The following is a 72,089-nucleotide window of genomic DNA, read 5'->3' on the forward strand; positions in this document are numbered from 1 at the left end:
CTCTGGATCTGACTTTTCTGATGCGCTTTGAGCCAATGCAACCCCTGAAGTTTTTTCATTTGGCATAAAACGTTCATGCAGAAGTTAAGCAGAACATATTTTGGCTACTTCTTTGGCTACTTTGAGCAGCTAACATGGGAAAAGTTGACTCGATTTGATGCTAACGTTCCTGAGATAGATTCTGTCATTCAAGTGATCTGTTCTTATGAATTACTAGAGAGGTACAAGGGAGAAGACTCTAAATGCACTACGAGATGTTGAAGTAAAGTCAAACAGGCTGCTAGGCTGTGCACCAACAAATACTGATTATAGCATTACCAGAATATCCAGATATCTTTCAATTCAGGGAATGTCAGGGGCCTATATAATGAACTTTAAAAAATAGATCCATCAGCAAAGAAAACCACTCCATTTAGAACAAACACAGGACAAACCAATACTGACTGGGCATAGATAAGGTGAATAGCAAAGGTATTTTCCCTTGGGTTGGGGAGTTCAAAACTAGAAGGCATAGGTTTAAGGTGAGAGGGAAAAGATTTAAAAGGGACCTCAGGGACAATTTTTTGACACAGAGGGTAGTGCATATGTGGGAATGAACTGCCCGAGGAAATGCTAGATGCAGGTATAGTTGCAACACTTAAATATTTGGACAGGTACGTGAACAGAAAAGATTTCGAAGGATACAGACTAAATGCAGGCAAATGAGAGGACCAGCAAATGCAGGCTCCTGCCTCTGAGCCAGAAATTTATGGATTAAGTCCTGCTTTAAAACTTGAGGACAAATATAAAGCCTAATATTTCAGTGTGGGACAAGTGAGAGTGTCTTGTCTTTGTGGATGAGGCATTGAAACTGAGCCCCTGATGAATGTAAAAGGTCCCAGGGCATTATTTCAAAGAAGAATGTCCTAGCCAAAGCTTATGCCTCAGTTGATGTCACAGAAATAGGTTGTTATCCCATTGCTCTTTGTGAGGGTTTTATTCTCCGTGTATTTGCTGCTGCGTTTCCTATATTACAATGATGACTGTACTTCAAAAGTACTTCAATCGACTGTAAAGCACCTTGTATGATGTTTGTGAAAGGCATTATTATAAATATCCTTCTTTTCCTGTAATAAATATGTGGTTTTAGCAAAAATGGAACAGTCACATTTTGCTCTGGTCCGTTAAGAAAGCAAAGTAACCATTCAATATACATGTGAGATATGATCAACTGAAAAAACACTTCAACCAGCTTTCTTGTGGTGACAATGCAACAGATTTGCATTGAACTTACAAATGGCTGGAACAAATCCAAAGTATTTTTATTTATCATTAGCCTGCTGCTTCTTTTCAACCTTTTCTGCAATACATGTCTAACAGGTTAATATCTGCTCCAATTACTCTCACTGACTCACGAATATGGCTGTGCCTTATCAGGCAGTTCTTAGAAAGCCACTATACTTGGAAAAGCTGATGTAAGGTTTAGCTGTGGATGTGTTAATTTAGGTGGTGTTGCATGTTGCAAGTTGCTCTTGCTTAATATCCACTGCCTGGTGCAGTGCCAGCATTTGCAACGGGAGAAGATCATTTCCACTGGTCACTAAATGTTAGTAGTGTCGTAAACATGTCTTTGCCAGAAATAAATCACACATGAAACCTTGAAGTTATGATCTACCAGAGGAAATTTTCCAGCATAGTTTAGACATTCTTATTATATTTTCAGCAGGGTTTAAATGAGAGTGTTACAATTTTTTATGACAATTGTTTTATGTTCCTTATGCATATAAGTTAGAAAAATTGTCATGCTTCTTTCATGCCAGTTTTCTCTAAGGCTGTTGCAAAGGCAGCAGCAAGTCTACGTAGCCTGGGAGCAAGAAATTCTATAAGTTTGCAACTGCTTGAGAAGTTGAAGTTACAATCGGTTCAACCTGTAAATGTTGTTGGTGAGCAAAATGCTGCAATTTAGAATGAAACTCCTATATGGTACGCACAACGGCTTTGCAGGTAAGTGCACCACACAGTGTTGCAAAAACTGGGAAAAACCATGCTTCATGTCACTTATCCATAATGAATTCTCTGACCTTGGACAGAATGTTGGCAAAAACAGTTCACTAGGATTTGGTTTCAGCAATAGAGGGGAGGTAAAAAACAACCAGGGTATTTGCTTCTCCTTGTTATCTACTGATTTAGCTGAAACATTTGGGTATGAGAATTCATAGAATCAAAGAATGTTATAGCACAGAAAGACATCATTCAGCATATCATACCTGTGCTAGCACTCTGAAGAAATGACTCACTTTGTGGTCTTTAACCAATGGACCCAGATAATGACCCCATTCCTTTCTTAATTGATCCTACCTCTGCCATTCTCTCAGGTCATGAATTCCAGATTCTAGCTATTCATGACATGAAGAGCTTTTCTTCATACTGTAAAGATCAGCTTGTTTTTGCACAGTGACATTAAAAGTGCAAAACAAAAATACTACTTTAAACTAAGTTTCTGTGGAAGGAGGCTGGCACAGTGGGACACAGTGCCTCATAGGGACGCAGCTTCGATTCCACCCTCAGGCGACAGGGGTTTGCACATTCTCCTTGCGTCCGCATGGGTTTCTTCCCACAGTCTAAAGATGTGCTGATTTGGTGGATTGGCCGTACTAAATTGTCCACAGAATCCAGGGATGTGCAAGCTAGGCAGATTAGCCATGAGAAATGCAGGGTTACAGCAATAGAGTGGTGGGTACATCTGGAGGGGCTGCTCTTTCGAGAGTCAGTGCAGACTCAACAGGCTGAATGGCCTGCTTCCACACTCTGGGGATTCTAAGAAGATGTTGCAGCATTTAAACTAGAATGAGTTACCGATACTCTTTGCAGGATGCATCTACAAGGTGGTCTTACACAAGCAGTGAGACAGAACAGTTAAACATCTTGGCTCCATGGGAATGTGTTCAGGGAACTTTTGCCAGAATCTTGAGTGATTTTTCAACCAGGACAGTTCATGTGTATGAGTGCGTATACAAGTGGCCAGATTATTGTGTTTTTAGTAATACAGCACAAGCATCCAGTTTATGAAGGAGAAAACCTCTCCCTGTCCTTGTCTTCCCTTTCTCTGAATTGAGATGTGACAGAATATTCCCAGCAGCTTGAAGTTCCCTCCATCTGTAAATTCCCTTCTTGAAAGAAAAAAGGGAGAAACGAACTTCAGAGATACTAAAAGATTGAATCCTCAAACGATAAATGAAAGGTTGGAAATCAATGTGTCCACAATTTTGTGGTCTCCTCAATGAGTAAAATGGAGCTGGGAGGAATCTGACAGAAAGCATCTTCTCAGTCTGTGATCCAGATTGGTGCCAAAACTGCATTTCATGGTTTTTTTTATTGCTGTTTACTCAGCTGTATTACTTTTGTCTTGTCTTTTTTCTTTGTGCCTGTTTGTCTGTGGGTGAGATTTTACATTTTCAAAGGGATAGAATTTATGTTTTAGAGACTAATAAATTACTAATTTTTGTTTCCTTTTAAACAATGGCAGAAAAGAATCTGTTTGCAATAAACAGCTGTTTTCCTGTTAAATACAGAAAGCCATTGTGTGTTTCCTTTCAGGCCAAGTACAATAATTGGGTCAATTATGGTCTCTGGAGAGGTCAATTAAATCTTTTCACATTTGCGATGACCCCGAGAATACTGGGGTCTGATTTCCAATACATTACCAAAGTGTGTCGTGACAATAACATGATGACTTCTTTTGCAAATTACTCTTCTCTTCTCTCTTGTTCTCAATTTTTCGTCAATGGGAAGTTTTTTTTCTCATCTACTCTTTCCAGACTCCTCTTTGATTTTGAATACCTCTATCACATTTCCTCGTAGATTCTTCTCCAAGGAGAACAATCCAAACTTTTCCAACCTTTTCACATATGAATTTCCTCATCCATGGAACCATGTTATGCATCTTTTCTGCACGTTCTGTAATGCATTCACATCTTTCCTAATGTGTGGGACCCTAAATTGGATGGAATACTCCAGCTTAGAATGAACCAGTGTTTTGTACAATTTCAGGTATCTTCCTTGTTTTTATTTCACTCTATGCCTCTGTTAATAGAGCCATGGATGTTGTAAGCTTACTAATCATTCCCTCAACCTGCTGTCTTCAATGATTTATATACACATTCACACACATCTCACAGCACTTGCACATTCTTTAGAACTGAGCCCTTTATTTTACATTGTAAGTTGTCTCTCCATTCCCAGTACCAAAATAAATCACCTCATACTTTGAGATAGCAAGAACTGCAGATGCTGGAGTCAGAGACAACACAGAATGAAGCTGGAGGAACACAGGACGCCAGGAGGCATCAGAGGAGCAGGAAAGTTGACGTTTCGGATGAGGACCCTTCTTCATATTTTGCTGCATTGAATGCAATCTGCCACTTACCCATTCTACCATTTTGCCTCTGTCCTTTTGAACTTTTAAACTATCCTCCTCACAGTTCACAAACTTCCAAGTTTTGGACTATTCATAAGTTTTGAATTGTCCTCTATGCCAAAGTTATTAAATAACCTGAAGAGTCTGGGTCATACCACCAATCCCTGAGGAACTCCATTTTAAGCCTTTCTCGACTCTGTAAAATTGTAACCTTGAAAATGATGCTCATTAATTGGAAACTGTTCTCCTCAATGGCTCCATAACTATATCCCATGAGTAATTGAAGTACACAGGTCACAAGATGACAGGCTCAATTCAATGACTTACTGGAAATGTGGCAGAGGCCAATGTATAATACATCTTTTTGTTGAGGGAAAGAACAATTGAGACTTCCCATTCACTTGGAAGTATGAAATTTCCAATGTGGTCTTTAAAATGTATTTTGCCTTTGCAGTTATATTTAGCAACAGCAAATATCTGATATTGACTATTCTTACTATGTCCGACATTACATGCTGGCAATCAAATATGTAATTATTTGACATCATTTCAGCATTAACATCTCACTTTTGTGAATCCACTATCCATTTTGACATTAGGCAGAAATTTGGAAGGAACCTGGTACTCCCACATTACTGTATTGACAATAGTTCAAAGGTATTTAAGTGGCCCCAAAGCATTTGAGACTAATGCATTAAAATTTGTGACCTAATTATAAAGTTTTATTTTCTTCCTTATTTTTAGTCCCAACCCTATTTTCTGATTCCACCCAAGGAAGGAATCATTTTGGGAAGTTATGCTTGATTGTTGTTAATCAATGCAACCATGGTGTTAGTGGACAGGGACAACTTGGCTTACAGTTACAGCATCATAGAGTCATAGAGTTCAGAAACAGGCCCTTCAACTAAACTGTCCATACCAACTAGGTTTCCTAAACTGAACTAGTCCCATTTGCCTGCATCTGGCCCTTATCCCTGTAAACCTTTCTGAAATAACTTCAGAGACTGGTATCCTGTCACCAAGTCATCATTTATTTACACATTCAAAGTTCTTGACACTAATCCAGTTTCCTAGAGTGAGCTCTCAAAGTGAACAGAAACTCTGACACTCCTGTTTATATTTGTCAGCCACGTCTCCCAGATTGGACCAGGTTAACGGCTCTAATCAGGGAACCCATATCTATGGGGTCCACATGGCTGACTTCATTGCGATCCCTATATCCCTCCCTTCTGAGTGAGGACATAGGCCAGTTTCTTTCTTTCATAGCTCCTTCTGGGGCATTTCAGCACCAGCTGCGGTACCTCCAACTCTGCCTCTGATACAGGCAATGTGTAATGCTCACCTCTTGTGCCTGGGGCATCTCGGAAGAAATTTATTCTCCTTTTCAGACAGCAAAGGTGTTGAAGCGGTGTCAACAACTGTGTCCATCTCAGATTCAAGGTATCTTCAATAGTTGATGGAGAGGGAGAACACACGGGTTGCAAAACATTCAGAAAGGCTGTTGAAGAGCCAGGTACGTTAACTTACTAGCATGCCTCCTACATTCTCATCCAAACCATTTATATAAATGACAAACAACAGCGAACCCGATACTGATTGTTGCAGCACTCTGGTAGTGAGAGGCTTCCAATCTGAACAACAACCTTTGACCACCACCTTCTGACTCAAGCCAATTTTGAATCCAATTGGCTAGATCTCCCTGGATCCTATGTGATCTAACCTTCTAATCAGTCTACCATTTGGAACCTTGTCGAAAACCCTTCCTGAAGTTCATGTAGACAACACCTACCACTCTGCCTTCATCTATCTTCTCAGTCGCTTCTTCAAAAAACAAAATGAAGTTTGTGAAACATGATTTTCCCATGCACAAGGCCATGCTGACTATCCTTAATCTGTCCTTGCCTTTCTAAATGCATGTAGATCCTGTCTCTCCGAATCCCTTCCAACAACTTACCCATTACTGACATCAGACTCACCAGTATATAGTTCCCTCTCTTTTCATCGCATCCTCTCTTAAATAATGGCTAATTAGTCACACCCCATTCTTCCATCACCTCACCTGTGGCTATTGATGATACAATTATCTCTGCTAGGGCTCCCCTAGTTTCTTACCTAGCTCCCCATAGTTTCATGGGAAACACTTGATTAGATCCAAATGAGGGCACAGTTTTGGACTTGAGATTTAAATACTAAAATCTATGAACACATTCATAGAAACACTGGAAATCTACAGATTTGCATAAATTTACACCTTTCTGATGTGCAATGACAACCATGTCCAATTATCTCAGTTCCTGGAAGGAGGTACGGAGAATGATTAGGAGCAGAAAACTTTTCTTGATACCAATTTTAGTAACAGCCAAGATAAGGTGTTCTGACAAAGGGTCACTGGATTCGAAATGTTAACTCTGCTTTCTCTTTACAAATGGTACCAGACCTGCTACGTTTATCCAGCTATTTCTGCTTTTATTTCAGATCTTCAACATCCGCATTTCTTTGTTTTATCAGCGGGAAGATAAGCATTGTTCATGAATGGAGACAGACAGTGGATTTCCTGACAGAGCAGTTGGACAAGCCTTCCTGCCTTGATTTTTTTTTCTCATGACTAGTGACTCATGAAGCAGATACAAACCATGTTTCCATGGAATCCAAGGCCTGGACAATATCCAGGCTTGGGCTGGTAACTGGCAAACAACATTTCATGCCACATAAGTGCTATGCAACAAGTGTCCCGCACAAGAGAGAATCAGACAATTTTCGCTTGAGTCGTTATCACCACTGAAACCCTCACTATCAATATCCTAGTTGTTAATATTGACCATAACCAGAACGCACTAGCCATTCAGGTACGGTGGCTACCACAGTGGGTCAGAGACTACAAATTCTATAGCAAGCAACTCACCTCCCACTTACTCAAAACCAGCCCTGCATTAAGAAAACACAAGTCTGTAGTGTGAAGGAATACACCTCACTTGTCGAGATGTGAGCTCTGACAACAATCAAAAAAATCAACACCATCCAAGGCAAAACAGCCCACAGTGATTGCAGTGTGTATGATCAACAAGACACACAGCAGTAACTCACCAATGTTCCTTCAACAGTACCTTTCAAACACTAAACCCTTCGACCTAGAGGATAAGGGCAGCAGATGCTCATGAGCACTACCACCTGTGAGTTCCTGCAAGCCACACTTTATCGTGACTTAAAATTACATTATTGTTCATTCACTGTCACTGAGTCAAAATCCTAGAACCCACCAGTAATACTGTGGGTCTATCTATCTCTCATAGTCTGCAGTATATTCAACAAAACACTCACCACCACCTTCTCACTGGCAATTCGGGATGGCCAACAAATGCTAGTCCAGATGCTTCCCATTAAGTAATACAAAAAGTTCTGAAACAGTTCATAGCATTGTCATCAAAGCTATAACGTGAACAACACCACTCGCCATATGTGCACTGGAAGAATGTCTAGGTTGAGAATCAATCTGATTGGCATATTTTGGATGGCTTGTAGTCATCAACTCAGAGCCTCTTGTTCAGAGGTAGGAATGCTATACACTGTGCCACAAGCCCTCCTCTTAGTCAAGTATAATGGGCTAGAATTTTATCGTGGGTGGTAATATAAAAGGGGTAACATAGAACTTGACCAACCCTTGGTATCAGTATATATCTTGCCTGATATTTTGCACAATTGGGTTGAATGAAACTGAGTAACAAGCCAGACCTACTACATGTGCTTGATGCGTAACATTCATTTCGCACTGCCATCCAAAGCCATTTCTATCATGATGAATAAGGTAGGATGATCTGAACAGCCATTTGAGTTGCCTTTGATATCTAAGACTTGATAGCTTTAACGTGGAAAGCCTACTGTTTTGACAATAATATATAAGGAGAACTGTCCTTCTAGTTCAGTGTCTTTTTTTAAAAAGTCAAATATGGATTTAGCTTTATCTCACCACAGCCACGGGTTACATCAGTACTGTGTAATTCATTTGACGTCTATGAGCAGCCGTGACTCATAAATCTCAAGCTTGTTAATCCATCTGCCTCAAATTGTAGCACCATGTTGCGAAAACAACCCTCTATAATGGGATTAAACGACGACCAGGAGAAAAGTCAAGGACAAGAAAAGGCCAGCCAGTTCACCAAACCTCATCCCTCTGGTGCTCCAGGCCTCCTAGCCTCCTATTCAGCTGTCCTTTGAACATTCTACCCTGGTTGGCAGCTTATCTGCATGAAGAAACAGCCCTATGATTTGAGCCAATTTATATTAACTGGAATGTATTCATCATCTCTGTTACTGTTACTTAGCTCTATTTTGAAGCAATATTTGGGATTGTCCTTTTATAAAACCATTCGAAATGTGTCAAATTTCAATGACCACACTGTGTTCATCCAAACAGCTATTGCTATGGTAATAAAGATCTTGTCTACATATGTATGTGTGTTCGTGTGTGTGTGTGTGTGTGTGTGTGTGTGTGTGTGTGTGTGTGTGTGTGTGTGTGTGTGTGTGTGTGTGTATATGAAAATACATATATATATAGTTTCCCATATTCTCAAACAGTGCTCAAGTGTTTCACAGCCAACAATTTACATGTTAAAAATGCATTACAACAGAAGAAATGCACAAAGTTCTAAGAAATATGAGGATTCCTTTCTCAAGTCGAATGCAGTATAAAGTATTCTTCACGCGTCACAGCTGTACGTACATGATTCCATGCAACATGTTCCAAATCACACTTACGAATTATCCGCATTCTCAACCGTCAAAGTCACTGAATTTATGGCAGCTATATATGGAATTTAGACTGTTAAAAAGAAGTTTGCTTTTTAAAAAACCTCCCATTAAAAAGCAAGACGTTTATGACATTCATTCAGAGGCAATTTAAAGAGAATTTGGAAATTCTCGATTTTCTACCATATTCATGTTATCCAGCTAGAGAAGCTCCTCCATTTGTCAGGTATTTCAGGTTCTCTTCTCAAAATATTTAGGTTAGCATCAGGCAGAGACTCAAAGAACATTGCAAATGTCATTGGTAACGGCTTCTGGTTTCCTTTATGCAAACAACTCGATTCCTGTAATTTGAGACTTGGTCAAAGCAGGAGCCATCTGGAGTCCTGCCCACGCTATATTTCCAATGAAGATGAGAATGGGGGCTGAAATATCCGAGGTCCAAGTTGGTCACAGAATTCAGCTTGAGATTTCCACTGGAACCAGTTGAGAGCTATAAATAGTTTTAGCCAACCTGTTGCAGGCATGTTACGACAGCCCTTCTGGGACAGGTAAAACTTGAATCTAAGCCTTCTGACTCAGAGGTAAGGACACTACCATCACATCACAAGAGCACAGTCTTGAGTTAAATCATTGAATCTGATTAAAAAGATAATGAATAAAATCAGGGAGACATGAATTAAAGTTCTGACCTGATGTTAAAAGGAACAACTGAGAAACATTTATGCTTCTGTGAATTACTAGGAGCTGCTGCACTTGATTCTTTGTTTTAACATCCAAGAAAGTTACAACTAAATATCAGGCATTTAGTGATTTAATTTTACCAACTATTTTTAATTAATTCCTTAGCAATAGTTTTGTATTAGGTCAGTGTGAGAGATATTTTACCGTGAACTAATGAACTCATGCAAAATCAATGAAGGATAAATACAATGAGCTGAAATGTTTAAGTGAGCACATTTTGTTTCTGGTTTCCTATGATACTAATCCATGAGTAGAGGTCACACACGAAATACAATTCACACAAAAATGTCACCAAAGCCCTCCAAAGAGCGTGCAGACTATGCTACCCTGTGACTTATTGATTTACAAATAGTGTGTGATCATGTGGAGAAGCTTTATATCTGACTGTATCCTTGTGGGACTCTTCAGGATTTTCTGTTTTAAGTGTTAGTGCAGCATGATGGATACTACTGAGATGTGTATTGTGGCTCTCAAGGTTCATTACCCTGAATAAGGTGACCAGATTTTTGAACTGAAAAATTGGCCAAAATGCATATATTGTTTTAATAGTCACACAGCTCCAAAGTTAGCATTTTCAATCAAATGCTAGGACATCACAAAGCAGACAGCATGGACTGTGAAATAGACCAGCCAAAATGTAAAATAAAAGCAGAAGTTCTCTGCGGCGTCTGTGCAGAGAGAAGCAGAATTGACGTTTTGAGTCGAATAACTCTTCTCTTTGGAATCAGTCAAGATATTAATTTATCAAACTGGGATAACCGGTCATCCTAACATACAGGGAAAGGACTCACACACCAAAAACCACGGAGCGTGTGAATAGATGCTATCCTCTAGCAGTAACTGGGATAGAAAATGAGACACAGTCACACACTGCTGCACCCCCACCCACAATCTGCTGAGTAACATTTTGACACCTAAGCCAGTGCACAAGCCGGCCTATTGAAGGAACCTTTAGATGACAAATACATTCAACCAACACATTCTTTATGATATGATGCGGAGCACCGCCCACTCATCTGTGGCAGCCAGTGTCACTAACGTGGTAAGGGACAATCCAACGTTTCACAGTCTGAAAGCCCGTTCAGTTGGTCACCAAAGGGTCTCCTGTTTTAGTGTCAATTTGCAAGAAGGGTATCTGTTATTTTTAATTTTTAAAAGATCTATCATGTTTCGCCACTGATTCTTAAACAAAAAGTCAGTCATTTCAGTTTGGGTTGTCGCAACACAAGCAAGTACATTTGTCATTTACAATACAAACAGAAGGTGCTGGAGAAAATCCGCAGGTCTGGCAGCATCGGTGCAGGGAAGAACAGAGTTAACATTTCCTGTCTAAAATGACTTCTTCAGCAGAGTACTTCTGAAGTATTTGGACTCAATATTAACTGTTTCTCTTCTCCCAAGATGCTGCTAATTCTATAGAATCCTTCAGCACTCTATTTTTATTTCAGTTCTTCAGCAATTGCAGTACATTGTTTTTATTTTCTAATCAACCTGCTCAGAGTTGCTGATACGCAAGTTTAGAGTAGGCAGAAGTTGAACCTGGCCTTCTGGCTTCGAGATAGGGACAGTACTGCTCACTGTTAATTACTTTTCTTTAATTATTTAAATTGCTTTTATTTAACATCTGACCTTTAACAGACTTCAGGAGTTTAAGAGTGAATCCCATTGCCAGGATTTAACCATTCAGGCAATTTACTCCATGGGATCATTCTACTGTGGCTTTAGCAGCAAAAGTGTTAGCAAAATGACATCACAAGTGTGCTGCACAGACCAGATTATACTTGAAACAAGTCAGAAGAAGTCAACACTATTGACAGAAAGCAATCTGTAGTGATAATAGTTGTTTTAATTTTTAGGACCTATTTCAGAATTTGGGACCTATCTCCTCAAAGTCAATATTAACACAAAGGTTTCCATAGCATGTTAATATTAGTCAGGGTAGCTAAGAGTGTCAATATCTGCAGCAAGCCCCTGAACAGTAAAGGCTGAAAAGCGTTACTGTAACCAGAAGATGAACAGGAAAGCCCTTGACTTCATCAGAGCACAACTACTCAAATTATGGAGCAAAGTCTCTTAAAATGCCTCCCCTTCATTTTTTTGGTATTTGTTCATGGGTTATGGCCATTGTTGGCAAAGGCACCATTTATTGCCCATCCTTAATTGTCATTGTGAAGGTACTAGTCAGCTGTCTTCTTGAACAAGAGCATCCATATCATGTAGGTACACCCACAATTAAATTTGTCAGTCTGTTTAACGTCATTTCTGAAGAAGGATCTAGGCCCAAAACTTCAGCCTTCCTGCTCAGCCTGCTGTGTTCAACCAGCTCTACACCTTGTTATCTCAGTACTATTTAACTTGCTTGAGTTTCCTTCTGAAGTTACTGAAAATTTTGGATGACAGTTTTGCAACCATGTCCTACAGTTTCCCACTTTGTACTTCTATAGCATTCAACCATCTATCTGACCATATAAGCTGAGCTCAAAAATGCATTTGATTTCTCAGGGCCTCAAATATATGTGTGAATCAGGATGAAACTACATGGTTACACCCTGCCAACATTTCTGACTCTGTCTGCCAAATTGATATTAGTTGTGTATTCTCAGCCATCAAAATATTCAGTTGAAAGCAAGAGACAGCCCATGCCCACTGTGCATATCTGTTAAAGGATTCGTTAGCTAGAGTCAGGGAATGCTGGGACACATAGTCATATAGAGATGTAGAGCACAGAAACAGGCCTTCTGGCCCAACTCGTCCATTCCGACCAAATAACCTAAATTAATCTAGTCCCATTCAACAGCATTTGGCCCATATCCCTCTAAACCTATCCTATTTTAGGTATGCATCTAGATGACCTTTAAATGTTGTATGTGCACCAGCCTCCACAATTTCCTCTCATCAGCTCATTCCATAAACACACCATCCTCTGTGTGAAAATGTTGCCTTTAGGTCCATTTTAAATCTTTCCCCCCCCTCATCTTAAACTTATAAACTGAGCTTAAATCCTCCAACTTTGACAACATCCCTGTAAATCTTTTCTGAACCCTTTCAAGGGTAAACAGCATCTTTCCTATAGCAGGGAGACCAGAAATGACCCCAGTTTTCCAAAAGTGGCCTAACCAATGTCCTGGACAGCTACAACATGACATCTTAACTCGTATACTTGATGCACTGACCAGTAAAGGCAAGCATACCGAACTCTTTCATCACTACCTGTCTACCTGCAACTCCACTTTGAGGGAATTTTAACCTGTATCCCAAGGTCACTTTGTTCAGCAACATACCCCAGGACCCCACCATTAACTGTAAATCCTGCCCTGGTTTGTTTTACCAAAATGCAACACCTCACATTTGTCAAAATTAAACTCCATCTGCCACTTATCAGCCCATCGGCCCATCTGATTAAGTTGCTACTGTGTTCTGAGATAACCTTCTTCACTGTCCACATGTTTAGCAATTATTCTAGATGCAATCGCTTGTGGGTTTTCAGGGTTGAAGGCTTCCATATTAAATCCCCCCACATTATTAAGTGCCACAATTGTTTTGCCAGCTACTTCAAACCTACTGGTTCCATTCACTACCCCTCTTTTGATGTTAAGCTTTCCTATTTGAATTCTGACCCACCATTCCCCCAACTGATAAGCGAGCTGTCTGCAAAACTTGGGAGCTCATCAAAGTAAAGGAAATGAGCTCCAACTACACAAAGATAAAAGGTTTAAGTTGGGGGTAAAAAGTGAACTCTTTTCTCAATACTTATTTGGGATATTTCAAGTTACTCCAAATTTGTGTGTTTAATTATGTAAACTACTTCCCTAGTCTTCCAAGTTGGCATTAAAGTATGTGAGCTATCAAATCATTTGTGAACGGTACATAACCTGTTGTCCCTGTCTGCAGGCTATGCTTTATGGAGTGGCACACTGCACATTTGCGAAGCTTTTGCTGCTGTTCAGATAGGTTGGAATCCACTGTGACACTGATCGCTGAAATTTGTAGTCGGTAATCAGAAACAGAGCTGGGACTGTCTCGTGTGAAGGGAGTTGTCTGGCAAGGAGATCCCTGACAACTGTTACAGGAACATTTTTCAGTTTTGTATTTTAATTGCCATATTTACTAACTGGAAAGGAATGAATTTATCACAAGGTTATAAAAGAATTAGCCAATTACTTAGAAACATTCAGGGAGAAGTGAGTAGACGCTAATAGCTCCATATCTGTTTTAGTCATTTTTCAGCTTGAATTTTAAAAAAATCTTTCATCTTAATCTGGCAATGTTAGCCGAAAAAAAAAGATAAGGAGAAAAAATAGGCAATTTGGTTTGTCAAGTCTGTTTCAACATTCAATGGGATCATGGCAGATCTAATAATCCTAATCTCCATTTTTCTGACTTGTCCCATAACTCTTGATCCCTTTACTGATTACAAATGTGTCTATCTCAGCTATCAATATGCCCAATGAGCCACCTCCGCAGCCTTTAGTAATAAAGAATTCCACAAAATTCACTACCCTCCGAGAGAAGAAATTTCTCCTCGTATTTAAATTGGGTGACTCCATACTATGAGATTGTGCCCTCTGGTCCTAGGCCCTCACACAAAGCCTCTTAACACCCACTTGAATGGAATATTCCCCAGTTGCCTAGATTGGTGCAGCTCCAGCAACACATCACCATAAAGGACAAAGCAACCCATTCAGTTAGCATCCCATCTGCAACTATCCATTCACTTTGCCCCATCACTTAGTAGCAGTACTATATAGAAGATACGTTGCAGAAATTCACCAAAGCCCCTTAAGGAGCACCTTCTAAACCAACAACAACTTCCATCCAGAAGAACAAGGGCAGCAGATACACTATCACAACTTGCAAGTTACCCCCCAAGCCATTCATCATCCCGACGTGGAAATATTATCACTTACTTCTCTATCGCTGGGTCAAAACCCTGGAATTCCGTCTTTAAGAGCACTGTGGGTCAATCTACAGCATGTGGACTGCAGCAGTTCACCACCTCTTAAGAGCAACTAGGGATAATTTTTAAAAAGCTGGTCATCCAACAACATGCATGTTCCACAAGTGAATTTTTAAAAAGTTTAAAAATTGAGTTCAAGAGATTTGAACATCCACATTGCATTCTTGTTGCAAAATGCAGCATTCTAATTGTTATCTTTGTGGTGTTAAATCATTGAGATGCCATCAGAGATTCATTAACTAAACATGAAATCCCTCTACTTTTCATATAACTCTGCTCTTTCCTATTGTCTTTACACTTTTATGAAAAAGTCAGATAAACCTGCAAATTCTACTTGGAAAATGGTGGCATGATGTCACTAATCATTGGACTAGTAATCCAGTGGTTTAGGCTAATATTCTGCCACACAGGTTCAAATCCCGCTTTAGAAGTTGTTGGAGCCACAAACCATTTTAACTGTTTTGAAATTGAAGGCTAGCAATGATGACAGTTTAAAAAAAAACACAATTGCCATTAAAAAAGAAAGACTCGATCTGGTTGACAAAATGGATTTTAGAGAAGGAAGTCTGCCATTTTACCTGGTCAGGCTAACCTGTAATTCTAGATCAGCAAACCAATATACCTGATTCATAACTGCACTCTGAAATGGCTCAGCATAGCATTCAGATCAACTGTAATTTCTGGCTATGCCAGTAGTACCCACATCCCTTGAACATGTTTAAAAAGTAATCAATTGCTTTGTGCTTATTCTACCATCTTACCATTAAACAATATTAAAATGTAACAAAATAACTAATTTTACATGGGTACTGAAACAGTTATCAATCTCATGAGCTCAATACCCAAGTCATTGAATCAGTACCAAAACAAGATTCTCTGGAACACAATTCTAAGCATGCTAAAAGCACACACACACACACACACACACACACACACACACAAAAAGGAATCTTAAAACCTCCCCAGATTCCTTCCAATTTTTCAACAATTTGCTACTTGTGTCACATTCTGTAACTCTTCACCAATAATTTCCTGCATGTTCCAATGTCATTAGTTTTCTGAAAGCCCATGGACTCCCCATTCATTGCACTTCCAATTGTTAGTTTATTTTGATTGGAGATGAAGGACGGGGACAAAAGTGAATTACTAATTTCTAGCCCAAATATTTTACATTCAGCTCAAATTCTGCTAGCCCATTGCCCATCTGGTAGAGATACTGGTTAACAATGCCAAGAATAGGCAGCCAAAGTTTGCAGACAAGCAAACATCTACTCCTGGTCTCTACAAATGGGGGTGTGGTTATATTTGAAAAGCACACTACTAATTGAAAGATAGGAAAAACAATTCCTGCGTATGAAAGTTGTTACAGAATTACAATTGACAATATAGTAAAAAATGTAAGTTTGTTACAGGACAAAAATCAAATGGCCAAACTTTTCTCCAATTATCCAAGAAATGGGACTGTAATGTATGGTATTCGTGGCATGAATAATGTCTGGTCGAGCATTATTGTATTAGTTTAATGGTAACGTTCTGTACCCTAATAGAGGCCACTTTTAACAAGCAAACTAAGATCCTAGCTACTTAAATCAACTGATCAGTGTATTGGTGCCAAAACATTAAAAAGCTATAATTTGCCTCTCAATAATGGAATTTAAAATTCAGAGGACTGGTTTTTTACAACTTGAATAAAGCATTGCATTTTTGTTACAGACCTGATTCAAAGTAGGGTCAAAATTCCAATGGGACAACTCAAATTGAAGGATTCTGACTAGATGCCAAATTACAGGATTGGGATGGCTGGAAAAGTAAAGATTAATATTTCCACAAACTTTCCTGTTGGATATAGCAGCACCTCATGTATCAAAAGCTCTCCTAACACCACATTGGTGGGCCTAAAGAAATGCCAACACTTCAGTTCCCATAGGAATCAAAACTAACAGCAAAAAGAGATCAGTGATAATGGGAACTGCAGATGCTGGAGAATCCAAGATAACAAAGTGTGGAGCTGAATGAACACAGCAGGCCAAGCAGCATCTCAGGAGCACAAAAGCTGACGTTTCAAGCCTAGACCTTTCATCAGAGTGGGGGGGGAATGGGGAAAGGGAACTGGAATAAATAGGGAGAGAGAGGGATCGAGTTCCGGAACCAAGAGGTTATGGTGAAGCTGTACAAAAAAACACTCTGGTGCGGCCGCACTTGGAGTATTGTGTACAGTTCTGGTCACCGCATTATAAGAAGGACGTGGAAGCTTTGGAAAGGGTACAGAGGAGATTTACTAGGATGTTGCCTGTTATGGAGGGAAGGTCTTATGAGGAAAGGCTGAGGGACTTGAGGCTGTTTTCATTAGAGAAGAAGGTCGAGAGGTGACTTAATTGAAACATATAAAATAATCAAGAGGGTTAGATAGGGTGGATAGGGAGAGCCTTTTTCCCAGGATGGTGACTGTGAGCACGAGGGGGCATAGCTTTAAATTGAGGGGTGAAAGATTATAGGACAGATGTCAGAGGTAGTTTCTTTACTCAGAGTAGTAAGGGAATGGAACGCTTTGCCTGCAACGGTAGTAGATTTGCCAACTTTAGGTACATTTAAGCCGTCATTGGACAAGCATATGGGCGTACATGGAATAGTGTAGGTTAGCTGGGCTTCAGATCGGTCTGACAGGTCGGCACAACATCGAGGGCCGAAGGGCCTGTACTGTGCTGTAATGTTCTATGTACCTCTAGAGAGGGGGAGGTGGACCGAAGATGGAGACAAAACAAGATAAGTAGAGAGGAGAGTATAAGTGGGGAGGTAGGGAGGGGAACTTCCTTACTTTTTGTAAAGTTTTGAGCACTGGAGCTGCATGAGTCATACAGCACTTTCCAGCACTTGGCCCATAGCCTTGAATGTTGACATTTCAAGTGCTCATCCACGCAACATGCAATTGTTCTAAGGTTTCCTGCTACCCACCATCCTGCTTCAGGTATGGCAAGCATCCAGGAATAACCAGAATCTACACAAACACTCCAAACTTGATTTGAAGGGGGTCAGAGACCCATAATTCCCCCTGTGAAAATCATTGTCTCTGCAGTTTAGTCCAACTGTCCTTTTCCCCTAGATTTTTCACTTCCCACTCCACTTCTCTTGAAGAGTAGATGTGTATCTGGTTAAGCGGAGAGGAGTAATCGTTCGTCCTTTGAGATCAATGCTTTAGTGAGGTAACCAGTCAGCCCATCAAGTCTTTTTGTTAAGCAAAAACAGCTAAACCAAAGCCTAATTGTCAGTGTCTTTTATAGAATGGAAGTAATTTTGGATGCTGTGAACTTTTATCTTAAAAACGGTTATGACTTGTTTACAAAAACAGGTGAAAACTGTGCGCACACACGTGTGGGGGGATGAAGGAAGGAACACAGGATCTAGAGTAAGGCAACTTTTTAAAAAAAGTATCATACTAGAGGGAACATTTACTGAGCAGGAAGATCCCACATTTCTGCTGAGTAACCATTCAGATGATACAAGGCAAAGATTTCCCTTCCAATTCCTGTTCAACAACTCTTGGAAAGTACTGAGAATATCAAGAGAGGAGTCTAACTGATGCACTGGGAGATAATGTAGCCTTCTCAACAGTACCTTGGCTCATAATGAAGAGGGACTAACTGGCAGTCAGTATCTTCAGGCACAAGGGAAATAAAAACTGGAGAATAAAGAATGTGTAATTGGAAAAAAAAACAAAACAAGGAACAAGACATGTGATTATCACCAACATTTGGTCTTTTATTATTATTTATACCTGTGGAGTTGCTTTTTTCCAATGCTATACAAAAATCTAATACAAGTTTGTACATGTTCAGATTACCACATAACAACCAATTACTGTATGTCCCACAAACCATTGTCAAGTCCTAATGATACATGCATGTAAGTTTATCTACATACCAATACATTATAATTTACTGTTTTCTGCTTCATTCCAATGCTCAGGGTGACAGTGTGTCAGCCCTTTTGTCTTGCCAAGTGTGTAAGGCAGAGGTAAATGCAAAATCCCAAGTGACAAGAGTTTGGTAGCACTAAACTAATTCCATCCCAAAATGAACTACAAGGCCTGTTCCAAGTCACATTGAAATGTATTGCTTAGGATCTTGGAAACTGGTACAGATTCCATGGAGGAGATTGCATCAACCCTGGCCATGTTCAAGCTGTGATGTTGTTTTTCCCCCAAACTTTCAAATGCACAAATAAATACCTAGTTCACAGTCACCATTTTGGTTTATAAATTAATACAGTCACATTTGTGCTACACCAGCCTAGCTAGAACATTGTATTTTTTTTTAAATTGGCTACAAGAATACAGAATATTTAAATGAGGTGTTCATACATTTAATCCCCACCAAATTGGTGAATTAATGCATCTTGATGTTTTTCTTTTAAAACCAGGATAGGGGCACAATGGATAGCACACAATACAAAGTCAGTTAAATATATATGTATATATATATAAAAAACCTACAGTAAATACGAGCAGGAGGTTCACAAACAGAAGTGGGATGTTACAATGTGTGCCTAGTCACAACGGTACAGGACAAACAACAGGGTCCGGATGGCACATCCCTTGACATCTGGATGAAAGAATGGAGTTAGCTTGGAGAAGAGTTCTGACATCTTTTTTGTACAGTAGCGAGCATAAACAGGTTTCAGTTCCAAGACAAAGACAAGGAATGCAGTGACAAAAGGAAGATTGGGCGGGGGTGGGGGGTCAGGGTTTGGAAGTGGCCTTTCTACAGAAAGAAACAGCACAGATGGAAGAGAAGAGAGTTATCCCAGTTGATCAGGCCAAGGACACAGAAGTAGTAGACTTGGGAACAAAAAGGCACTTGTGTACTGATAAGGAAGAGACTGGGTTGTGTAATATTAGATCAACACAGTATTGCAATGGTAGGATCTTGGGCTCCTCGTGTTCTGACTTCAATTGCAGTTGTGGTTACAATGCCACATAAACCCAAATATTTTCAAAGAAAATTAGATACACACTCCACACACACGGCATTTGCTCTGTTTAGCAATTCTAACATAACTAAACGTTTGTTTGAAACTGGGCTCCGCTAAGAATCACTAGCTAACACATGCAGCTTGAGCATATTGAGCCATTTGGTGACAACAGCCAATATCATTAGTTCTGAATTTAATAAAGGGTACGTAGGCTTTGCAACAAATTTGACTTAATATCCCCTAAATCTCACACACTCTCAAATACAAATTTGCTATTTAAAGAAAAAATTGATGGGAAACTCTGCCTATTGCCTCAAAATTAAAAATTGTACCATTGGACTGAATAGATAACACTTGTGTAGAACAAACAAGCAAGAGGTTTTGTGCCAACCAAGGTCCAGATGATAAATTTACCTTTGCTCCCACGCCTAGTTCGATGCCTGGACTTCACTGAAAATTGGACCAACATGGCTTACATCTGCCAGCAAGTCAAAATGTGGTATGCAAAATGCAATAGAGACAGATTGAATGACGGATCTTGCAATTTATCTACAGTCTACACTAGCTAGTACAGAACTACAAGTGTACCTCTAAAATGATCTGGCTCAGTTGTGTAGGAAAAAAAAAGTGACAAAATAAAGGCGTTATTGGGCCTCACCATGGATAGATCCACCCCTTCCCTCTCCCCAAAACAGGGTTAAAAACTGAAAATTTAAAGACCACACTTTCTGTAGAACAGCTCTACTGGTGCCAACAATTCAATCCCTTTCTGTCTGACACTGGCCATCATTAACATGATGCAGAGCAACTCTATCCTCCTCTGCAAAATCCAGAGCTTCATCAGGGCTGACATGTCGCCACGTACACTTGCAGTCACCACTGGACAAACTTGCTCAAAATGAAAGCTACCTGTTGTCACACTGTTTAAAAATTGTGCAAAATTTCAGTATCTGAATGCTTTGAGAGTGTCGGTGAACAATGCTACATAGTATTTTTTTCCAAAAACAGACTTCATTTCCTTTCCATCCGATAAAAGTATAGTACCCCCATTGGCCTTCAATGAAGCAAAAGAAGATTTCTTTTTGTGTGATTGCAGTTCTCCTGCTATCTTCGCGGGAAGAACAGTGCAACCACGGCAACAAACAGCTTCATATTGCAGCTGTTGCCACCATGAGGAAAGGCATGCTCGTGTCCAGGCATGCCAAATCTTCCAGAGTCTCCATCATAATTGACCATTTCGCAATGCAGCCATTTAGTCATACTGCAGACACGCCAACTGCTGTTTGTCAGATTCACTTAATCCTGTGACTTCTTTCCATCTTGGGTTACACACTGCATTCTTTGTTTTTTTGTGGGAATTAAAAGTTTTTCAGGTGTACAGTCCTGATTTCAGGAGACCTCGTGCCCGCTCGCTCCCCCTCCATCCTATAACTCCACCTGCAAATCTCTGCAAGCTTGCTCAGAGTACATTGGGTCTCGGAAATCAAAAGTGAAGTCCTGCATGTTACCCTCCCTTGCCAGGTAGGTCTACGCCACAACAAATTCAGACTTCATGTCAGCTTTGACTTCAGGCTTCCATACAGAGTCCTCAAAGTCCAAGTCTAGACTGCCATCACTAGATACGCTGCTGTTGCTATTCGTCCGGTTGGACTTGCGGTTGGGCAGCCACTGGTACGGTGCCCTGGCATCTCGCCGAGCCTTCCTGCGCATCCTCTTCTGCTGCATCAACAGTTGCAGGCGCTCAACTTTGCAGCGGGTTGCACGGTTTTCGGTCTGTCTCAGTCGGTCGCCTACAACAGAAATAGAAAGGAGATTTAAAATTGAGAAAATTCCAAGCTTTCACACTGAGAAAAATTGGTCACCTTACAGAATGAATGGGAATGTGTCCACATGCCAGGGGGTTCCATTATGCCTGATGAACAAACCTTATTTCATGGGGTCAACCCAAGAGAAACAAACTCTTGACATTTTGGATTTGTTATCCATTTACAACATGGAATGGGCTAAGCAAAAAGACACCCTGGCCAACTACATACATTTCCCCACAAACATAAATCCACAATGACAAATTCACAGTACTTTAAAATCATCCTGTTTACTCTATATTCTGGATCATTATACAAATTAATGTATTAAATTCTGGTTATTAAATCACAACCTTTGAGAGCTCCTGAATCTGCTCACTTGTTGCCTTCAATTCCATATTATGAGGTTGTGTTTCCACCATAGCTGTTAGTCTCAACGGGGTGTCTTACACCTACCCAGCTCAGGATGAGTTAAAAAGCCAGTGACTAAATGAGGCTGCATTCATCACCAGAGGCCAAGTCAGTTTAAAGCTCTGGTTTCACCCCATCGAATGGAATTAAATAATGCCAGGATGCAACAGAAGATCAATCCTGTATTTAAAACCGATGGGAGCTGTATTGATTAAACATCAGTGCCAGTGCATTCATTACCATGGGAACAGAGAGCCAGTAGTTATCCCAAAAGCTCAGATGGATCTTTTATTGACAGAACACAAGCTAATAGAACAGTACAGTACTGTACAGGCTCTTCGGCCCATGATGTTGTACCGAACTTTTACCCTAATCCTCAGGTCTATCTAACCTCCACCCCTACCTTACGCTATCATATTAGAGTTGATCTTTTTCTGTACCTTCTGAGTAGCTGTAACACTATATTCTGTTCTAATACCCTGATGTATCTAAGGTATGATAAGAAATGTAAAAGGACTAACTAGGATCCCCACTGCCTCAACTCCAACAAATGTGCTTTTAGTTTGCTGTATCAAGGTACAGAAATGCATGAACGGCTAGTTCCAACATATTCGAATTCAGGAATGCATCAGTTTTCAATTACCTTCAAGAAAAAGGACAAAATTAAGAAAGACTTGCAAAAGCTTTTAAAAGCAATCCCTTTTCACAGGGTAATTACCATCTAAAATTTCCAACTCCAACCCATGTCAGCAACTCTGCTGGTTTATTGTGCTGTTATGACTCTCAGGAGGTAATTCAGGTCCTGGGGATTATGCTAGCGAGCCCTACAGGACAGGACCACTCCCAAGAGTAATTACCTGTGTTGACCTTGTAGCATTCCTACAACTAGAATCAGCAATCACTGTAATACATAAAGAGAAGGCCTATCCATGTTCGCGCTCAAGAAAAATCCAATGATTGCTTCTCAAACGCTGCATTTGTAATTATCAAGCAAAGCCAAAATTGAGCTAAAATGCTAACCAATAATTATAAAACAATCTGAGGTATTCTGCCAGAGCCCACACATTTGATAGCCAGTTGAAGGAGATACTGAAAAAGAGGGTCATTATTCATGGAGCACCCTAGCAATTGGCTGTGAATTTTAGGTTTCTGGACATGCACAGTACAAAAATCTTCAGTGTCCCCACCATGAAACACTGCACACAGCTGCAGGGAGTTTGCTGTTGTCAGAATAATTTTTAGTGGTCACAGGAAGTCCAACAGCAAATGGGAAAAGTCTAGCAGCAGGTTCCCCATTGCCCTGAAAACTCCCAACACCTTCTACTCATTCAATGTTACATACCCGTTTTAGGGGAGAACAAACCCATGAGGACAGAAATCCCAGTTTATTTCACCAAGTAATGACTCCAATACATGAGCTTATTGACGGTAAACATTACTCAGCTAATGCCAGAAATTTACATAGCACCTGATTTGTCTTTTATAACCAGTGCATTATCTTTGACTTGCAGTCACTATTTCATTGCCAAATGCAAAAACCAAATCTCCACACCCAAACAAATGACTGGATTGAATTATTCACTTAGTGGCGTCACTTAGGAGAGGAATTACAGGTCAAGGCACTCAGTCAGTTCCTTGCATTTCAAAAGGTCACTCACACCTATCTGTACAGTAAATAAGATCTTTGTTTAACATACAAACTACAGTAGCTGCTGATGCTATCTTGCATTGTCACTAATCCCCATACAAACCAGGGTCAAATGTCCAGTGTGTAATTAATTGGCTGATCTTGACCACACAGATGCATTATCCAAGTTACCATGCCGATAGCGTTTATGAAGAAAAGCATCCCTCAGACAAACCTCATGTGAAGCATCAGACCACTATCTTCCACCTTAAGCTAGGGGAGCTACTTTTCAAAGAAATCCTTAATTATATACAATGGCAACTTCCTTACGGTTACAAACCACTACAGCTGCTGCAACTCCTGTCAGAACAAAAAGCATCAATTAAACCTCAGTGCTTACATTCAGCTGTTGCTAAAAAAGCCATTTCCTGTTTGACTGCTGTGGGTTTAAAAATACCTGGCAATGTCCGAGAATGCATAACTGAGCCAACACCTGACAACAAATTAACAACATAAAAAAATACTTCAACCCATCAGAAATCAGGAGGAGGGCCGGAATACTCCCCAGTATTGCCCAAAAGGCCAAAGTCCAACTGGTTCTCAACAAGTTCATTGTCTGCAGGCAAATGAGTAAAACCAAATAGGTCAGAGTGCTTCATGTGCCCGAATTGCACAACATGTGTGCCCATGAATATATGAATGGTGGTAGGAGACAAAAGGGAAGGAAGCTGTTACTTGATTTTTGAATTTATTGTACTTTTGTCCTGTCAAGTGCATTTGCACTCGGACAAGAATAAGCCCAATTTGTGCATACTGTGACACCATTTAACTGATTGAACATAACTGCATTCTCTAATTCAAAAAGCGTGAGGTGGAAACCACAAGGTATAGCACACTAAACCAAACACAGTGCCTGTGCTCTCCTACGTCTTCCTGCCCCAACAGCCCTCCTCCTCCACCCCCACTTCCCCCACACCCTGTCTGTGCAAACCACCTTCCTTTAACACAACTACTGCCTGGTGTGTGGGTGGATAGAATGCAAATACCGAGAAGCTATTCCCTGCAGGCTCCCCTACATCTGCCAAAACAAAAGTGAAAAAACCGCTCCATTGTTCCCCTTGGTTTATGGTTCCCATCTAGACATGTCTTTAGTGCGCGCAGAGACAGATTTGAGGCTGGCGTAAGAAATGCAAATCTGGGACCAAAATAGTTGCATTTCATATGACAAGTCACTACTTTACTATGGAATACTTTATTTTAGGCAAATTATCAATATTGGGAACTTTAACATTTTTCTGCTGCAAAAAGGAGCTACTTTCTCTTCCTTATTCTATTATTGCAGTTTTGCAAATGTGAACAAAAGCATCTCTTAACAATGAAATTCTCAACAGCACAGCACCTTTAGATCCAAGGCATTCAATTGCTTTTGTCGAAAGACCACTTCTGTAGACTCTGTACAATTTCCAGTAAGGAACAATGGCATACTTCTGAGCTGCGAGACCCAATCTACAGATGCACAATTGCACTAGTATCTTAAAAATGTTAGTACAGCCTCAATTCTCATGTTGACTTAGGTTTGTAACATAGGCAGGTGGCTCCACCATTACACAGTCTGAATTACTGCAATCTGCTGTGTTCAAGAAATAAACATAGCCTCATGGTCTGCTCCTATCACAGGCAGGAACTACAAGTGAAGTGAATGTACTTGAGATGAGGGCTAGATTCATTATGTTTACGTGGGCTGGAAAGAGCCTACCTGTTCTTATAGTTGCACATCATGCTATATTGAAGCTGATTCAAGATTGAAATGTTCATTCCATTGTAAGCTATTCCCAAAAACATTCATCTGGCTCGCATCTCCTCAACATGCTCTCTCAAAGAGAGCAGGAACAATGAACAGCAACCCAAAAAAGTTACTGCTCAAGCTAGTCTGAAATAATCCTATTTATGATAACGTGCGCAGCCATGCAAAAAGGTTTAACAAAGGTGGTGCAGCCATTGAACAAAGTGTGAAGAGGAACATGCCCAAAAACAGAGAAGAGCAAGTTCCAAAAGGCTTTGTTCTGAAGAACAGATTAAAAAGAATAATGGCTCATTGCACTGGACATCACATGATTGAAGCTAACAGAAGTTAGATCAGGAAACAGTGATTAGATCACAAGTAAAGTTTGTGTTTGCTTGTTTTAAAAGGCTGAAAACTGTATAAAATGGAGAAAAACAAAGGTAGAATGTTTGGGGTTGGAATAGGAGACTTTGGAGTAGTCTGGAGTTCAATGTTATTGGAATGTAGGGAGGAGAAAGTACATGTTGGAATCAAGGTCCCATGATCACAGGAATTTTGCTAACTTTGCTAGGCAAGACAGATCACAAAGTGAGAGGCTTTAAGCGGAAATGTAGATCCTCATGCATTTGATCATAAGCTTTTGCCTCTAGCCTATAAAACATGAGATACACAGACAGGTCCCATCACCAGATACTCCTGCAGCATTTGATTTCTTGACAAACTTGAGGTTTCTAACAAGTGACAAGTCACTGATGGAGAATAAAGTGTTGAGTGAAAAATAAAGTCCTGAGCTTTTGGGAGTAGCTGTAGCCATTTTGGAAAATTAGATTTCTATTTGAGATCGAAGGAGATGGGGAACGTTGATCGACACAAAAGCTTAAATGAATGGAGAGACCAAAATTACAGAACAGCATCATGGAAGCGAAACCAGCTGGGCCATATGCAAACAATTCAGGCAAAATACAAAGCTCAAGACTTAGCTTTAACAGAAGTGGTGAGGCGGAGAGCACATGACCTTAGTTTAGATTTAGGCTACAGCATAACCACTGAATACTCTAATTGATAGCAAGAAACAATTGGGTTCAGAACTCGTTCTATAAATATAGAAAGAAATACTGTGGTTGTGACTGAGCTGCTACTTTGACTGTAAGAGTATCATTGTAAAAATCTTTCAAGAGAGTTTAAATTATTCATGGCTGTATGTGTTGCAGTCAATGGCCTTTCCTCCAATTTCCTCATTCCGTTCCAAGCTGCTGACCTCTTCCACTACAGTGTCAGCTATTTCCACGTTTGTCTGAATAGTGTTGCCTTGTTTGAGCCTTTATATAGTAAATGCAAATTACAAAAAGAGCCCACGCTTTCAACAAGAAAGAAGAAAAAAATCCCAACAAATTCTCTTTCATATTTGTTTTCTTATTTACTAGCAGTGGCAACACTCTGAATGATGTACTTTCAGCATGAAGTCACCGAGACTCATTGAGGCCCTCCTCTCACTTCAATTGAGAAATGTTCCAAGAATCCTGAAAATTATAGCCATGGAGCCTAGGAGCCTTCAGAAGCTGAAGTTTGACAGAGAGAGAGAGAAAGCGCGAGAGAGAGCGCGAGGAGAGAGAAAACAAAAATTCAGGTACAGGCAAGCCCGATTTATGACCAGTCTTTAACGTTGCTGCTTTCCCATGGTACTCATTCCTACTAATTCTTCAGGCTCCCAAGTGGCATTTGCTATTTCTGGTATGAATGCATCAACAGCTGGTGGATCACAAGAAAAGCACATGCTGCCATTACCGACTAGTATTCTCTGCCTAAAGAAGCATTTGGTAAGAATATATTGGAACAAAAACTGCTAAGCACAGAACATTTCTGTGAACATCCTGCCCTAAGCATCTAAAGCATTGTTCAAGCAATTTAGTCAGTGTTTCAACACGTTTCCTCTCTTAGCAAGAACTGAATTCCCTCCCCTCCTTTCAAATCTTCTCTCATTTTCACTCCTCCCTCAAGCTGCCAATTCAATCTGGGGATTGGTTCTCCAGTAACCTGCCTTTCACGCGCAGGTGTTTAGATATTGATAGTTATGAGCAAGGCCAGACATTTCTTCCAAACCCAGCCTGCACGTACAGACCTGCAGCAAGGCCAATGGGACTGCAGTGAGAGATAAACACCCCAGCCAACTTCTTTGCCTTGTAGGCAAAGGATGGGGACATTAACCAACGAAGCACAAAATACGGGTAAACTCAAACCTCTTTTTACACGGTTCAATGATGTCCCGAGAGCTACTCTCCATGTTTTTATATTTTATGCAAACTATATTCACATTTCTGCAATAAATTTAAGAATCTGAATATTGTGTTCGATCTTCCTGCACTCCCAATTATGATACATTTATCCAGCGAGCAACCAACTCTGAAATGGAAGCTCCTACATATTTTCTAATCAGACTATTCTGAAATAATATGACACCTCTGGAACAGGTGAGACTTGAACATGGGCCTTCTGGCTCAAAGATAGAAACAGTACCACTGCACCACTTGAGACGTAGCCCAAAAGTTGTTTTGTTTAAAAATGAACAGCAGCCTATTTTTCTAATCAACCTGAACAGAGAGGTATTACACACCACTGGAACATGTGGGATTTGAACCCAGGCCTTACAGTCCAGGGGTAGAGACACTGCCACTGCATCTCAAGAACCCTCCCAAAACATTGTTTGCTTCCAGTCAAAACTGGCCTCAGCTGAGATACTGCCAAGAATGCAACTCATTCCCTTGACCCCAGCTGGAAATTCTTATACATCCATTTGTGAAAACTCTTGTGGCACAACGGTAGTGTCCTAGCTCTGAGCCTGGAGACCCAGGTTCAAGTGCCACCTGCTCCCACTGTGTACACAAAGCCAGCACTTAAACTGAATAAAGGGCGAGGTGGGCAAAATAATCATGGTATGCATCAAGACTATGAATTGACCATAAGTCAATGTTTTGGGGATGAGAGCAACTTGAGAAAAAAAACAGTCCAAGTCGCAAAATAAATACACATTCTACAACCAAATCACCTGCTACGTTTCTTTGATTATAAGATGGAGCATAACACTTCCCAACTGCTTCCTTGGCGCAATGCTTTGTGGTAATGAAAGACACTATGTGAATAGGATTCATTTAAAAGAAAGTTCTTGTAATCTGAATATTTCATAGGTTCATTCCAACCAAAATAAAATGGAGTTAATGGGAGCAGAGTGGAAGATTTTGTCAAAGAAGATTCAGGCTTGGGGCAATTGGGTTTTTCCAATCTAATAACGTTCAGATTCCCGATGACTCACCACTTGATTTGCACATCCTGATCTGGCTCTGGCACTGGATGAGGGAATGCAGGGGTTGCTGCATTGTGTCTTCGGAGGTAGCTTTGTTTGAGCAGCCGGGAGAAGGTGGCGAAGGTGACGGCGTGTTAGTGGCACACTGCGTCTGGCAGCGCAGCTGCGTGAGGGACTGTGGCATCCCCTGGTAGTGACGGGTTGCGCTCAGCAGGTCGTTCAGGATTTGCAGGATTGTGGTGATGTCACGGCGGGGTCTCCCAGTGCTGTCCTGGCAGTTTGGGTGCAAAGTGCCTGGTTTGCAAAAGAAGACAAAAAGACTGAAGAATTAAGAATCATAATTGACAAACCACAATTAAGCCACAACCCACCAGAAAAACAGAGCACTTCCTTCTGTTTCAGCAGCCCAACTAATTAAAATTATTTCAACTGCCACAAATCAGACAAAGTGAACAGAGAAATTTTCTCTCAATATTCCATGTGACTGAAAAAGAACCAGTATGACAGGAAAGCAGAAAAAAACTGCAACATGCTTGATGTAGGAAATTAAAAAAAAGTTAAAAGGCAAATCCTGACAGGATTAGTTAAAACCAGTAAGCTATTCTGATTCAAGAAACAAAGATCTAAGCATTATCCAAATGCACGCCAACCCCCACTCCTTTGCCAACTTTAACCCATCTTTCTTGCTGAATGTATTCTGTCCAAATTCATTTTTGAATTACCTGAGAAGGTTCCTGAGAAAACCCCAGGGGCATGGTTGACAAAGCTCTCAATGATGGCACCCGGCTTTCGAGACTTGCTTGGAGCTGTTGGGCTACTGCTTCTCGTACTGCAGTCACCCTGACAAAAGCAATTATTTAAAGTCAGCTGATAATTAAAAGAGAGTGACCTACAGATACACGTTCAGAATGCAAACTGATTCCATCACAATATTTCCAGTTTTCTCTTTCCTTTCCCCAACAGAATTTGCTGGACTGTCTGGTGTATTTACAAACCAGTGCATAGAAAACAAAAGATAACTGGAAATCACTCTTGGATCATACTTAATGATTCAAAAAGCAGCAAGCATCAGTTTTGCATTTACAAGCACCAACTTGCTCTCTGCATTCCGTTAAGCCAGACAGGATTTTGTGGGTTACACTCTATTGGTTTGCTAGAATGGCAAATATGGAACTGAAAGAACAGAAGATGTACAGAAAAGCTGAATGGGGGTACATGTCCCTTCTTCCTCCAGAGGGAGGGTGTTCCCTGCCTTGTCTAATAGTACTGCTGCATCCAATCATGTACCTTTTCCTCTCATATGGTTTTGAATTAAGTACTCAATGGTGGAATTTGGCCAATTAAGAGGGCAGGCCTGTACCAATGCAAAATGATACATCACCTGTTCAGACAACCACATTCTCAATGGATCAAAATTAGTCACTATGGCTAATCAAGGACTGGTCAGCAGCAGTATAATAAATTATCTTAATTTCAACTCTGTTAATGCTTTCGGCAGACAAAAGCTAAAGACAGCAGACTATTCCCAAAAGATAATCATTGCTGACAGTCAGGTTCTCAGCTATGGAACTATTAATAAAACATTCAGCCATCCCTTTTATGTGTTGCAGCAAGGGGACCTTAGTAGGTCAGTTATTACATTTTTAATCAGGCACCTTAAAGTTCTTTAAAGGCAGCATCATCTTAAGCCATATGCAGGCCCCCCACATGTAATGATCGATTTATTTTGTGCAGAAGTTCAAAAGGGACCAGCAAAAGGAACAAACACCACTATTCAGATTACTCATATGCAGGAAGGGGACAGAAGACAAATAATATTTTTAAGTTATAAGTAACATTGTTACTGGTTTTCCCCCGAGGAACTGTGATTTGCTGTATTGTATCGACTTGCTCCTGTCTCAAAAGGAAGGGGTTGGGAGGGGAAGCACCCATTTCATCAACCCCTGCCCTCCAGCCTCCACGTTCCTAACTTCTCCTGGAAAGTTCAAACTGATGCGGCAGTGCAGGTCCATAAAAGTTATGACATGAGGGCGTCCATGTAATCAAGGGGACATCATAGGATTAGGCTGCATCTTCCATGTCCCCAGGTGAACTTCCAGGAGCACTTAAACAGCAATGAGGACCTGGAACAGATTCAACCTTTTCTTTGACCCTAGGAGGCTCATTTCAACAAGCCAGCTCAGTAGCTTATGAAGTCAAATTTTGGGCAGCACGGTGGCTTAGTGGTTAACACTGCCGCCTCAACGCCAGGGACCCTCAGGCAACTGTCTGTGCGGGTTTCCTCCAGGTGCTTCGGTTTCCTCCGAGTCCAAAGACGTGCAGGCTAAGTGGATTGGCCATGATAAATTGCCCATAGTGTTCAGGAATGTGTACAGTAGGTAGGTTATGGGGGGGGATAGGTCTGAATGGGAGGCTCGGAGCATCAGTGTGGATTTGTTGGGTCAAAGGGCCTGTTTCAACACTGTAGGGATTCTATGATCAGTGATGAAATTTTGGGGTAAAAACCATTGTAACTGCTCAAAACTAAAAAAAAAAAGAGGATGACAAGCTTTAAGCCGTGCCTATATTATGGTGTGCAGTGGTACATATCCTACAAGCAGCATGGAGTCTCCATGATTCATCATACCTCAGTGCAAGATGGAGAAGCTACATTGTGGCTGGTTGTTGACGACGACGTGCTGGCCCCATGCGACCTGAACGATCCAGCAGTGACTGAAGGTGGGCGAGATGTGCTAAAGCAGGTTGCTGCAGTCGCAGGGCCTGGGTTTGCCATTGCTTGCTGGCAGGCCGATATGTGGTTACAGTTTGAGGCGCCCACAGTCTGTCTGTGAAGTCCTTGAGCATTCGTAAAGCTGGGCGCTGCTGCCCCTCCGCTGCTCTCCCGACTGGCAATCACATGCCTGTGCTGGAGCTGGCTGCCAGCCTGCTGAGCTGCCAACTGGAGCTGAACAAACATCATATGATCTCCAACCCGCAAGGCGAGTGTCAAAGGTGACCGTCCTGACAGAAAGTCATTGACCTGAAATGGAAAAACAATGAAACATGCTTAATGCTTTGATCTGACTCAAGATACATTTCTTTTCATCTCTGAAAGGGTTAGAGTGTTGTAAGCTCAGTTCTATCACATGGCTTCAAATCAGAAGATCCAGATTTAAATTAACGTAATTGCTCCAAAAGGAGAATCATACACTTAACTGAATTATTTAGGAGGACTCATGTTTTAAAAATGAAACTGCACACAATTAAAGTATAACTCAAATTCTGTGCAAGAGCCATACAAAAAATAAAAAACAACTCAAAATCACAACAGAAAAACGTAATCTAGGACAATCTTCAATGACACAGCACTATTAAATATCAGGGCAACACAATGTTAAATGAACGAATGAATCCTACTGTACTGTCTTTCAAGGCAGCTTTACAGCAGTAAACTTTTACTTAGCTGGCAAAGCAAAGTTCAAGGTTCATTGCAGGGAATTAATTACTTTGACTGTTATATAAAACAGATGCAAAGTTGACAGTTTAAAGCTTAAATATTTATTCACTCTTTTTAACTTACAATTTCCACAGTTCAAAAACAAGGTTTGGCACACATCTATTTAAAGATGCTTTTCCAGTTCCTTATTCCTGTTTTGACCATTTAAATCAACTGTACATGGCAGAACATATTTGAAAAAGGAATTAATTATTAAGTGTAAATTTTAGCTGCACTTTGTGGGGAATCATTGCCTCTTGCTGAACATAATGCTGAGGATTATTAGAATAGCTCGACCACTTCCTACAGCAGGGCCCTGATTTGAAGTACATGATCCTGCCCTGGCTCCTTTCCTAAAAGGAGGCAACTCTAATCTGGGTTTTTTTTAAATCCAGAAAGGCCATAGGGAAAATGAATCCCACCTCAACTAGATACTGCCTTCACCTGATATCCACATTAGATTTTTGCCAAAACAGAAATCACTGTACGACAAGCAGGTAGGTAGATCATGTTGGTTCACCCACCTTCTTCCCTCACGTGGAAAAAAAACAGAAGTGCTTGGATCCACTACAACACCCCTATCAGCAATGCAACAGATCACCTAACTTGGACCCAAGTCAGGCCATTATTGGAATTTTCTTTGAACTAGACGCACATTTTCAAAACAAAAACATCAAAGCCGATGAAAATCTCTGCCAACAAAGAAAGCTTATCTTGGTTTAGTTTTCTGCACAAGGGAAGTAACTATGAATCAGTGTGTCATAAAGGCTTTAAATGTCCATCAGTGTTTTTCAGCATTTATGACTAATTAATTCTGTGCACTTTAATGTGAACATCACCTGTGGGGGGCTGCCTAGCCCTTGTAGCCTGCACTCTAGGGAGTTAATAGGCACACATCGGTGTATGCATCTGTGACTCTTGTCTAGTTAAATTATCCAAGGCCTGGCTGCAGTAAACTTGCAGCAGCTCAACACTGCATCATGGAGATCAGCTGATAGCCATTACAATTTCATATTAACTTGAATTTTGTTTTTACTGTTTGTGCATATTTACATTTCCTACTTACATGCTTGGAATCCTAGTCATAAGCAAGTGAGAACTGGGCTTCAGGGGCTAAGCTATGAGGAGAGATTGCACAAACTAGGCCCATTTTCCTCTAGAACTTGGAAGAGAAAGTGTGATCTATTCAAGGTATTAATGAGGGGTACAGTCTTGAGAATTGGCGCACTGTTCAGGAGACGTTAGGAAGCACTTCCACACACAAAGGATGCTTATTGTTTGGAAATGCTCTTCCATAAACAAAAGAGGATGCAGGATTAGTTGTTAATTACAAACCAGATAAAAGTGTTTGTTCAGCAAAAGGTGTTCAGGGATACACACGAGAGGCAAAATTAAGCCCTGGATTAGCCATGATTTCAATGAATTTTGGAACAGCCTCACGAGGCTGAATGGCCTACTCGTGGTCATGTAATTGATCAGAAAAGGCAACAGTTCAGCTTTTATTTGGTGAACAACAGCAGTAATTGTTTGTTCTGTGCCTTCTTTGACAGTCTGTGGACTAAAGCATCGGTGAAAATAAACAAAATACCAAATAGGTTTGGGTCCAAATAGTGCTTGTGGTTTATTAGTGACTGCTCTGAAAGCAATCAAATCCATTTCCTTCAAAACACTGAACATAACTTTGTAAAATTTGCACTCTATACCACTGTCCCACAAAGCTGCACAACAGTATGGCTGTAGTTTAAACTTCAACAATAATTAACCAGCCAGCAGGTAATCTAAGGAATGGCAATACATCTCTAACACCTGAACCCAGGCAGCTGATTGCTAGGGAAACCAGATGGCTAAAGATCGGAAATTTAATCCGCTTTGACAGAGCAACGTCTGTCACACACAGTCATTCGAGACAGTGAGGCCCATGGCAGGTGTGCACTGGCAACCTCCAGAGGTGAGGCAACATTTCAAAGCAACCTTGTGGTACTTTCTTTACGTCCTTTGTGGAGAGAGACAGAGGTGAATTGAAGGCCTGTTTTCAAAACTTTGGAAATGGAGCAACAATTCTGAAAGACATTTATTCTGAAAATATTGATTTTATTAGAGAGGGTGATGTTGCAGAAATGGATACTGGAGATTTAATCTTTATTCAGAAACAGGTCTTCCGAACAGTCTATTAAACAGGCCTTTTGTATAAAGCTTGGCACTCTAATATTTCAGTTACTTTTGGAGATTATTTTTTCCTCATCTTATTTGAATAAATGCAATAAATATTTAGTTAATATATCCTCCTGTCAAAACCAAATATGATACAATGACAATCAAATTAGTAGGTACTACTCAGGGCTCACAATCACTTCAGCATTTGACAATGCATTGCTCCTACAATCCTACTTCAATTGCTCACATTACCCTTTCATAAAAACATGCTGCAACAAGTCATACACCAGCAACAGCAAGAGAAAATGCAGTCACAGTCTGGTTGGCCTCTAGACAGACTGCACATATACACACACTGCCTTAACCATATATGGTGATGGATTCAATCTCCTCAATGAACCTGAACAGCCCTGCAACAGCTCAGTCATTTGCTGATTCTACTTTTCTGGCTGCTGTGGTCTCTGCCTTCAAGGGTTGAACCCACTAATCATTCAACACTTGATCTATACAAAAGGAAGAGGAAATTTTCTGGGGCAAAAAAAAAATCACAACACTTTCAGACAACCCCAATTCATAAAAGGCAGAGATGGGCTTGACTCTCAGCTAAGCACTATATGCATATTCCAGAACCAGGAGGACAGTTTAAAAATAAGGGGTAGGCCATTTAGAACAGAGTTGAGGAAAAACTTCTTCACCCAGACAGTGGTGGATATATGGAATGCTCTGCCCCAGAAGGCAGTGGTGGCCAACTCGCTGGATAGTTTCAAGAAAGAGATAGATAGAGCTCTTAAAGACAGTGGAATCAAGGGTTATGGGGATAAGGCAGGAACAGGATACTGATTGTGGATGATCAGCCATGATCATAACGAATGGTGGTGCGGGCTCGAAGGGCCGAATGGCCTACTCCAGCACCTAGTGTCTATTGACTATCCCGGAGAACAGGCTGTAAGTAAAGGAAGGAGGCTGCAAAAAATAAGGTTCTCGGAACCGGATCATTTATCTCCTATTCCTTCAATTCTAGGAAATAAACAATTATTTCTAGTGTTAATAGTGGAAATTATGATACGAGATTTAAAGTCAGAGTTTGTGAAAATTTGACTCGCGGGCCTGATTAGTGGTTTCCTCAAAAACAAACTTCACCAGGGCAGCACGGTGGCTCAGTGGTTAGCACTGCTGCCTCAAAGCACCAGGAATCAGAGTTCGATTCCACCCTCGGGCGGCTGTAAAAACTCTACACAGACATTGTGTTTGCACGAGGTTCCTCCCACAGTATAAAGATCTGCAGGTTAAGTAGACTGGCCATGCTAAATTGCCCAGGGATGTGCAGTTTAATTGGATTGGAAATGCAGAGTTCCTGGGATAGTTTTTGAGAGTGTGGGGTTGGCGATGAGGGGTGGCGGGTCTTTGTCAGATGCTCAAGAGGGTGGTGTGGACTCAATGGGTCGAGTGGCCAGCTTCCACATAGAGGTTTCTATGAAGCTGCGTTTCAAGGTCATACACTTACAGTAAAAGCAAATAGGTGCTTTTGCTAGGAACTGAGAATTTAAACACCAGTCATTTACATAATTGTACCTCATTCTCTATTCAAAATATACAAAGTAAACTTCGACCTACATCGGAGCTAGCATTCAAGGACGAATACTGCTTAAAATATGGTTCAAAGCAAACATAAACCTAGTTGATTCTTCCTGCCTGTATTCTTGCTGGCAGTGCACATTCAAATCAGAGGCATACACATTTGATTTCTCACACTGTAAGGAGGAAAATATTTCAATAAAATCATCATTAGTTTCTACACAATGAATAAGCCAATTGCTAGTTGCACCCCACTACTGGCTTGCATGCAGCTATTTTGCACTATCAGACCATAATTGGAAATGTTAATTCATGGCAACATTCTTCAATAAAGGCCATGCAAGAAGCATCAGTGGTCAATATTAAAATTCGCTTTGCTTGAATTCCCTTAAAAAATTCATGTGGTACTGCTTATAATCGAGCAAATGTTTATATATACAGTACAAGGTCAGAGGAAACACAGTCATCACTTTTGCACTGACTACCTTCGGTTCAACTGCAAACCCTAGAGGGCGAAATCCAACAATGGCGAGTTGCATAAAGGCACTTCATAATGCAGGGAGGATATCAGTTTATCCTCTGGCCTGTACCTCTCAGCCTGGGCAGTGATTGAAGCAGTCCAAACTATAAAATGCTTATTATGCAGTGAGCTCTCCTAAATATGTATTAATTGGGATGCCCGTGTGATGTTTCCAACATTAAAATTAGTGACACTGGCTTAGCTATGAAGAATGCCCAATACTTTGTGGAAACAACCAAGCCTGACTGAGGGCTTTGAGCACAAGTGACAAAAGATGATAAAAACAGCAAAACAAAATAAAGATGTGAATCTAAAATCACAGATAGTTGGCTTCACATTTCTAAAAAAAAATGAAACCAACAGCTAAGCATTCAAAAGGTTAGGTAGAACCACCTAAAAAAAACACAAGTCAAACACTCCTGGTACTCAGATTTAGTGGAATGAGGAATGTCATTTCAAGACATCCACCCTAGTGACATTGAACGGATGAATAAAACCCTGCAGTTGAGCTCAGTGAGAATTTAGATGAGCTGGGGGTGGGGCTGGTCTTTAGAGTTAGGAGCCTGGGGACAGATTAAGACACAGCACAAAGAATGGTCGTTTTTAATCCTAGCCAACAAATATTTTAAAAAAGTAAAGATTCTCTTTTACCCCTCAATGCTGTCCCCAGCCCCCTTCCAATTTGTTAAACAACAATGTACTTAGTAAGTGCTGTGAAAAGGGTTTGAAGAAAACAAGTCTCTTTAACTTTGGAAAAAGAAACTCAAAGCAAAAAAAGGCATTATCCTCATTCATTTGCAAATGAAAATGGAAACAGGAAATAAATTATGCCCCCATTCAGTTTTTGGTTCAGTTGCTTCAAGTGAATTTCTTTTAAATAGAAATACTAATGTACTTATACTGGGTCAGGAAGTGTTAAAAGTTTGTCTGTGTTTAAACTGATTCACCACCTACTGACGTTCTAGTGCAATGACATTATCTCTCAAATATCTGAAACAGAAATCACATTAGTCAAGTTGACCCAACACTACAAAGACCTCTATTGTCTGGATTTAGAAAGGAATGCCTTTGGTAAGCAAGGAGAACAAAAAAACAAAATCACTCGATGGCATCTTGCTTTAGAAGTGGCAAGTACTCATTACTGCAAATGTCTGGACATTTTTCTTAAATCCAAAGATTAGATTTTAAAACACGTTATTTGTATGAAACATGCTTAATACAATCTAGAAAAGAAGAGTGATTTATTGTTTTTCATTAGCATTCAAACCAAATCTTGTCTAGAGATCAACTTTCATCTTCTTTGAGGGAGGGGGAAGAGGAAGGGTGTAATAGTGAAGTTCTTTCTGCGTTGATCAACTAAGCACTAATTGAAGTGGAAATGTCTCCATTTGCCATTCAGAATATTAAATTCCACTTCTACGCTTATGATGAGCTGGAGAACCCAAGTGGCCTGACCTTAACTAAACATGCAGGGTATAGAGATTTGCTACAACCTCATCGCTCATCCAGTCGCTGCAAATCAAATCATAAAATCTCATCCCATCTGCTCTAAGGAAAGGCCTCAGGAATTTGCAGCCCTTGGTCTCTTTCTCTTCCCCTTCCCCTTCCCCTTCCCCCTCCCTGTAGGGATGAAGCCTACTTAGAATTCTAAGCATGCTGCTAACTTAATAATGCAGGAACATATTGATTAAGTAATGTAGACCTATACAAATCCCAGACCAGTATAATGCAGGCTGATAAAGAACACAGCGTAACCTCCCCCTGCATCTTTGAAAGTCATCTTGGCTTTTTCAACTTACCAGCTGCCAAAGACAAATTCAGGTTCTTTGAAATCTAAGATGCAGACTTTGACCCTTCCATGCCTTGCCTTTTTATTGAAAAGGCGGAAAAAGCCAAAACAGAAACAAAACACACAAAAATGCACCATGTGTAGCTGCAGCCATGATGCAGCTTTAGCTACCATGTTGGTTAAGCCAACAATCAGCTTTTAATTGGTAGAAGGCACACACTTAAGCTTCTTTTCCTTATTCAAGCACAGCAGTGAAAGCTTACACACTATTGGGAGAAAAGCTTTTTTGACAACAGATTGCTAACTGAAATCTTTTGTCAAGGGCTCATTCCAACTGCATGTAAACTTTGAAGATATACCAGAATGCACAATCACTATTTCTACCCACAATTTCCACAATGGGCGATGCCAAGAGAAACTTTATTGAAAGCAAAAATGCACTTGCCACGGTAACCACTAAGAATAGTAACATTATGTTCGAAGACAGAATTCCTGTTGAGATTTTTGCTGCAGTCCTGGCTTTATTCTATTTCGACAACAAATTGCTCCACTAGTAATCAAAATGAAAGAAAGGCATATACTTGTAGCTACAAAGCGAGAAGACTCCTAAGTTAGAGCCTTCTGAAAATTCACTGCTGACAGATCCAATAATAGAGGGCTCCACAGTTCACAAACTTATTTGTGGCCACTGTATTGCAGCAATCATCAGCATACAAGACCATCACAACTCCAAATATTTGTGTTTCTTCAGTTTGCTGATAACTACAAAGCATATTAGCTTTTTACAAAAAAAAGCTTTCCAGCATGTCCAACATTAGTCATGAGTAGCGCATCATAGAGTAGCATCTGCATTAAAATAACATTCCGAAAGAAAGAATCAAGTCATTTGGTTTTTTTTGACTTGTTGTGATTTAAAGAGCTATTTTCCTAATCTCAAATGGATAGAAGGCTGCTCTGCTATCAAAATATTTTCTTGGAATTCATATATTGAACTCATTCATTGTTTCCAGCTGCATTAAAATAAAAACCACAACCACAGGCCAGTGCTAATTGGATCTCAAAGGTGGTCCCCTGCAATCTAATCAGTCACGACTCAACCGACTTCACTCATAAAAAAGGCGCAGTATCAAACTTTCAGGCGTCACGATTGCAGATTCTCCATCCGCCTCAGATGTAAACCCATCAGGCATATAGACTCGCCCCCGCACGAAAAGAAAAGAATCTCACACGCACCTCTCTCATTACCATATATAGATACCTTAAGAGGTCCAGAAATGTATCGCCACAGAGGCCCTTCAGCTGCCTAGCTACAATGCCACCATTTCAATGGCTCCTGCAAGAGCCCATTCACTCACTGATGTGGCTTCAAATAAAATATTATAGCATTCATAATGCATTGAGTGGTTTACATGTGTAACAGAGTGCAAGGTGGAGTGAAGGATTAACAATTCCAAAGACCTAGCCTTAACTGGAAGGCCAGAAGCAAAATAAGGTTCCTGCTTGAAGAAAACTGTATGACAGCAGTTAGGTCCTCATTTCTGCAGTGCTCTTTCATTTTGACACAATATTAATTAGATCAAGGCTTTATTATTGAGTTTGTATCTAAAGCATGGTAAAAAGAAACTTCACCAAATGCCCTGTTTGTGTTGGAAAAGTAGCAATACATTTTAGATATGCAAAAATCAGTATTTTGCATATATGCACATTTGTCTCTTTTAACCTTGCATGAAAGTGGGCAATTTAAAATGCAGCATCTCTTTTAAGTGCTATGATTCAGTTGAGTGCTCTATTCCCTGGCCATTATTAGCTGAAGAAAAAAGGAAAGAACAGCAGCCCACGTACCAGCACAAACTCATTTTTCATTCATATTCTGACTGCTAAAAATAATCTTTACCATGGACACAAAAAGAGAGAAGACACAAAAAGAAATCTTGTATTACTTGAAAAGGCCACACAGACTAGATATAAAATCCTATCGAATCTAATTAAATGAATGCTCTCTGCACCATGCATCTCCCTACAGGGCGAAGATATTCCTTGATGAAGCTATTCACTTCACAATGCCTTAACCTGAGCTACAATTGAAAAAGGGAAATATTTTCTAAAACAGGGTTGCCCAACCTTTTCATTGTTTTTTTTCCTCCAAAAGTGTTAAGTCCAATTAATTGCTTGTACAACATCTTGTATTGATAAAACACCTATAAGACAGTAAAAACACCCCAACCTGCCTCACAAAAGGAATTTTAGGAAACAAAACATAACACAGGTAAAGAAATATTAAGCCAGCAAAGCTTGGTCCAAGGGTGACTGGAGGAGTTTTGGGGGTGAGTAGGTTAAGGGCCTGGATAGTTGGCAAGGCTGTCAATGCTGAAACAATTAACAACAGATAGGCAAGGGGCCAGAAACAGGAGAGGTATAATGGAGGGTTATAGAGCTGGATGACTTATTGATGAGGAGGACTGATCTAACCTAATTGGACACTACAGAGATGCAGTGCTGGGGGTAGATACAGTGGTTGTGTATCAAATCATATAGATATGACCACAACTTTCAATTCCCAAACAAATGGCATAAAACCATTACACCAAAGATACCCTACAAAGAGGGCATAAGATCAGTTTAATTTAGGATGGGCAATAAATGCTGACCAGCTAGCAATGCTCACATGCCAGGAGTTAAAAAAGATACTCAGCATAGCAACAGACCATTCAGCCCAACTTGTCCATGCAAATGTTTATGCTTCACTCACACCTTCTTCCACTTGCCTCTTCAAAATCTGACATTTCCCTTCTTACCCCACTTCCTTTATATGAACCTATATAGTAGCAAAGAATATGGAGCCACGGTAGTAAATGAAGTTAAAACACAGAGCAGCTCTGACCTAACTGAAGGTTGAGGAAGATTTAAGCAGCTCCACCACAATTCGTGGGATCAAAAATTCACCTTGCATAACAGCTTGAGTCGAATAAAGGAAACCTTCTTATTAAAAAAAGAAAATCATTGATGAAGCATTTTACTTGTTTTTAAAACAAAAGTAACCAGTCATCCATTATATGACACTAACATTTTGTGCTGTTACTTAGTGTACTGGCCAGTATCTAAGCTGGAAGCTTTGTTTGATTAGGGGTTTAAAAATAGCCCAGCACTCAGCAGAACAGCCCCCAGTCAACTGCATTTCACAGGAAGAAGTGGAAATGAAAAAACAAACAACTGGGTGATAGTAATTTGGGGGAGGGGATTGGGGAAAGAGTGTAAAAAGGACTGGGCTGAGTTTAGTCAGGCAAGAGATTTGCTCACAATGCAGCCTTACAACATTGTGTTTTTTAAATTAGGTTTTAAACTTCAAAAAAACTGCTCCAGATCAGCCATGTGTTAAAATTTCAAGGACTAATTTAAATGAACTGGACCTTTGCACTTGCAAAATTGAAGATGAAAAAGATTTGTGTAATTGGGTATTTTGCTAGCTTTTAGAATGCTGTGCTACTTATAACAGCCTTCAAAATTAATAAAATGTTCCTAAAATTTATATCCCCCAGTCAAACGCACTGAAATGTGACTGATCTTGAATGAATGAACGACTGATCACTGAGCTTTTCATCAGCCTAAATGAACTAGATTATTCAGGAAGGAGACTTGGGTTCCCACTCTATTATATTGCTTTACATGGCAGCTCAAAAACAACCCAAATTCCATCTGCATTACAAAATACCTTGATTTAGCCAAGCAAAAGCAAACATCAAAAGAAGTTCTATTTAGAGCTGGTGAAAAATCTGAATGTTTATTGGCAAATGCTGTAACTAGCAAATAATACTGTTGCAAGACACTTTATAATCCCTTTGAGATGATGATGTTTCCATTCTGTTTCAAATTAGGTGCACTCACTATCTTATTCCAAATATAAATATGTTTGACAATACTATGTTTTGGCAACTGTGACGCAGCTATAACCTACGTCACTGTTATGCCATTGTTATTCTGGATTACGATTTCCAGGACGTCTGTCCTTCCCTAAGGAGAGGAGGCGGCAAATAAGTAGGAGGGAGGAATCATCAGCTTGCAATAAATGAATTCAACCTGGAATTTATTTTTTTAAAAACTCAGACCCATGAAAAGCAAACAGTGATGCCAGACGTGGCAGGCAGTGGGCAGCTACTGAACAAATTTGATTAAATAAGGATCATGACCAAGGAATAATAGGCCCAGTGAAGTTTTAGGCAACACTTGTCATTTATCACAAGGTTATTTACACTAAGCAGTCCTGGAATGATGCTGTATGTATTGGGCAGAGATATTTTCTAATCAAGTATTTTCAGGGATGCTGGGACCCACCTCTGGGGCAGATGGGATTTGAACCCAGGTCCCCTGTCTCAGGGGTAGGGTTACTACCATTGCATCACAAGAGCCCCAGTTTGAGTGGGTAGTATTCATGCCAAGTGGAGCTATTGTTGATAAGTTTGACTACAAAAACCATACTTCCTCCACTTGTCACTCCATCAGCCTGCCCTAGCTGATCATTCACTGAGTACAGGATATCCAGTTTAAAAACACCACATTTCCTAGGAAGTATGCTTATCTACAATGCCAGACAACGCTAAGAGGGATTGAGCTCATTCTATTGGTTAGAATAGAAGTGACCAGTCTTTTTAAATTATACTCTACCGAACAAATGCTGTCAGAGCACAGAAATGATAATGCTGCAGAAACTGTGCTCAATAAGCTCCCTGCAACTGATATGCAAAAAATGTATGTTAATAAATACTGTGGTTTACAAAAATGTATACAAGTTTGTAGACGTCTACGTAGTTAACTATCAACTAGGCTCAGGGACCTTCTTTAGCTATTCAAATGAAACCTTACAATTAATTCAGAAATTTTCGAAAATCATTGTTGGGTGCTTCAGTGTGATCTGATAGGCCTGTACTCCAATTAAATTCAAACTAGCTCTTATAGCACGTTAGAAAATGCTACTGAGCGCGTCCAAATGTGTTGCCACGTACTGCCGGACAATTGTTAACTCTGGCACCAAGCAATTGCATTAAACGGAAAGCAGCGTGGGGTTGAAAAACTCTCGGTGCCACGTTTCTGTACAATGTATGAACTGGCTGCCCAAAAGTCTGGTTTGGAATCGGTCTTTTCTGTTGTTGCAGCGTCTTGGGTGACCTTTAGGTCAGCTGCCTAGCTTCACGGCGGAGACTGAAGCTGTGCGCCGTTCGCTCGTCCACTTGGGTTCTAGATCCGGCCTTTTACCAATGTGGAACAAAGGAGGGGCTCAGGCATTGGGAAATGTCGCAGACGCTTTCTGACAGCGACTTGTCTGGCTTGCGCTGCCCAGCGTCACGACCTCTCCTTCCCTGCCCCCACATGGATTTTAAAAAAATGCATTTGTCCATTTAAATCATACGTGACTTCAAAGGAAATGCATTAACGTCAACCAAGCACAGCAGGAAGCCTTAAAGGAACAGCGGCGCCGCACGGTCAAGTGCTGCATTTAATCCGATGTTACCCTGCATACTGTCAAGTTTAAAAAGCTTCCCGAAAACGGCACTGAGTGGGGAAACAGGTTCTGAAGGGTTAACCTGCCAGAAGCATAATAAAAGAATCCCACGCCACCATAACCGAGAATAAACGAATCACTGAGCAGTTGGCACCAAAGTCCTTTGAAAATAAAAAGGCTGCATGAACAATTAGGATTGAAGCAAAAAAAAAGTGTACAGGGCTGGTGAGTTTAGGAAGTGAATTCTACAGTTCCAGAATGAAAAAACCCTCGCTCATTAAAAAAAGCTTTTCACAATCGGCTCAAACTGCAGTAGGAGGTCTTCATGTCGTCACTAAGGGGAGGGTTTTGGTTCTGAACAATACTCTCTGTGTAGATTAAACACTGAGCTGTCGCCAAGGAACTCCCAAGTGTTGCTCGAAACACGCACACCCTGAACAATACAAAGGGACAAGAGACTTGGGGGGGGGGGGGGGGGGGGGAGAAGCAGAGGGAAGGGGGAAAGAGAGCTCTGGACTGTTTGATGACCGGCGTCGTCAACTAAATATTAGGCCGCTGGGGCTGGAACTCGAATTAGCTTCACACACACACACACACACACACACTTCAATAATATAGAAAAAAAACAAACACAATCTTGATTGCTATAAACGCTGCTCACCCACATGATACTGCCAAAACAATTTTACACTATTATTTTATGAAATTGCTTTGGAAAGCACATTCCCATGTACACCGTGCAAATTACCAATGCAACATACAAAATATGTAAAGTGCCTTCGGCACCATAAACAAGTTTTCGTTTAACCAGAATTTAACACATAATCGTAATAAGGCGTACGTGGCTATCAACTATCAACTGGGTATCGATCATCTTGTTGCAGTTAATATGAGGGATTTAAACCTTACCTGAGTTTCCGTTAAGCTTTCCAAAGCTTGCATTACTGATTGTTCCGGACGCGAAGCTTGAGACTTGAGGAGACAAAAAAAATAGTTACAGCACAAATCTCTCCAAGCAGAGCAGGAATGATACTCGATAAATCGGATTAGACGCCGGTCTTACCATGAGACCAGCCTCTACTGTGGGGACAAGGGTTAGCTTGCTTCCTTCTGTTATACCGTGGTCCTGTAGCTTTCCGGAATTTAAACGCCTGAAAGAAAAGTTCAAAACAGTGGATATAATCTGAAGCTCAAAAAAAAACCCACCACATAAATGATCGTTCAAGTACACAGGCACATCAAAATGACACAAGTTACACGAATGAGTTGCAAAGTACACACAGCACTGTTGAAAACTTTACATTGCTTATTACCATTAACATGTAACACTGGATTATGAATGAAAGATTGATCGGCGCATAAAGCCGTCGTGGAGATTCTCGAATCGGGGTTCCGTAGGTTTGCTTCAGAACAAAGGGGAGTACGTACGTTTCTTTGTGCAAGAGGACTAGACGCTCCTTGGCAACCTTCAAACGCTGTGATAACCTCCTTTTGAGTCCTTCTACTGTCTCGTCTACTGGAACAGAAAGATCATACTGGGCTCCGGTCGTCGTATTGATGACTACACGCATTGAAGGCTCGTTTTGATGGGCCTCGCAAGTTGGGGCTCGGCTGCAGCTCCTGGTGCTTGTATGGTCCATTCGATTACCTTTGATCGGTCTTGAGTCACAAAAAAAGTCTCTCAGACGCTTAAAGGAATCATGCAATATTGTGTTTGTGTGTGCGCGCGTATATGTAATGTGTACACTGGAGAATACGGGCGAGAGAAAAAAATCCCGGCGCGGTCTGCTGCAAGATTAACCAACGGGGTACGATTCTTGTGTGTTTTGGTTCCTCCGTGTGAGGTTTCCTTTTGTCTTCTAAGAGTTTCTCGGATAAAGGCTAAGAAGGAAAACACAGGTGACTTGCTCGGAGCCTCTGAACTGTGCCCCTTTCTCTCGCTGCCTGTCTGTATGTGTCTCTCTCAGCCGTGCCGAGTGCTTACGAGCCTTACTCTGGCTGACTCCACCGCGATCCCCGGGAGAATAATCCTCATAGAACGTCTGCAACAAAGAAAACACACAGTCAGCCAATCAGCGCCTCGGCCGGCTCCCCCCATGTATCCACCTGTTTCCCCGGTACCAGCCAATCGCCCACCGGCTCAATTGTGACGTCACGCGCGGGGCGTCCGCCCACTCGTCCGTTTCAGCCATTCACAAAAGACTGCAACGCCTGCCACGTGACAGCAGCCTCTCTCCCCCTATTTCCCCCCCACCCCTGTGTCTTCCTGCCCCCCCCCCCCCCCCCCCCACACACACACACACACACACACACACACAGAGACAGAGTACCTGAATTGAAATTCGCAATGAATTAACAAACAAAGCGACAACTTGATGTTCGGAGAGCTGCAAGCGTTCAATTCCAATTCCTTTTGAACTCCTGGCAAAAAAATACACTGTCCTTCCCACACACACACACACAGAGACACGCACAGAGTACCTGAATTGAAATTCGCAATGAATCGACAAACAAAGCGTCAACTTGATGTTAGCGTTTCGTTCTGATTATTTGTGAACTGCCGGCAAGAGGGGGGAACACTTTCTCTCCGCCACACACATACACAGAATCCACCACTCCAACCCCTCTAAACACCCACCATCCCTCCTCCACGCCGCACAACCACTATACATACTCACGTAACCCACCCCCACACACACACACAAGTAGCCAGCTATATTTAAGATTCCCACCTCCTTCCCCCTCAAATTGGAATCGGATACGCAGTATTACAAATCTCGATTTTCCATTGATTGAAACCCACTCCTCTCAAAAAAGAGGCCACGCATCGCATTTAAGAATGAATCAAACGTGCCCGCAAGCAGTACACCCCCGCTTTCCCCCCCCCCCCACACACCGAAGGAAACAAGCAAATACACACAGGCGAAATGCTTCAAAACTTAAAGAGAACAGTTTTCATTGGCATTGACAACGTTGAAAAAGACAAACAACAAATATTTATTATCCCTCAACCAGCTCGCGCGAATGCATCAAGAAAGCACAGGAACCGAGCTAAATATTTTGCAAAATCTGGATTTATTTCCAACGTTGCCGGCGGGAGCTACTTCAGGAAGAAAAAGGCTGAATTTAAATTGGACTTTATTTTAATACAACCGACTTAGTTTGGAAGTGATTTATTTAAATACTAGCCCTCTCCTGTTGTTAACCATTAAACAGCCGGAATGCTCCATGTTGAGAGACTCCAGCTTTGTGAAGAGTTTGGCAGCGATTTGGGTTTGTCCTAAGAGGCAGAACTAGAAGCACTCTCGTGATTTATCAGTGCAATGTACCGACTAATAGTTCTATAAAGGTAATGGTGAAAACCTACGTGGTTTAGCAGTAACCCCTGAGCTCTGGGGAGGTTAATTCTCCAGTAGAACCACCAAGTCTCAGTTCACGAGCAACAGCGCGACCTGCTGACAATCTGTGGCACTACTTCACTGAAACATAACGAAGATTGATAGGATATTACTGAACGACCTGATCGAATGTCAATGACTCAAACTCTCAAACATTTCGCGCTGGAAGAAGCAATCGTTAGGGAGGCGGACAAGACAAAATACACAGCGTTAAGCTGATAAAATAATACGGTCGGGACTCACTCAGAACAAGACAGTTATCAGTGCAATAGGAACAAAGCGATGAAAAGCGCTATCCCACACAACCTTTTCACCTTAAACTCAGTAAATTACGTTGTTTTGTCCAATAAACGAATAAATCACCTTTTCCGAATACAGGGAGTTTACAGTACCAAGAATCTCTGGGCCATTTACATTTGTGCAGTGAAACTTATAGATTTTTTCAGTTTTAATGGGGGAGGTATCAGTTTTCTGAGGTTAAACCTTTACTGTGAACGATTTTTATTCATTCATGCGGCTAGTTACCAATATCAGACCGCAAGTGTGTCTATCTACTTACTTACCAACTTTTTATTGAATCGCGCTTACTCTGAGCAGCGTCTTCACTTCATAAATAAGTCCCTTTAGTTAGGAGCACAAATAGTAAATCCCTTTAAGATCGAGCAGATCGCTTTTCCTCCTGGAGTTGCTGCTTTAAGTGGTTGGCTCGGAATTTGCCTTGGTATTTAAAGAGTTAGACGTGACGCCGACGCCCGGGTGTGGTGGGAGTCTGAAAATGCAGGAACTGTTTGGCAGAGATCAGCAACCTTAGGCGGAGCCAAAACATCCCGCTGACATCACCAGGAAGAGCAACCATCAGTGTTTCAGTTTGAGAACTCACCGAGCTCAGGCATTTCCTCGGCGAATCGCACGTCTCTGGACCAATTACAAAAACTTTTGAACGTTTCGTCTCCTGCAAATCAGAAGGCGAGCGGCTGTAGAGACTTGGCCACACCAGCTAGACTGGCCAGAGCCGGCGATGCGGGACACCTATAGGGCACGCTTTGCACACTCAGCTCAGAACATAGTTACGCGATTACGTGGTTAGGTGGTGTCATAACAAACAGTTTCTAGTCAACATCAATCAGATCTGGGACATTGGTAACGCATCAGTAGCAATCGTGCTGCGGGCGTCATGAAGTATAATTTTCCAAACCAAAACAAAAGTCAATTCCAATTAACTAGCGGCAGTACATAACGTGTTTCTCCCTGTTATCCTTCCTTTGCAGAAACAAGTTTAATATTGGTTAGACGTCATTGCCATCTACCATTCTGATGGCCATATATGTATTCAGTACTCTATCCCAAAATCGAGCGTAGGCTCAAATGGGAGTACAGATCAATACTTATTTGCTTTATCCTGTGACAAATATCTTTATTCAATCATTTCTAATTTGCATAATATATTCCAGCAAGGAGCTGGAATCATTTTCGTGCGCACTCAATTGATGCTCTCAAAACAGTACATTAATAATTTGTCTCAGGGTTGGTCAAAATAACTTTCTCTGTGACTCACAGTTACTGTCATTTTAAAGTCAGCACTTTGGGGAATGAATTGAGCGAAGAAGGCGTTCCTTTTACTGGCAGTGATGCCTCACACAGGAACACATTTTTCACATCACACTGTTGCACTGTTTACATTAGAGAACTGCTTTTCGGTGACGTGTGGTAACTGTTTAGCTCCGTATTCTTTGAAATCTCTGCTGCGAATGTGCAGTTTAACGTAGATCATCATGTACGGCAGGGCAGGAGGTGGGGAGGGGGAGGGCATGACAAACTGACACCTTAGTTAACAGTACTGCTTTGTTAAACTATACACAGAAAAGTGAAGGAAACTTAAATACTCATGGATATGAGGGGGATCCAAGCGACCTATTCCTGGGTTGAGAAAAGCCTTTCTCCCCTGATTATATTATTTATCCCTGGGCTTGACTGAACATTAAGGGATTGAGAGAGTGTCAGCTCCCAGACCGCATCCCAGAATTGTCTGAGTACCTGGAGTGAAATGGATGCTCTTCTCAGGGAAGGCTTTTTTGCAGACTGAGAAGCACTGGCTCAACAGACATGTCAATAGGCAGAAAGCACATAGCATGTGCCCAAGCAATTACCACTGGTAGCTGTAACACTGACCCAGAGCCAGCTGCTTGAGCAGTTTCACTGGCACTGACGCTGGTAGAGTATGGTCTCAGCAATGACATAAGACACAGGAGTGGAAGTAAGGCCATTCGGCCCATCAAGTCCACGCCACCATTTAATCATGGCTGATGGGCATTTCAACTCCACTTCCCTGCACTCTCCCTGTAGCCCTTAATTCCTTATGAGATCAAGAATTTATGAATCTCTGCCTTGAAGAAATTTAACATCCCAGCCTCCACTGCGCTCCATGGCAATGAATTCCACAGGCCCACCACTCTCTGGCTGAAGAAATGTCTCATTTCCGTTTTAAATTTACCCCCTCTAATTCTAAGGCTGTGCTCCACGGGTCCTACGGAAACAACTTCCCAGCGTCCACCCTTTCTAAGCCATGCATTATCTTGTAAGCTTCTATCAGATCTTCCCTCAACCTTCTAAACTCTAATGAATACAATTCCAGGATCCTCAGCCATTCATTGTGCATTAAACCTACCATTCCAGGGATCATCCATGCGAATCTCTGCCACACACACACTCCAGCGCTGGTATGTCCTTCCTGAGGTGTGGGGCCCAAAATTGGACACAGTATTAAGTGAAACATTTGGGAAAATGCTGTTCCTCTGCAAAGACTGCTTTGTGAAAAACAACACAGCTGCAGCAGTTTTTTGCACAGGACTAGCTTTGTGAATGCCACCATTCAGAAGGAACTTGAATCATTGGGGTATTGGTCAAGGCGAGTATAGCATTTGGGGCACTATTGCCACTCAATTCCATGTCCATCCTTGCCATTCCTCCTTACTCAAATCCCTTTGGCTCCGTTTTCCTCCTTGTGTAATCATGACCAAATAAACAAAGAACTGCAGATGCTAGTAATCAGAAATACAAAAAAAGGGATAGCTGGAAAAACGCAGCAGGTCTGGCAACATCTGTGAAGAGAAATAAGAATTAACATTTCCAGTCCAAAGATCCTTCTTCACAATGGGGAGGCCCAATAATATTATCGTTAGACTATTAATCCAGAGATCCAGGCAATGTTCTGGGGACTTGAGTTCAAATCTGAATTCAATTTTTAAAAATCTGGAATCAACAGTTTAATGATAATCATGAAACCATTGACAATTGGTGGAAAAACCCAACTGGCTTGCTGACATCCTTTTCAGAAGGAAACTGGTCTGGCCTACACATGACTCCAGACCCACAGCAATGTGGTTGACTCTTAACTGCCCTCTAGGCAAACGGGGACAGAGAATAAATGCTGCCTGGCTTGTGACGCCAACACCTCATGAATAAATTATAAATATGGTATACCTGTCTCTGTCAGACAAAATAGAGTTTAAGAGCAGTGAGGTTATGCTGGAACTTTTCTTAGAACGAAGAAGATTGAGAGAGGATGTGATTGAGGTGTGTAGAATTATGAGGGGTATAGGCAAGATAGGCAGGAGGAAATCTTTCCCCTTAATGTAGAGATCAATGACCAGGGGACACAAACTTTAGATAAGGGACAGAGGAGATGTAAGGAAAATCTTTTTCACGCAGAGGATAGTGGGACCTGGAACTCATTGCCTGTCAGGGTGGTAGAGGCAAAAACCCTCATAACATTTTAGTAGTATTTAGGTGTGCACTTGCCATGCTGAGACATGCAAGGCCTGGCACCAAAGTGCTGGAAACTGTAATTCGAATAGTTAGCTGGTTGTTCTAGTCCTGCACAGATGCAATGGGCTGAAGGGCTTTTCTCCCCCCACCCATGCAGTTGTTCCACCAACACTCACCTGCTTGCTGAATTTCAATCACAGGCAGCTCTCCTCTATACCTGCAGCTGATTAGGTTCATAATGAACCTATCCTGATTAACATGTACGAGAGATCTCAAACCTTTGATTGGATTAACAGCTCCTAGCCCTTTAGGATTGATTTTTTTAAAAATATAGGCAACTTCTGGGCTTGTGTACGTTGAGTGTTGTCTCAGATACCACCCTCTCCCCCGCAACCCTTCTAAAGCTTTCAGCCTCAGTCAACTTGTATTGGTCGTGTGTTTGAACACTGGTTCTGCAAAGCAGAGGTTGCTCCAGAATGTATCTGAACAGGAGAGGATAAAAATCAGGAATAGGAGAAATCGAACAGTGAACAACAAAGATAGTCAGCCTCCAGAGTAAGGCTCAGGCTTATACAAAAAAACTTGTGCTCTAACCCCTTGAGAATTCTGAATTGACAAGGTTGTTATAAAGCCAGATTACATTTCCTCTGCTGGTGAACCCTTGCACATCTCCTATTGTTAATTCTTACATTTCTTCTACTCTTGATAACGATACTGCCTCTCCTTTATCTGATTCTAATATGTCTGTCAATCTTGGTAATGATCCTGTTGCTCTTATGTCAGAAACCTGGGCACCCTCATCGTGCCTCTCTTCCCTTTTTGTTTCTGAATGGCTGCAGCTGTATCCTCAGCATCTGGAGTTTGGCTACTGAAAGCTACTGCCACTGAAGCCTGCCTGCCCAGCTTCTGGGAGTTGGCTGAAAGTTCCTGGTCTGTTTTGTTTTCTGCTCCTGGGACCTTCAGTTCCTACTTTGCTGCACTAGTCTGTTCATTTCTACGCTCATTCACTGCTGCAGATTTATAAACCAGACACCCCTCTCTAAGCATGCCTTGGCCTATACCCATGGGATTTGCTTTAAGACCAGTTGGTATGCTCAAGTATCAGTTTTTCTGGGCCCAGCAACAGTGGAATCCCAGAAGCAGCTTGTATGTGCATATGGCGCTTATTAGCTCATCTGTCCATGCAAAGTACACTTGGTAACTGGATCCACAGAAACCTGTGACATTACTTGTAATTAGACAGAATAGAAAGATGTACTTAAGTCCTGAATCACAATGCATAACAACAGCATGATATGACTATCGTTGTTGTAATTTCTTTCTTGCAACAAAAGAATGCAAAGCCAACTCAGTTTTAGAAACTGGATAGACCTACTGCAAAATCTATGCTCACTCGGCAAAGAATCTGGTTCAGGCTGGTGCAGAAATTGCCCTTAAGGTACTACAGAATTCTTGAGAACCTGTCCAAATGCTAACACCTGATGGCATTATCGGTTGAGCTGATTCTAAGTTTATGTTCTCATTAGCCAATTTTATTTCATCATCAATTCATTCCAAAACTGTTTTTTTTTAAAAAGAACCAGTGCCAAGTTGTGCTTGAGCCAAAACTCAGTTGACATTGACAAGACCAAGGTTAGAGGTTAGATTATCCTGAAATAATAACAGCAATAATATTGTTAATGCTAACCATTATTACAGGAGAAATCTGACTGCAACTTCTGGCCTCTTGCAAAAGCGTTGTTAAATTGGAAATCCAGTCAGGTATACCTTGCTCTTGCTTAGGGAATGCTATTGCAGGACTTGCTAATAGACTTGGCACTGAAGTCATTGTAATGACATAAGTTTCTGGTGCTTAGTCAGTAAATCTGCAATAATTCCAAATGAAAAAGTTAGAGCTGTTGCAACCAGGAGTAAGTGAGATTTCAGCAGCATAATAAAGTGCTACTATGGATAGGGGAAATATGCAGAGTGGTGAGGGAAATAGGGTCCAACAAGTATCAGCACTGCTCCAATTCATTTTAGCAATTTAGACTTTGGATTTAAAAGCACAATTTCTAGATTTGAGACCAAACATCTGATTGAAAAGTTTAGTCAATATTCAGAAGGAGTGCAACAAATTATAAGCAGACATTAATTAAGAGTCATAATTTGCAAAAATGCTTCTCTCTAAATAAGTACACTTTGTGAAGGAAGCTGCATCATATTTATAAGCTAAAATCTAAATAATGTAGAGAAACAAAGAGAGGAACACAAATAAATCATTGAAAATGATGCAGGTCAATGAGGCCATAACAAAAGTAAACCAGTCTCAAGAGTTTATTTCGTAAGGAATAGAATTTAAAGTACAGAGGGTATTAAATTTGCATCAAACCTTAGTTAGTATATGATTGGCAATGTTATAAAGGGTATGGTGCACTGGAGAAGGTGCAAAGGAATTTATTAAAGACAACGCCAGAAATGCAAGAAAGGATACACAGCCAGAATCACTTTTCTCTTAATAAGGGAAAGCGGAGGGATGACCCAATTGATATTCTTAAAGCTACACAAAGCTTTGTTAGAGTAGAAAGTTAGGGCAGAATTTACCCTCCTTCGAGGCAACAAGATTAGGAAATAACTGAGTGAGTTGTTTCCTGAGACATGCCCCATTCTGGCCACTTCACAAGTTAGGTCCTGGGCAAGAAGGTCCATAAGGGACTTTCTCAACCTGCCAACAATTAAAGCCCCTGAGTGGGCTATTAACATCCTAAGGATCTCAATTCATCACTTTCCTGAAGACCTGCCTCCCAGTAGGTGAGAATAGAGGCTATTTTCTCAACAGAGAAACCTGGGTGACCTGCCAGGTTCAAGTTTGGTGATAAGGGTTTTTGGAGAGGGGTGGGTCTTCATCTGCCTTAAGCGAAAACCATAAATGAGTGGTCAAGAAGTCACTTCTGAATAACACTCCCATATCCTTGTAATCAGAAGGATCGGAAGCAGCTCTGCAATCCCCGTCCAGAAGCATAAGAAAACCAGTTAGCTTCTGGCAATGTGATACTCTACTATTCAGGCTTGAGACAGGCTACAAAGCTCACCAGTCAGCTTTTAACAAATAGATTGCCTTGTGATACTCTCCCAATTAACAAGAAAGCTCAGTGTATGTCAGTTTCCACTGAACACACCAGACCCAACTGACCCTGCAAATCAGAAAATAATGGTGAGAAATAGGGAAGGAGTAAACTCAAAGCCATTGATATAAGGCAAAGAGCAAAATATAACAGAGAATTCAAAAGAAATTCAGAAAAAGAGAGAGTTATGAGAACGTGGAACTTGCTACCACACAGTGGTTGAGGTGTGTTGTAGAGATTCATTTAGGATAAGGCTAACTGAGTATGTGTGAGGCATATTGACTCAGTTTGATTAGGAAAGATGAAAGGAGATTTGAGTGGCATATAAATACCAGCACAAACTGATTACCAGATAAAATTGCCTGATCTTTTTGTATGTTTCATGTAAGGCTGCAAAATTATTACTGTTGAACAACATCTCTAGGCCTTAAAAATTACTTGGAGTCTTACTCTCCTAGAAGAAAATTAGTATTTGAAATTTTTGTTAGAATATAAATAGTTAATAGTAACTGCATGCAGGATGAATAATGAAAGCCATTATTACACTGCTGAAAACATTATCTGGCCTATTGTCTTTTGCTTCAGCCATTGCACTTGAGTAATTGATTTAATTTCACATACCTTCTCCATCACTTACCCAGGTATTGATTCACAATCCCATTGTGCTGTTTCATCCTCAGCAGAGCCTCAAATCCCATCATGATGACTAGTTCATGTTCATCATCTCCAAACTGACCTCATCTCACCGAACGTCTCATCTATACTTTTGTCGTTTCTAATGATCAACTTCTCCATTGCTTGCCATATCAGTCTCCTGACCTCCAATGTATTTGAATGCCAACTCATCCAGAATTCTGCTGCTTGCTTTCTGTCCTACATGAAGCTCTGTTTGCCCACTACCCTCCTTACCACCTTCTCATGTCTCCCTGCTCACTGTACCGATTCCAAAATCCCCATTCCCTGTTAGATATTTTCCATGGATCCACTTTAGACCACCTTTCCAATTCCTTTAATGTTCTATTTTTGCTTACCGTCTGTGGCCTACAATGTATTTGTCTTTTTCTTTCTCCACATCAGTGACACAGCCTTCAGCAATTTCACCTCTGTACTTCGATCACTTGCCAAACCTTGATATGTGTATTATAAAAGCTATTTAAAGAGTCTTTTCCCCCCCCAAGTGAAGTTTCCAGCCATTTATTGTTTCTTTCTAGAACTGTTTGGGACAACTCCATTTTAAGAATGTACTGTGGGAAAGGCAAGTTGTTTAAAAAAAAAGTTCTGGTAACAGATAACTGTGCTCTTATGGCAAAAATTATTTCAGTGAGAATTAACATGATGGTATTTCCTTATGGATACTAGCCAGACTAGTGATCCACATTTATGGAATTCAAGCAAGGATACTTGTTCTTCCCCTCCCTAACCTAGTGAGGATTTATAGGCAAGTGTCCTCTGCTGTAGATTGAATCTACTCAAAAGATAAAACTTAGAACTTCCCTGATTACATGTTAAAGGTCATAACATTCTGTGCATTTGACCATCAAGCAATTTTGAATATTCATTTCATTATTGAAGTTTAACGAGCATATGACATATGGTGACAGCTATATACTAATCAACATATGGATTCATAGAAATATACAGCATGGAAACAGACCCTTCAGTCCAACTCATTCATACTGACCAAATATTCTATATAAAACTGAGCCATTTGCTCTGTTTACTATCTGTATATTTTTCATAGACTTCAGATGATAAATAAGATCTAAAATTGCAGTCCTTCAAATAAAGCCTTTAGATAAATTCAATTATTTATTTGCCCAGGGAGTAAATATGCTACTAAAAAGATTGCTAATAATTTATTTTTAAATTCTTGAAATGTGGACATTATTGGTGAGGCCAGCATTATCAAATGCCCTCAAGTAAATGATGTTGAGCTGCCTTCTTGAGCCATTCTAATCTTTAGGGGGTGTAGCTTCATCCAGTGTGCTGTTGGAACCTAGCAACTCCAAAGGAACAGTGAGATAATTCCAAGTCAACATGGATTGTGGCTTGAAGGAGAACTTGGACATCTGCTACCCTGTTCTTTTAGGAGGTAGAGATTGCAAGTTTAGAAGGTGATGTTGAAGGAACCTTGGTGAGTTGCTGTGGAGAATCGAGAGTCTTGCAGATGTTACATACTGCTACTCTTGTGAATGGAATGAATGTTGATGGTGGTGACTGGGCTGCCAAAAAAGCAGACTGATTTGTTCTGGAAGGTGTTGAACTTCCTGCTTTGTTCTGGATGGTATTGAGCTTCCTGTTTGTTGTTGGAACTGCAAGCCAAGTGAAAAATATTTTAATCACAGTCTGACTTGTACTTAGTGACGCTAAAATAAAAAAAACTGAGGAGACAAGAAGTGAGCTGCAGAATTCCGAGCCTCAGACTTGACCTTGCAGCCATTGTGTTTATATGCCTGGAGCATATTCTGGCCATTGTTGATGGTCATAGTGGGGGATCCAGCAGTTGTAATATCATTGAATATTTAGAAGAAACGGTTATATTTTCTTTTTGTTGGAAGTAGTTTTTTGCTGGAATTTGTGTGACGAGAATATTACTTGATATTTATCATTCAATGCCTGGATGTTGTCCAGATCTTGACGCATATAGACACAGGCTGCTTTAGCATCTGAGGAGTCACAAATGATGCTGAACGTTCATGCAATCATCAACAAACATCACTTCTGGTGTTGTGATAGAGAGAAGGTTGTTGCTGAAGATGTTTCAGCCTGGGACACTACCCTGAAAAATTTCTACAGTGGTGTCCTGGGATGATTGAGCTCGAGTATCCACAACCATCTTCCTTTGTGCCAGGAATAACTTCAATTAGTGGAGAAATTACTCCCAATTCTTGCTAGTTCTAGTTTTGCTGGGAATCCGCGATGCTATATTTTCTCAGATCTCACTTTGTTTTTGTGAACAGTCACTCTCACTGCTTTACTTGATTTCAGCCCTTTTGTCCATTTTTACTGAAATGAGGTCAGGAGCTGAGTCACCCCGCAGAACCCAAAATTGAGTGCTACTAAGCAGTTTGTTTCTGAGCAAATAATGCTTGATTGCACTTTTGATTACTATTTCTGTCATTTTGCTGGTAAGATTAAAATTAGCCAGGTTGAATTTGTTCTGTTTTTTGAGGGCAGGACATACTTGGACAATTTTCCTCATTGCCGGTTAGGTACCACTTTTATGGCTGTAGCAGAATACCTTAGCTAAGACCAGACGAGTTCTGGAGCACAAGTCTTCAGTATCAAAGTCGGGATGTTGCTAGATCTCAGTCAAAGAAATCAAAATCAGGAACATCTCTAAAGCAAACTCTGATCAAGTTGACAATGTTCATGATTAAAAGAGCAAGAGAGTTTGGCTGCCAGTTAGGTGCAAGGCACAGATCTGTTGAGTTCATAAAAGTAGACAGCTGAAGGTTTGACCTTAATTATCTAGACAAAGAATTTCAAACAACCCCTGATGGAGTCAGGTATATACTTAATGTAGAAGAGAGAGTGTGAAGCTGTTCCTTTTCTCCAAGGTGACTTAGGATAAGGTAGGTATTTAACTAACTAAAATTAAGAGATACTTTGGTCAATACATAGTTGATGCTAACAACTTTCATTCTTTTTCTATAGATCCTTCAACATGGTAAAACATTCCAAAGATCTGTCATAGGAAAATTTGACACTGAGCAAAATAATGAAACATTAGGACAGGTAACAAATTGATGGACAGACATTAAAACACACTTAAAAAGGAAGAGAAGGGAACAATAGAATTTAGCAAGAGATTATTCAAATTTCAGGCCTAAGCAATTGAAGGTATCGCTGACAAAGTTGGAGAAACATAAAATCGGTCACATATAAAAAGGACGGTGAGCAGAGATGCTGGAAGGTTAGGGTTAGAGAAGGTTACAGATGAAGCGTGGGAGCATGGCTTTTGAAGGAATATACAGACACAGGTAGGAACATTAAAATAAGGGAATTGCTGCAACATTCAAGTCAATTGCTGACTACATGAATAAGATTTGAGGCTGCAGACCTCTGTTTTGCAAAGCAGCAGCAGTGGGAGAATATCTGATCTTTTGGGAGAAACGTGTTGGAGCAAGGGAGTTTGACAATATGCAGCCAATTTATGAATGCTTTGATGTTGTTATTGACCCAAGTCCAGAATTGGGAAGGTCTGAAAGTGAGAGGCCACTATAGTAAAGTGGACCAAACGTAAAATGCTAGAAAAACTCAGCAAATCTGGCAGCATCTGTGGAAAGAGAAATAGAATTAACATTTAAACTCCAATATGTGTCTTCTTCCCAATGGTGAAATCAGAATATCCAATAAACAAGTGTACTGAACCAATTTTTAAACAATCTATCTCCTGTCACACTACACATAGGGAGGTAGAAGCATGTGTGGCCTTCAGGTGCTGGAGGGTAGGTGTACGTAATTAATTTGGTTCACTTTATTTTACTTTATTTTCATTTTATATTCCTATATCCATAATCATAATAGAAACTACATTTTAAAATGTGTTACATTGATATTGCACTATCCTGCCACTGTTGGTGCTGTTGCATCTTCATAAATGGAACAATATATCTACAGAACTATATGTGTAAATTAATATGGGCACAAGAATTTATAATAAAAATAAATTGACAGGAAATGCATACTAGTGTAAGCCCTATAATTTAAGGTTCACAACAGGTTGAGGGGCTTCTTGTAGTCAAATAACTGGACTTAGGCGCTTAGGTGAATTTGGAAACAAACAGGTTAAGTACATTAAAGAACACTGCTTGATAACTTGCTGTTAGTTTCAAAGCCTGGTTCTCAGACTGGCTAATGATTTTGATGGGACCTTAGGTAAAAAGTGTGCAGTTGTAAACTCAGTTTTAGTCATATGATTGTTAGGTTAACACTTTTGTGGCCCACCCCAGTCTTGTTAGGATAGGAGAGGCCTTTGTGACTCAAGGTAAAATGGATAGCGGGGCATTGAGTTTTGATCTTTCCTTAATATGGAGACATAAAAGTCTGGAAACTCCACAGCCTGTAAATATTTGGTCCATCTTTGCACAATTCACAATATGAATTCCACCAATGCCTCTGTGGTAACTTGATCTATATCTACAATTAATGAGGTGTTTGACTGAGATTGAATACTGTCTGTAGCCCAAAAGCAAAATTGATTTATGACAGCCACCTTAACAGTTTGTTTGTGCCCAGTTGAAAAAAATTGGCTAAAAGTTCATAATGTGATATATTCTGGGGATGCCAATGTAAAATGAAGCATCATTAGGTTTTTTTGCCTTGTTTCTGCAATGATTCTTATTCTTTATTGCAATCTTTGCAAGTAAGTCTGTTGGGAGTTGCTTCCAGAAAATAAGGAGGAAATGGAATTTATTTTGCCAAACAGTAAAAGGCCTGCATTGCAATAAACCTTATCCCTAAGCCAATAGAATGCTATTAACATGCCACAAAGGAAATAATTTTCTTTTATATAAACGCTGAAACAGATCTTTTCTATAACCACTCCTTGCTACCCTGTCTCCGATTTTGTATTCGGTAAAAGGTAGCACCCTAGTGACTGCTAAATTTTGCTTACACAATTTACATCTGGCTTTCTCAATTAATCACTGCCCTCAGTGAAATAGAACATATTACACATTACCAATTACCAATCCTCTACTCATATTTTCAATGCATCATAGCCTTATGATTCAAGTGTCCAAATGATTTACCAACAAAAAACTTTGTATGTTGGCATTAAGGAGAAAATATATTGGCAGTGAAACACTAAACCATAATACTTTTAAAAGTATAGTTTTCAGTTTTACCAGAAAAAGAGGAGCTAAGAGAAAGCTCTCAAATGGAGTTTTCACAAGGATAAAGTAGAAATTGCTAGAAATACACAGTAAGTTTGTCACAACATGAAAGGACAGGTTAATGTAACCTGGCCATTAGGCTCTCCTTACAGATGCTGACTGACTTGCTATATATTCATAATAAACTGAAAGAAACAGTGATTGCTGTTTTGCAGAAATGAAAACAAATTGCTGGGAAAAAAAACTCAGCATGTCTGGCAGCATCTGTTGAGAGAAATCAGGGTTAACATTTTGGGTCCAGTGACCCTTCTCCGTAATTTCAGTTTTGGATTCAGTGAACATTCAAAAAGTCAGGCGGACCTCAAAGAATAGGAGTTTCCTGATTGGACCAGGTTAACAGCTCCAATCAGGGACCCCTGACTGACAGATAAGAACAGCAGTGTCAGACACACTACTCACTCACAGTTAGCTCGGAGGGTGCTGAATCAGTGTCAAAAGACTGTGCACATGTAAATAAAGGGTGACTTAGTGTTAGGATAACCTCGAGTTAGTTCACCAGCAATTTCTGTTTTTTCTACATATTCATAGGGTTATCTGTCTTTAACAAAAAGGGATATCTGTAGTTATATCGTATCGTATGGGATCAACATTTTATAGCCCTTTTCTGTTTGGAAAGACTGAAAAATTTCATTTGTTCAGAGTTTATACAGGTTGTAAAATCCTGACTGAAATCAGTCCTACTTCTTTACAAATGCACCTGTATTTAAGTATATAAGAACTAGGAACAGAAGGAGACAATTCAGTTCCTCAGACCTGATCTCCCATTCAATGCAATCATGACTGATCTAACCGCAGCCTCAACTCCACATTCCTGCCCACTGTCCATAGCCTTTCAACCTATTACTAATTTAAAATTTCTGTCTCCTTCTTAAAATTACTCAATGTCCCAAGTCCACCTCACTTTAGGGTCATGAATTCCATAGATTCATGACTCTTTGGAGAGAAGTAATTTCTCCTCAACACTGCTTTAAATCTGCTATCCCTGATGCCAAAACAATAAGCTCTCATTATAGATTCCTCCAAATGAGGAAACATCCTATGTCTCCTTTGCCAATGCCCTTTATCATCACATCTACTTCAATTAAATCTCCTCTCATTTTTCTTAGATCCAGAGTCTCTCAGTCTCTCTTCATAAAACAAACCTTTCACCTCTGGAATTGATCAAATGAACTTCTTCTGAACTGCGTTTGATATAACTACATCCCTCATCAGGTAAGAGGACCAAAACTATACACAATACTCCAGGTGCAGTCTTACTCATGCCTTGTTCAGTTGCAGCAACATGTTCTAATTTTTATATTCTATTCCTTTAGCTATAAACGCCAAAATTCACTGTGTTCCTTATTACCTACTGTATCTGTATAGACAGTTTCTGTGATCCATGCACAAGGACACCCAGATCCCTCGGAACCAAAGCATGCTGAAGTTTCTCTCCATTTACTTAATGAGTTGTCGTTCTATTCCTCCCACCAAAATGGATAACCTATATCCATGTTAAACTGCCGAATGTTGCTCATTCACCTGACAAATCCATATCCAGAAATAAATTTCTTATTTCTTTCTTGCAATTTACTTTCTCAGCTATTTTAGTGTCATCTGACAATTTGGCTATAGTACCTTCCATCCGAGTCAAAATATAGATTGTAAATAGTTGGGGCTTGAGGAACCAACCCTGTGGCATCTCACTACTTACATCTTGCCAACCAGAAAAAGGTCCATTTATCCTGACTCTTTGTTGGTCAGCAAATCCTCTATCCAAGCCAATAAATTACTTCTAACCCTACATGGTTAGGATTATACTAAATGTCCTCCACCATGAAAACAGAGGCAAAATATGGATTTATTGTCTCCGTTATTTCTCTTCCCCCATTATTAATTCCCTAGTCTTATGCTGCAAGTGATGAAGATTCACTTTAGCTACTTTCTTCCCTTTTCTATGATTACAGAAGCTTTTACTATCCATTTTCATATTTTACACAAGTTTTCTTTCATAGTTTACCTTTGTTATTTTTATTACTTTTTAGTAACGTTTTCTTGATTTTTAAAAGTTTCCCAGTCTTCCAGCCTGCCACTGCTTTTCCTTTGTTATCTTTAACTTCCTTGCTTAGCCATTGATGTGTTCTGCCCCCGCTTAAAATCTTTTTTCCCCCTCTCTGGAATATATTTTAGTTCCGAGGAATTCAATAACTACTTAAACATCTGCCACTTCTCATCAACTTTCCTATCTTTTAGTCTTCCCATCCAATCCACAAAACCAAATCTGTTTTCGTGTCTATGTAATTAATGGTCATATCCCATTAAATTCTGGCTGCCACTTAGCAGGGCGAACAAATGGATGAATTCTACATCCAGACCCACTCCACCCCCACAACTTCTTCCAGCTCATTTGAACTACAAGCACCATGTGTAAAATGAGCTAGCAGCACACTATGACAGTGATAACGATTGATGATGACCAACACCACAGATGTCTATCTGTAGTTGTGTCAGCAGAATGCCAGCAAGCACTGGGGAAAGTAGACTGGCATGATACTTGGTCAAAATCAATGTTATTGCTGTGCACTCAGTCACTTCTGTGAGTGGTGCCACACAACAACTAGCTTCATGAAATACAATTTGTATCCATTTTGTTTTGTAATACACTTGAGCTTGATCCAACTGAAAGAAGAGATTGTCATCTGGGTGACCAATCAAGCAAGCTGCAGACTTTGCTTTGTCATGTCAATTAGCACTGGTCCCCACAGTGTGATAAAAACAGAAAAAGTTGGAAATGCTATTCTTACATTTAAAACATTTACTTTTTTTTCCATTCTCTAAAGATGCTGCCATACCCGCCGAACTTTTTCAGCACTTTTTTTTGTTTCCTGATGCCCAGAATCTATAATGTATTTCTTTTCATCTGTAAAGCTGCTTTTATAGCATATTTATGTCCCCGACGGATGACTGTGCCTCACTGGTATTAATTAGCTTAAATCTAAGCGCTCTGACGTATTGCATTTCAGCTCATTAATCCTAAATAAAGCATTTAATATGTGTTATGTTTAATCATTCATTTAAAACAGTATTTTAGAAAGAAAGTGTCATAGCTGAGTCTCTATTTATAACTTTAGTAAACACTGATCTAAACCAAAAAGTTGTGAAGCTGTTAGTCTGTTTCTTTACTCTTATCTCATTTCAAACTAGCAAATAATTTTATTAAAGATAGTGCAAATACAGGTTTGATGCAAATGTAGTTCCCAGTTTACTAAAAATAGCACATGGAGGAATTTCAAGCATGATGTTCATATCTAAATTATTAGTGTTACGTCAGCATAAAAACATTGACCTACATGTTGCATGAGAGGAAATTAACCAATCTAAAACATATTTGGTGCTTTGTGCATTACAGTATTTCCCAACCACTGAAATTCAAAGAGAGGAAATGTTACTTCTAACAAAGAAAACCATTTCCCCATTTTGACATACAGACACTTGGGATTTAGTGTATGATATTCTGACTTGTGACAGAAAACTCCTTCCAGGAGGTGGGATGGAGGAGTATAACTAAAGCCACTTGGGCACCTGCTAGGCCAAATGGAAATCCCAAGTAATTTTCATTAACTTTGTCCCTATTATTTTGTGTACCTTAAATAGACTAAAGGCCTTCTTGGGTTAAGATGGTGGTGGCAGAATAACTTAGAAATTCAGGCACGTAAAACAATCACCTAAGCCAACAGGACTTGTTCTTGTCTCTTATGAAAATACTATCAGTACTTGATGAGATGTTACAGGATTTGTGATATGTCCCCTCAGTTCATTTTTATTATTTGAAACGGTGGCACCCGAGTGCATAAGAAACTTATTGAAGATTATAAGAAAAAAAAACTGTATTTCATTTCAAGCCAGAAATATATGACCCATCATATTGATAAAGGTCACAAATCTCTCACAACGCAAACAAGAGTTCACGCCTGAGTACTTAGAAAAATCATGTCCACGTGTCCACATAGGTGGTCCTTACATGGACCAGTGCAGGATGGAATCAAGAAGTTACATTTTTCAAATATATACCAAAAGAACTGCAGATACTGTAAATCAACAATAAAAACAGAAATGGCTGAAAAAGCTCAGCAGGTCTGGCAGCATCTGTGAAGAAGAATCAGTTAGCATTTCAGGCCCAATGACCCTTCCTTAGGACTGATGGTAGCTAGGAAGTGTTGGATTACATGCAGAAGATAGGGTGGAGGCATGGGATAAGGAATAAATGATAGGATAAAGGATAGAGCCCAAAGAGAGTGAAGAACAGTTGGTTAGACAAAGGAGTTGATTAACAATCTGACTAGGGAGGGTGAATAGCTGTTAATGTGGACTGTTAGTGACTAACAATAGGTAGTGGAGCAGGAGCTGAAATGAGGCCAGTTACCGTATTAGATATAATGACCTAATGTTCCTCCAAGCTTAGCCAGGTGCAGTTCACGTCTACCTCCTTCTAAAAATCCACAAACATGACTGCCCAGGCAGATGCAATGCCTCAAACTGTTCCTGCCCCACAGAACACATCTCTTCCTATTTGATTCAGTCTCTTCTCCCCGGTCCAGTCTCTGCCCACATACATCTGAGATTCTTCTGACACTTTATGCCAGTTTGCTGGGTCCAGCTGCCTCCTGCTTACCGTGCACGTGCAATCCCTTCACACGTCCATCCCTCACCAGGATCGTCTTGGGCTTTTCACTTCTTCCTGGAGCAAAAGTCAGAACCGTCTCTACCCATCACCACCCTCCTCTGCTTGGCTGAGCTTGTCCTCACCCTCAACAACTTCTCTTTTACCTCCTCTCATTTTCTTCAGATCAGAAGGCTGGCCATTGGCACCTGCATGGTCTCCAGTTAAGCCTGTCTCTTTGTGGAGTATGTGGAACATTCCTTGTTCCAGTCTTATTCCAGCCCCCATCCACAACTCCTTCTCCAATATAAATCAATGATATCATCGGTGCTCCTTCCCTCTCATCCGGAATTTGAAAAGTTCATCAATTTTGCTTCTAATTTCCACCCTGTCTTCACTTTCATCTGGTCTATCTTTGGCTCTTCCCCTCCCTTCCTCAACATCTGTTTTCCTTTCTGGGGATAGACTGGCCACTAAAATCCACTATAAACCCACTGAGTCCCACCGCTATCTAGACTATATATCCTCACATCCTACTTCCTGCAAAGACTCCATTCCATTCTCTCAGTTCTTCCATTTCTACAGCATTTGTTCAGATGAGGCCAACTTTGACAAGGCAGCTTCTAAAATGCCCAGTTTCTTCCTCAACCAAGGATTCCCCAGCACTACTGTTGACAGGCTCCTCAACCATCTCCTGACCCATCTCCCACACTTTCAAACTCACCCCTTCTCTTCCCTCCCACAACAGCAAAAGGGTTCTCCTTGTCCTTACCTGCCATACCACCAGATCCATATCCAGAAGGTCATCAGAAGCCATTTCCACCTTCTCCAGCAAGATGCCACTGCTGGATACACATTCCCCTCCCCTCTCGTATGCTTTTGCAGAGACCATTCCCCCTGTCCAGTCTTCCTTCACTCCCAACATTTCCCCCCCTTGCAAGAGTACCACAGCTCCTTCCCTTGCAACCAAAGGTGTAACCCTTGTCCATTTACATCCTCCCTCCCCCAGTATCCTAGGCCCTAAACGTACCTTCCCCGTGAAACAGCCCTTCACCTGCACTTCCCACAATCTAATTTACTGCTCACAGCATGGTCTCCTCTACACTGGGGAGATGAAGCATAGACTGGGTGACTGCTTCGCAGAACATCTCCTTTCTGCCCACAAAAAAGGACTCTGGACTTCCTGTTGCCTGCCACTTCAACACATCACCGTGTTCCCTGGCCCATATCTCGGTCTCAGGCTTGCTGCAGTGTTCCAGCAAAGCTCAGTGCAAACTGGAAGAACAACACCTCATTTTCCGCTTGGGGACCCTGCAGAATTCCAGACTTAATATCGAGTTCAATAATTTTTAGGGCCTGAACTCTTCCATGTCTGAGCCCCCTACTTCACGCACCAGGCCTTGGTATCACATAGCCTGCCATTACACACTACCTATTGTTAGTCACTATGCGGAACCCATTAACAGGTATTCACCCTCCTGAGCAGATCATTACCAACTCCTTTGTTTATCCAACTGGTCTCTCTTTGGGCTCTATCCCCATCATTTACTCCTTACCCCTTTTCACTTTTCCTCCCCCACCTCTCCCCACCCACCGTCTTCTGCAACTAAACCGACACTTTCCTAGTTTTCATCAGATCTGGAAAAAAAAGGGTCATCGTACTTGAAACGTTAACTCTGATTTTTCCTCAGATGCTGAGCATTTCCAGCAACTTGTTTTTGTTCCTGTTTTTCAAATACACTTGACTGAACGTACAGTGGGAGGTACAGGAACGTCTTCTCAGATATCTTAAATAATTACTTGCTTGTTAAGTAATGACACTGAAACCATCCTCTGCATACCAACTTAACACCCATTTCTTATTCATGAGATTTGAGCATCACTGGATTGCCTATTATTTGTTGGAATCACGTATAGCCCAGATCCAGTAAGGATGGCAGTTTCCTTCCCTAAAAAGGCATTGGTGAACCAGATGGGTTCTCCACCTAATAATTGGCATTGGTCATCACTAGATTATTAATTCCAAATTTTCCTTGAATTCAAACTCCACTATCTGCTGTAGGAGTATTGAACCTTAATCCCCTGGATTAATGTTCCAGTGATAACACCACTAGGCCATCACATGATACCTGACAGATGACAGATTAAATTGATCTACAAACTCTGACACCAACATGATCTGTTCTCCTCAATAAAGTTCTAATGAATGACTAATGATGTTCGAATGTGCAACACGTAATCAAAATTCATGGCAGGAATAAGTTCCTTATTAGCTTTGAACATGTATGAAATGCAGTTTCCATATTTAGCTGGAACTCATTACTAAAATATAACAGCCTGTGTGGAGCTTGCATATTTTCCCCATATCTGTGTGGATTTTCTCCGGGTGTTCTAGTTTTCTCCCACAGTCCAAAGATGTACAGGCTAGGTGGTTTGGCCATGCTAAATTGCTCAGCGTTCACGGATATGGAGGTTAGGTGGGGTATAGCGGGATGGGACCGAGTGGGACGTCCTGAAAGTCAGTGTGACTTTGTTGGGCCATGGGGCCAGCTATAGGGATTCTATGATCAATGGTCTTAATGATGTCACTTGAGTTTTACTTTCTTTTAACATATACTTAATTAGTTTCTTACACTCAGGTACCACCATTTTAAAGAAATAAAAATAAATAAATTATTTGAGGAAACATATCACTAATCCTGTAACATCTAGTAAAGTGTTTAAATATTTTTAGAAGAGAGAAGAACAAATTGCTTGAATCACCCATCTGCCCACGTCTTTGTAAATTTGGAGTAGGAGAAGGTTTTGAAACTCAGATTTGTTAAATCAAATGCTTGGATCAGCTTTACAAACTGGTGAATCTTTGACTAACAAATGTTGGCATTTAGGTTAGCCACAGAGTTTTCGAAAAATCTCTCCAAAGACAGCCTCGACTTGCACGCCATTCTTAAAAACAACAGACCAGCTTCGATGGAGATGGTTGCTATCTGGAAATGTCACCTTCTAATGCAAAGAGTGGGCATGCCTGAAAACTCTGCTCAATTTGAGATGCAGCCTGTATCACCTGCTTGATCCTCTATGCCCATTTATAAGGTAAAAGGTAAATTAAAGTCACCGTAGTCTTACCAATAGATCAGAGAGACAATCTGTGGTGGTTTAACCCAAGGGTCACTGCGCCTCAAGGGAGAAGGGAGAAAAAGCATCCTTGTGGTATCCTCAGCTGGTGCAGGAATTGAGCTCACCTTTGGTATCACAAGCCAGACTGAGCTAATGGACCCCCAATATAAAGTCAATAAAGCATGAATTCATAGAGAGAAAAATTGAGGCTGACAACTGTTGCACATCATAGATGAACACAGCATATGTAAAATCATATTGAGGGGCTGGAGATAGTGTTGCTTTATACAATGGCTAATGTACACACTGATTTTCAGACAGCTGACGGAATGGTAAACTCTTTTTAATTGGTAGAAGTATAACATTAACATAAAGACTTCTGACCTGCAATTATTCTTAAAGTTTAAATAACTGGTGAGATAAGAATCAATTAGAATTAGATCATAAAAAATGAAGGTATTGTCATCAACGACATGTCTTCAAGATGATCTCAGGATGATGTCAGCCAAAACTAAGTTGGCAATTGTCTTGCCTCAATCACAAATTTCCAACTTCAAGCCCCACTCCAAGACCTGAACATAGAAACCAAAGCTGGCACTTTATAGTGCAAGACAGAGTGTGCTGCACTGATGATGATGCTAGGATTTGGATGAGATATCAGAGAAGCTGCCTCTGGCATTTTCAAGAGGATGTAGAAAATTACATCGCACTGCTGCAAGGAGGAAAGGAAAGTTATTAGTGGTGGCCTGGACAATATTTGTCCCTCCAATATACATCACAAATATGCTGATCAGGATCAATTTGCCGTGGGTGGGAAATTGCTGTGCGCAAAACTGGGTGCCACATTTCTTGTATTATAACAGTGGCTATGCTGACTCTTGTGGTACTGAGGTAGTGTCCTTACCCCTGATAGGAGGCGGCCCAGGTTCAAGTCCTACCGGCTCCAAAAGTGTGTACTAACATCTTTGAGCATATTGATTAGCAAGTTTCAAAAGCACTTCATTAGCTGTAAAGCATATCAAGACATCTTAGTTGTGAAAGGTGCAATATAAATGGAAGGCTTTTGTTTTTTTTAATCTCTCAATACTGTTCTATAACAGCATTATGTAAGATTTTCAGAGCAAGCTTACCAAGGCTGCACTGTTGAAAGGTTCACAGCAACGTAAACAACAGCATTTATCATAAGTGGAGCTCTTTATTTTACTTTCCTCCCTCCATTTTATTCCTTCTTCTAATGAAGAGTGATACTGGGGTCCAACACAGGCAAGGTACCAAAGGATTAGAGCTCTGCAAACGTTGTACCTTTATTGAAAAATAATGTGAATAATAGGCCAAATAATTATAGGTCAATCAATCTGACCTCAGAGATAGGCAAATTACTAGAATGAATATTGAAATTAAAATTAACTGTTCTTTGCAAAGGTATGGATTAATCAGGGATAGCCAAGCAGAGTTTTGTTAAAAAATGAAATCAATTGAATTTTTTTGAGAATGCAGCCAGGAGATTTGATGAGGATAGGGCAGTAGATGTTATTAACATGGATTTTAGTAAGGCATTTGACAAGGCCTCAAATGGCAGACGGGTCAGAAACATAAAGCTCATGGAATTCAGGGGAATATAGCGAGTTGGGTCCAAAATCAGCACAGTGAAAGGAAACAAAGGATAATGGCTGACAGATGATTTTGTTCATGGAAGTTGGTTTCTACTGATGTTCAGTGTTGCATCCCTCACTGTTTATGGGGTATGTTAATGATTTAGACTAATGAGGGAGGCATAATTGGGAAATTTTCAGACAACACAAAACTTGGCCAGGCAGAGGTAAAGAGAATGGCCATTGACTGCAAGGTGACATGCATCTAGAGGATGAACAAATTAAGGGAATGGATAATAAACAGGAGGTTATCAAGAGGATAGACAAAGTCAGAAACCTCAGGGTATGTTCTTGGGTCCCTGAAGGTGGAAAGGCGGTAAAGAAGGCATGTGGAACAATGTCCTTCAGTGAGTGACATATTGAATACTAAATCAGTGATGTAATGCTGGAACCAAAGGTACTGATTAGGCTATGGCTGGAGTTTTTTTGTATAGTCTGGCCACCACATTACAGGAAGGATATTATTGAGTACAGAGGAGATGTACAAGAATGTTGCCAGGGCCTGAGTATTGCAGCTCTGAGCAAACATTGGTTTGGCTGGGGTAATTTTCCTTGGAATAGCAGATGCAGAGGGATGACATAATTGAGCTGTACAAAATAACAAAGCAAAATAAAAACCAAAAGAACTGCAGATGCTGTAAATCAGAAACAAAAACAAAGCTGCTGGAAAAGCTCAGCAGGTCTGGCAGCATCTGTGGAGGAGGAAACAGAGTTAACATTTTGGGTCCAGTGACCCTTCCTCAGAACAAAATAACAAGGCACTTGGACAGCACAGACAGGAAAGACCTGTCTCCTGTTGCAGGGAGGTTAATTACCAGGGAATCAAGTAGAGGATTAGAGAAGACATGAGGAAAGTTTTTTTCCTCCCCCACCCATCTCAGATGGGTGGGTGTCTGTGTTTCACTACCCAGTTTGTTGGAAACTTTCAACTCTCTTCAGAGGAACCTCAATCCACACTAGAAGAATTATAACCTGCATAGTTATGGGCAAAATCCTGAAAGGTGAGACTAAACTGGGCAGCTAGCAGAAAAGGCACATGCTGAGTGACAGAGATAATGGGAACTGCAGATGCTGGAGATTCCAAGATAATAAAATGGGAGGCTGGATGAACACAGCAGGCCAAGCAGCATCTCAGGAGCACAAAAGCTGACGTTTCGGGCCTAGACCCTTCATCAGAGAGGGGGATGGGGGGAGGGAACTGGAATAAATAGGGAGAGAGGGGGAGGCGGACCGAAGATGGAGAGTAAAGAAGATAGGTGGAGAGAGTGTAGGTGGGGAGGTAGGGAGGGGATAGGTCAGTCCAGGGAAGACGGACAGGTCAAGGAGGTGGGATGAGGTTAGTAGGTAGCGGGGGTTGCGGCTTGGGGTGGGAGGAAGGGATGGGTGAGAGGAAGAACAGGTTAGGGAGGCAGAGACAGGTTGGACTGGTTTTGGGATGCAGTGGGTGGGGGGGAAGAGCTGGGCTGGTTGTGTGGTGCAGTGGGGGGAGGGGACGAACTGGGCTGGTTGAGGGATGCAGTAGGGGAAGGGGAGATTTTGAAACTGGTGAAGTCCACATTGATACCATATGGCTGCAGGGTTCCCAGGCGGAATATGAGTTGCTGTTCCTGCAACCTTCGGGTGGCATCATTGTGGCAGTGCAGGAGGCCCATGATGGACATGTCATCAAGAGAATGGGAGGGGGAGTGGAAATGGTTTGCGACTGGGAGGTGCAGTTGTTTTTTGCGAACTGAGCGGAGGTGTTCTGCAAAGCGGTCCCCAAGCCTCCGCTTCACTTCCTACAGACTAAGGGGGTGGCCATGGGCACCCGCATGGGCCCCAGCTATGCCTGCCTCTTTGTAGGTTACGTGGAACAGTCCCTCTTCCGCACCTACACAGGCCCCAAACCCCACCTCTTCCTCCGGTACATTGATGACTGTATCAGCGCCGCCTCTTGCTCCCCAGAGGAGCTCGAACAGTTCATCCACTTCACCAACACCTTCCACCCCAACCTTCAGTTCACCTGGGCCATCTCCAGCACATCCCTCACCTTCCTGGACCTCTCAGTCTCCATCTCAGGCAACCAGCTTGTAACTGATGTCCACTTCAAGCCCACCGACTCCCACAGCTACCTAGAATACACCTCCTCCCACCCACCCTCCTGCAAAAATTCCATCCCCTATTCCCAATTCCTCCGCCTCCGCCGCATCTGCTCCCACGACAAGACATTCCACTCCCGCACATCCCAGATGTCCAAGTTCTTTAAGGACCGCAACTTTCCCCCCACGGTGATCGAGAACGCCCTTGACCGCGTCTCCCGCATTTCCCGCAACACATCCCTCACACCCCGCCCCCGCCACAACCGCCCCAAGAGGATCCCCCTCGTTCTCACACACCACCCTACCAACCTCCGGATACAACGCATTATCCTCCGACACTTCCGCCATTTACAATCCGACCCCACCACCCAAGACATTTTTCCATCCCCTCCCCTGTCTGCTTTCCGGAGAGACCACTCTCTCCGTGACTCCCTTGTTCGCTCCACACTGCCCTCCAACCCCACCACACCCGGCACCTTCCCCTGCAACCGCAGGAAATGCTACACTTGTCCCCACACCTCCTCCCTCACCCCCATCCCAGGCCCCAAGATGACATTCCACATCAAGCAGAGGTTCACCTGCACATCTACCAATGTGGTATACTACATGCTGAGTGACCTTTGTTTTACATTAGAACTTTTCAATAGACCTAACACACACACTGCTAGCTTAAGCATCAAGGCTGAAGCTGAAGTTTCCT

General features: G+C 41.0%; 1 protein-coding gene across 1 annotated transcript; it reads right to left on the reverse strand.

Moving 5' to 3' along the window:
* Window positions 1–18,569: 18,569 nt before the first annotated feature.
* Window positions 18,570–48,065, reverse strand: midn (midnolin). The gene is made up of 8 exons (XM_048559643.2): window positions 47,698–48,065; window positions 45,165–45,778; window positions 44,800–44,887; window positions 44,646–44,708; window positions 31,356–31,748; window positions 29,452–29,569; window positions 28,739–29,023; window positions 18,570–21,595 (listed from the first exon to the last, which is right to left on the reverse strand). The coding sequence occupies exons 2-8, from the start codon at window positions 45,374–45,376 to the stop codon at window positions 21,333–21,335; spliced, it is 1,422 nt and encodes a 473-aa protein (XP_048415600.1). The 5' UTR covers window positions 45,377–45,778; window positions 47,698–48,065; the 3' UTR covers window positions 18,570–21,332.
* Between the last annotated feature and the right edge of the window lie 24,024 nt (window positions 48,066–72,089).

Source organism: Stegostoma tigrinum, chromosome 30, assembly GCF_030684315.1.
Source record: "Stegostoma tigrinum isolate sSteTig4 chromosome 30, sSteTig4.hap1, whole genome shotgun sequence".
NCBI classification, from domain to species: Eukaryota; Metazoa; Chordata; class Chondrichthyes; order Orectolobiformes; family Stegostomatidae; genus Stegostoma; species Stegostoma tigrinum.

Coding starts and splice junctions, on each gene's coding strand:
- midn (XM_048559643.2), bottom strand. CDS start 45,376: ATGGACCATACAAGCACCAGGAGCTGCAGCCGAGCCCCAACTTGCGAG. Junction 44,709..44,799: donor CAGTAGAGGCTGGTCTCATG/GTAAGACCGGCG, acceptor TGTCTCCTCAAG/TCTCAAGCTTCGCGTCCGGA. Junction 21,596..28,738: donor CAGGATGTGCAAATCAAGTG/GTGAGTCATCGG, acceptor TTTCTGTTGTAG/GCGACCGACTGAGACAGACC.